A 72,089-nucleotide genomic window follows, 5' to 3' on the forward strand; every position below is an offset into this window, starting at 1 on the left:
TGTACAAAGATTATTACAATAGGGGGTAGGCTGTGGACATGGGTACATTGTATCACACTATGACAGGTAAAATTCTTTTAATTTATTTGAAAAATACACCCTTTAATATAGTCAAGGGCTTCTCAAACTGTGGGTCAGGACCTTAAAGTGGGTTGGGACCCCATTTTAGTGGGGTCACCAGGCCTGGTGTTAGACTTGCCTGGGCCCAGGACCGAAGCCCGAGCCCCACTGCCCAGGGCCAAAGCCTGATGGCTTCAGCTCTGGGTGGCAAGGCTCAGGTTACAGGCCCCACCTCCTGGGGCTGAAGCCCTTGGGCTTTGGGTTTGGCCCTCCTACCCAGGGTGGTGGGGCTTGGACTTTGCACCTCCCCCCCGGCCTGGGGTGGCAGGACTCAAGTGGGCTTAGGCTTTGGACCCCGTCCTGGGATTGTGTAGTAATTTGTGTTGTCAAAAGGGGATTGTGGTGCAAGGAAGTTTGAGAACCCCTCATATAGTCTATTCTTGAAGTTATTTTGTTCAATGGCATACTGACAATGAGGTTTGCTGACCACTCGCATCGTGTCACAAACCCTGTATACATGAGCAAAATGTGCAACGGTATAACTACATCAAGGTAGTCACAAGGATGCAAAGCAAGGTTTCAACTAGTGTAATAGGGACCCTGGTAAACTTTCACTTGATACATTGGTCATATTAGCACACCCAGCCCACTGTGCCTTAGAGAAATTTGCATTGGCATAATAATTAGGTGGACACAACTTTGCTGGTGCAAATGTCTCTGGAGCACACAGAGCTGCAGTTTGCTCCCCTGACACACAGTCCGTTGTATTTGACGTCTTTGCTGTTGTTTGTATGATAGTACCTAGCCGCCCCCCGGCGCGGAGCACTAGCCAAAGGCCAAACACTTATTGCAGAAGCCACGGAGCTCTGGGGGCTGGAGCGAGCGGGGGCTTTTCCCTCATCCCCGTCCCAGAGCAGATACCACTTCAGAAAGCTCCAGCGAAGGTGCCCCGCTGCTCGTTCTCAGTTCTCAGAGGCCTTGGATACAGCCTGTGTGAACAGCCCCTCTGAGGCCCTGCTGCCACCCAGCAGCAGGGGGCGCCCGTCTCCTTGGCGCCAAGACGCAGTGACCGGGTTTCCCTGGCTCCAACAGGGCTGGTGCGGCCGCGGCTTGGCCAAGAGCAGGCCTGGAGGACTGCCGCGGTCCCTCCGCGCGGGGGGAGTGCGCATGCTCCGTTCGCCGCCACCCCCCCAGCGCCCCCTGGCGCCGCGCACGGGGCGCCGCAGGCGAAGGGAGGCGAACCACTTCCGGTCTCCATTTTACGCCAGCGGAACAGCTCCGGGACGAGCCGAGCCGCCGCCGGGCTCGGTACGGGCGAGTCAGGGCCCTTCTGCCGCCGCCGCCGCTGCTGGTGGGGTGCAGGCCTCGCCCCGGGGGTCGTTGAGTGTGACCAGGCCTCGCCCAAGGGTTGGGCTCCCAGTCACTGGGCTCCCCGCTCTGTTCCGGTTACCGGCCCCCGGGGGGGGGGGAAGGTCGCGGCCCTTGTTGCGTGGGGGAGGGGGGTCGGTGTGTGACGCCCCTAACTCGCCCCCTCTTTCCCCCTCCGCAGGCGGACACCGCCCTGGCGTGGCTCGTCGGGGTCCCGTCTACTTCCCGCCTCCCTGTACTGCCGGGGCGGCTCCCACCGAGACCGCGGGGATGGGCGGCCGAAGCCTCCTTGTGAAACTCGCCCCCGGACACTGATCCTCCGGCCCCGGCCGTCGAGCTTCAGCGGCTTCGCCCCGCGGGGAGAGAGAGCGAGCCCGTGCGAGCAGCATGGACCAAAGCCTGGTGGGTCACCCGGTGACCCTCATCATCAAAGCGCCCAACCAGAAATACACCGACCAGACCATCAGCTGCTTCCTGGACTGGACCGTGGGCAAACTGAAAACTCACCTCTCCAAAGTCTACCCCAGTAAGCCGGTAAGTCGCTGCCTTGCCTCGCAGCAGACTGCTCGCCCAGGGCCACGCTGCCTGCCCCGGTCCTATGGGTTTTGTATTGCAGCAACTTCTAGGGGCCGTGATCAGGGCCCCATCGTCCTTGGTATGGCACACATACAAAAAGTCCCTGCCCTGAAGAATTGGCAAGCCAAGTAATGTTTGCAGTTGTTTTTATGTTTTGGGGAAACGGGAAGCATATTCAGTATCTTCCTCCTTTTTCATGGTCTAAGCAGAGCACAGTGCATTTAGTTAGTTAGATCTCTAGGCTAACTAGAGCAGTATATGTTTTTGGCTAAACTTCTGTAAACGGAAGGCCTCTGAGGTGGATTTTTTTTGAGGGGGGAGGGTACTGCTAAGTTTCACATAAGATATAGTATATTTATGGAAGGGATGGGCTGCAGGAATGCTTAAACAATGTGAAGACAAAGCTTAAAAAGAGCGTAAAACTTCTCTCCCCTTTCCTCCAATCTTGGTTTAGAAATCAGCTCTTCTGAACACTGAAGACCATTGCTGTGTTCTCAGTTCTTGCAAATACTGTTGGGCAAAAGTGGATGATGGTTGTCCTGATAGTAAAAATGGAAAGTATTATAACTAAGAATTATTTATTGCTGTCTTCTGAAGAAATTTTGTGACTTGTAGATTGAAAGAACTTGGAATGTTGTTAGATTCCAAATTTGCGCAATGAAAGAACTGTAGCGCCTATAAGGCTAAGGAAAAAACAAAAATTGGTGGTTCAAATACATTAAGTGCATTCTTAATACATCCAGAATGATTCTTGTTTGCTATTCAGTTTCCATTTAAAATGTGCAGGAAGTCGTGTATTTGGTTCTTAGGCACATTGAGATGTGAATTGATTACACTGTATAAGTATTTTCCTGGGGGGGGAAGTACAGGATACTGAAGGGCTCTTTTTATCTAGCAGAGAAAAGCATAAGAAGAACCAGATAAATTCAAATTAGAAATAAGGCATACATATTTTTTAAGTGAGGATGATTAAATGAGTGAAAAAAATACAAACGGAAGTTTTGGATTCTCCATGTCTTAATGATTTCAGATCAAGACTGGATGCTGTAGAAAACAGGTTAAAGGATTCAGTACTGGGTGAAATTTAAGGGCCTGTTATATATACACAAGATCAGACTAGATGATCTGATGGTCCCTTCTGGCCTTAAACTCTGTGAATATATGAAACTTATATAGATTAAATTCTCTGAGGCATGAACAGTTTTATTTCATCTTTGTATAGCACCAGCACAATGGGGCCCTAGGCCTGATTGGAGCATCTGGGTGCTACTGTAATACTGGGGAAAGAATAGAACAAAGGATGTGTGTATTGCAAATGGCTAGCATAGAGCTAGTGTAATAAAATGGTCAGCTGCTTTATCAGTCTCCTTTAAAAAGTGCAATTGTAGGATTTTGCTTTAGTGGTAAAATTGTTGTAGTTTCATGTTTGAAAAGAGGGTCTAAATTTTTTGAGAAGGAATTAAAGTTGGAAGGAAAATAGAACTGTTGTGTATGCTTTGTCAGGCATGTGCAGATCATTTTTTATCTAGCTTACAACATGATTATATTGTAACTGATAAAGCTACACTTATATCTGTTGGAGTAGTAAATACCCTGAGGGCAAAACTTGTGAAAGTATAATTAATAGATAAAATGTATGAAAGGAGCATGTCCATTTTAAAGGAAATGAAAAAATACCTTTGATTGGTTACAACTTTTTCATCAATAGAAAACACTTTCCTAAAATGTGTATTCACGCACCAGTTCAACAAATCTTCCCCAGATCTCACATAGGCAGAGACTTGAATTAGTCTTTAGGAAACAACTCTAATGCATAAGAGAATGTATATGCATTGCATCATTACTTTTTTAGGGGACTGAGCAAATTAGTGAAAAACATTTATTCTAGTTGAGTAATAAATTCCTTCTCAATGGTTTCTGGTTACCAGGAGACTTAAGCTATGTCTACTCTATAGCTGCAGCTATGTCATTGTAGCATTGTATGTGAATAACGTAGCTGGAGTCAATGTACCTTAGGTCGAGTTACTGCGGGGTCTACACCGTGGGGGGTCAACAGGGGAAAAGCTGTCAATTTACCTTACTCTTCTCCTCCGGGGTAGAGTACAGGGGTCGACTGGAGAGCGATCTGCAGTCGATTTGGCGGGTCTTTACTAGACCTGCTAAATCAACCACCGGTGGCTCAATCTCAGAGCGTCCATCACCGTAGTGTAAACCTGCCCTAAATGTAGACACTTCCTCCAGCCACAGAAGAGGTTTTTCTGTTATGTAGATAATCCACCTCTTAGAGAGATGGTATAGCTAGGTTGATGGAAGAATCCTTCCATTGATCTAACCACATCTGCACCACCAGAGGTTAGGCTGACCTGACGATGGTGCTCAAGGTGTGAAATTTTTCACAGCCCTGGAGGACATAGCTAGGTCAACCTAATTTTTAAGTGTAGACCCGGCCTTAGCACAGGGATGAAAGGGCTTTTTCTGTTTCTGTAGTAAGTTCACCGCCTCGAGATGCAGCAGCTAGGTTAATCAAAGAATTCTGTCAACCTAGCAGTGTTTACACCAGGGCTTAGGTTGGTTTAGCTACATCTCAGGGCTTTGATGATTTTTTTTACTCTCATGAGTGGCATATCTAGGTCAACTTAAGTTTTAGGTGTAGACCAGGCCTAAATTTTACCTGACCTATTAAATATGTTTCCCTGCTGGGTTGAAGAGGATGGGGAGAATGCTAATTTAATCAGTTTTGCTTTTTTGTGTTGAGAATTTCATTGTACCTTTATATACAGTTACTGTTAACTAATTCAGCAAGTTCAAGTGTCAGTTAGAGTGGGATTTACTGCATATGTTTTTGGTTGTGATTGATGGTCACAGATTAAAGGAGACTTTTAAAAAAAAAAAATCTGTGGTGTCCTATAAAACATCATGGAAAGTATTCGGGTTTTAGAGGCTGTTTCTCTTCTCCACCCCCCTAATAAAAGTTGGGTAAAACTGTTCAAACTTATCATAGCTATATGTAGGCTTGGAAAGGTTTAATTTACTAATGAGTTCTGGAAATTAATTTTTTTTTCCAAGTTCAATTTAAATTTTTGCACTACTAAAACTTTGTGAAATAAAAATGCTTGATACTGTTTTCTTGGACTTCAGTGACTGTAGAAGTTTGAAAAACAAGATTTAGAAATAAAATAATTTAATATTTGTAATAATGCACCATTTCACAAGTGCTGCTTTTCGGCATAACATTTTCCTCTCTAAATTTCAGTTAGTGATGGAAAGGAGAAATCAATTGCCATCACTTACTAATTAACTATAAACTTTTCAAGATGTTTTATATGACCCTTGTAGGTCATTGTTATACCACTAGTTAATTCGTACACTTATTTATGGCATATTAAAAATGATAAATGTGTTGCCCCCTGCTTAGGTTTACCAGCCATTGAAAGAATTTTTATTTATAAAATTATTACAAAATAAAAGTAACATGTGAGACTAACCAACATTGATTCACAATCAAGAGTGTTGCCTCTTGTCATAAGTTTAATATATCATTTCTAATTCATGTTTTAACTTTTGGGTATTTTTTCATGTGATAGCATAATGGGAAGCGAAGAGCAAGAGATTGTCAGTAACCCACTTATGATGCAAAGGACCCCAGAATTTTGAAGACTCAGGTGTTGTCTGTATTAGAACAGTTGTACTAATTTATATTATTATAAAAAGGTCCCAGTTAAATCAGTGCAAACTCCTAATTTAAGTGCTCTTAAACCAGTTAAACCGTTGCTAAAATCAGTCTAGACTGCATTGTTAATTCACTGAATTAAGATAAATGGATTTAAGTGAGGATTAAATTGATTTGTGAGTGTACATTTTAAACAGATTTAAACTAGTGCAGTTTTTATAGGCAAGTCACTTGAATTACAACTTCCCAAATAGATAAGTTTACTTATAGGTGTAAATACTTTGAAAAAAACTGAGTTGTGCTTTCAAAAGGTTATTCTAGCATCGTAGATCCTAGGTTCAAACCATCACAGTGCATGCATCTATCTTCTTTTGTATTTGAGTACTGATATCTTGTGTATGAAAAAGGTTATTTCTATTCATGAAAGAATCCAAACTTGGCATCTTCTTTTTTTAGTGTTTATTTAGGAATGGATGTTAACAACCTTAACTTCACGTTAATGCAGTTTTTGAGTGAAGTAACCTTGTTTTTGGAGTAAATGAATTATGAGCATATGGGGCAAAGCTTAAATTAGGTTGATGACAATATTTTCTTAATAGTCACACTTGAAGGACTTTAATTTAAATTTCTGTGGAAAAATGGGATGGGAAAAACCATAGTTGTGTGTCAAAAACATGAATTTCTACCACCCACGAAAGAGATGCTCAACGAGAAACAGAGGAATTTCCTTTAGAAAACTTAGTCCATTACCAAATTCTGTATAGACGTTATCCTCAGAATTGTCTCTACTCTTAGCCATAAATAACTCTGACCATATAGTGCAGAAATGGTTTTGCCGTATGTTACTTATATAAAGTAGACAGTAGTGTTGAGAAATTGAGCTCTGTAATAGTGCTCCAGATATTACTTTTTGTTAGTATAAATAAACTCAGCAAAAATATTTGCATGTCTTTTGGAGAAGCAAAACTAGAAAGGAATAAACCACACTAGGAATTACTGAACTAGAGACTTCAGATTAGCAAATATTCATGTCATTCTCAAGATGTAAATGTTTTTTACTGTCATAGGCTGATTAGAAGTGCAGTTACGTGTTTAAGTTTGTGCATGGGGATTTATTGGATTTTTATTAGACAGAAATATTCTAGGTGTGTCTCAAGAATCTACTCAGTTTAAGGATTATGTCAGAGAATTATTGTTTGTTAATTATATAGCTTTTGAGCAGGCAATTGATAACTAGATGATGTAAAACAAATGTTCATGTATTAGAACTTCTTATATAAAGTTACCAAAGCAGGGCACCTGTATTTGATCATGCAGGAGAGACTACCTCATAGGAAAAAAAAAAAAAACATAGAAAGCAACTTGTACTGGCTTGCTATCCATTTTAAGGGATTTCAGCCCCCTCACCCCCCAAGCTATATACTGTATACTTAGGACAAACTATTTTTTTTAAATGTTGCATTATAATCTTATGAGGTAAGCCCTCTGGGTTCTTTAAAAATCCTCTGTGGTATTTTTCTTGTGACATGATTTTTGTCTGTTTCCAAAGAACTTTTAAATCTTGTAAGTACAAAAATATGGTCTCTTGTACTATCTTTGCTGTGGTAGTTAACTCTGTTCCTGTGATACTTGTTTCTGTGATGTGGAAAGCCGAAGTTTTGTAACAATAGGATGCTATGTTCACTGAAGTTCTTATACAACAAACACCTTTCTTTCAGCTGTATTTAAAACAATGTTAATTAAATAAGATGGGCCAAGGGCACTGTAAGCATGGAGAATAAAACTAACAAATTATGAATGTTTTCTGAAAAGAAATTAGTCTTAGCAGTGAAATGTGGAAAGAATGTAGTCAGTGTGCTACAATACAGGAAAAAGTTGCTCATGTTTGCCAATAACCAACTGGGCAATATAACTTACTGTCTTCTGCTAGTAACCTAAAGTGGACTCTACAATGTGAAGAGGGCACTTAGGACTTGTTTTGTCATTGTTTTTCAGTACAGTTTCCACGTTTGGGTTGTACTTCTAAGTAGCACTAGGACATAACTAGTTTTGTACATTTATGTCTAATGTTCTCCACCCATAGCCCCTACAGTAAACTTTGCCTTTCTTCTCTGTCACCGATGGGTTTCTTTTTTTGAGGCAGCTTATATTTGATATGCTGCTATGACATTCTAGTATGACTGTATTGAATGTGGTACATCAGAAATTGGAGTTGGAAGGAAACTTTTTTTTAAGGTAATATAGGGCAGGACTGTACACTACAGTACATTTTCTAATTCTTTGCCCAGTGTTCTTCTAAATGTTTGTCGTGATGTGGCTTATTCCAGAAGAAAAATTGTACCAGTGTAGTATCCGGAGTACAGTTTGCTAAATTACAGGGGAGACTATAAAAGGTAATTGCAAACAAACAAACAAAAAAAGTGTATTGCCTTCTGCTGCATTGTGACATATAAAGATGGTCTCAAAGGATTTAAAATATTATTTTGCATTAGAATCTGGATCTCAGCAGGATCTTTGGTCCTGTATATGAGACTGTATACTTAGCTGCGTATTAAGAGAAGGGGGAAAGAAATGCAGAATCTTAAGCAGTGTTTACACTGATAGCAGGTTCAGTCGATGGGGAGGGATGGTTTATATCAAGCATCATGTCAGCAAGGCTTGGTCCATATTGAGTTAGATGTGCTGAAAAACTTTGCCAGTTATAAACTTTTCTACCCCAGGATTCTTAATGTTGCTTGTGCTTGTTCAAGTGAAGTTAGCAAAGGTGGGGAATTTAAAAAAAAAAAAAAAAAAACCCCCACTGTAGATAAGGCTTCAGGGCCCATGTAAACTAGAAAAGCTGTTCAGGGATGTAGTGGTATCCTGAAACTTTTAAAACTAGTTGCGTTTTGCCCTTGTAAATGGAACCATACTGTGAACTTCACCAAGGCTATAGCATGATTTTAGTAATTCAGTTAAAACAGTTTGATCCTACCAGCAAAGGTAAGACCAGAGGGTGTCTTTTTCTGTATAAAGTGCCTGATACCAATGGTGACCAATAAAAATCACATTGGGTGCTGTAGTAGTGTAACTTGGTTTCCCACATATATTTTCTACTCCTGGGAAAATTCTGCACATGCACAGAATTTGTCCCCCACAGATTTCTTTGTTTCCCAGTCAGAAAGTCATTTTTCTGCAGGGGAGCAAAGGGAAGGCACAAGAGCAGTCATGCTACCATCCCCAGCAGTATGTTTCAGGTGCCCAGGGCAGCCGGCAGAGAGAGAAATCACTGTGGGGAAGGGCACAGGACTGGGAAAGACCTGGCTGGTGGCTCCTACCCTGTGCCAGGCTCAGCTGCTAGTCCCAGCTGGGCTGGGGAGGATGGGACTCCCTCTTCCCCTGCACGGCATCTGGGGCCGTGTCAGACCCACCCCCAGATTTCTCCCCCAGCTGTAGGAAACTCTGCAAACCTCCCCACCAACCCACCCCGGTGCTTCCTGCACCCATCGCTCCTCAGCTGCAGGGGGAGCGATCCCTATAGAGGGAGCTGCTCCCCATCCACCTGACCTCTGTGCATCCAGATCCTCTCATATCCAGACTCTCCTGCTGAGCCTCACACCTGTGCACTTAGAACCCCCTGATGAGCCTCACTCCCCCTGCACCTGGACCACCCCAATGAGCCACCCCGATCCCCAACCAGCTGCACCTGGATCCCCACCCCACTGAGCCCAAACCAGCTGCACCAGATCCTTCACTGAGCTCCCCATACCCGGACCCCCCTGCTGAGCCCCACCCACTTTCACCTGGACCCTCCTGCAGAGTACCATTACCATTGCAGGTAGAAAACCCCCCCTCACCCAAGCCCCTGTGCATCCAGATCTCCCTCACACCCAGATCCCCTCACTGAGCCACCCACACCCAGATTGCCCAACACAGAACCCTCTCATCCCACACCTGGATCCCCCCACCTTTTGTTATGCACTGTCAGCAATTTTCCATAACAGCTGAAATTACAAAACCACTGAAATGTGTTTTGCAGACTAACAGTAGGTGGTGGGAGTTTGCAAGGGATTTTTTTTCATCTACAAATGTTTCCAGCTGTAAATCTGTACAGCTGGAAAAAAAGCTAAATTCCTCTCTTTGTCCCATCTTGTAGTCTACAAAGGATCAGAGACTGGTGTATTCTGGCAGACTGCTTCCTGATCATCTGCAGCTGAAAGATATTCTCAGAAAAGTAAGCTTTACATCAACACCATATGATATTTTAAGTAAAACCATTGTTTGGGGAAATAGGACTCTAAACTTGCATTGTTTAACTTTCAACTTTTCTTTCTTATATTGAGATTGAGCATTTTATTACACGTAGTCTAAATGTGTTCAGGGAAATTAATTTGAAAGTTCATGTCCCTCTGCAGGGAAGTAGAGCTTTTTGAAGGACTGCGAGAGGTTTGGTGGGAGAGGGTAGAATATTTTGCATTAATTCTTAGCTAGTAGCATGAGGAATAGAATGATTGTTTTTTGACAGCTGGCCCAAGTGCTAACTTCGCTGTTGCGTGATGGCATAAGTTTAATTGCAGCAATTTTGAAGCATGGATCCTGCATACGTTCACCACAATGCTGAGTTTTGTATTGATCTGAAAGCAATTATATTTATAGGGTCATATGCTTCCCTCAATCCACAGCAGAACTCTTGGACAAAAATGGGAGTTCTTTGTTTAAATTGACAGTAGTACATGGCTGTTCATATGTAGAAATGTGTATCTGCACCTTTTAACAAGTCTTTCTGCATAGTATCCTGACTCCTATCCTGGTTTTAACTTTTAAACATTTTTAACTGCTGCTGGCTATGTTTTGCATGTGATGGCTTGATAGTACTAAATTGGTTGGTGCACCTTTTTCTCTCTCTGCTGGTTCACCTTAAAGATTGATTTAGTTTTACTAGTTTAATTTTAGGCTACTCTGGCTAAACTGAATTTGAACTCAGGCCTCAAAGAGAAAAAACATAGTGTGTCTTAGTCCTTAGTATCTAAACGTAGAAAATTTGTAGTCCTTGGTCTGGAGAGAATAGCCTGTTTCAGTACCATCAGGCAGGAGGAACTTGATCAAATGAGAATAGTGTAGGATTAGTGCACTGAGCAGAATGATGTGCTGGAGAGATTATTTTGTACCAGGAACTCTAAATAAAATCTCTGAATTTTGCCTGTGGTAGAAACCGTAATACATTTAGTTTAGTCTCATTCCTGAGGTTAGGATGCATAGAAAGCAGTAAAGATTTCACCTGAAGCTATTTTGTTGGGATAAAGAAATACACTGTGTAATAAAAACCTGCAAACCATTTAATATGCAATACCTGAACATCAGTGAGGATGAACTAACTTCTGTTCCTGGAATTCTTTAAAGTATTGAATCAATGTATTTATCAACCCTTGCAGTTTAAAAGGATATGCCTGATATGCAGAAGAAAAATTTCTCTGTCTGACAGGGATAATAATGCTTACCTCCATTTGTAAAATTCCTTGATCTACTGATAAGAAGCGCTATGAAAATGCAACCGAAGAGCCATTCAGTCAGTTAGAAGCTGGTTTTTAAAATACAAAACAAAACAAACAGACTGGTCAATGAATAGTCAAATAATGTGTGTTCAACTATTAAACCTTTCAATCAGTGTGATGTCATATTACTTGAAGATGAGATGGAAAACCATGAGGCAGCTTGGGTAGCATGGATCGGAATCCTGAAATACTGGAGATATGATCATTAGCATAGCTTTAAGGTGAAATATCTATTGACAAATATCCTTTTGAAAAAAATTTCTATCAATATAATTTAAATCTCAACAGCTTCATAGTGTTGTTTCTCTCCTGATTTAAAGTAATTTTGAAATGCACACATCACTTGTATCTGATCCAATACCACCAAACTTAAGTAGATTATGACTAGGATCAGTGGAAAACTGTATGTGGAATTATTTTTACTGGCAATAAATCTTCTATTCCATTTTTTTCTCATTTCATAAAATTTGTAGCATCTACTCTTTGTGCAAAAACCTTATTTTCTGTGATTGCTGACTAGTAACAACTAAAGGTCTGAATCAGTTTAGACACATACAGTTCTTTCCGTGCCCTGAAAATCTACAGTAGCTCCATGGCTTATGGATTACGGATAAGCATAGATGAGTTTATATATCCTGTTTTCTCTGATACACAAATTCAAGCCATGCTTATCTACTGGAGGAAGAGCCCATATAAATAAACCCCGCTCACCCTGTGGACCTGATTCTACAAAGGTTTTCATAACTGTCTTCAGCTACTGTATATCAAATTGTTTTACTTAAAGAATTTTGTATCCCTGTATGACCCCAGAACTGAGTTGGGGGCATCTTTATCAGTCTAATTAAGAAAAGATTGTAATGCGAGGGGGTGGAGGGGAAGGAAGGGAAATAAAAGCTGTGATAGATGGTTAGTGAAATATTCTTTATTGTTCACCATATTCTTCTTCCCCAAATCTTTGTGCCATCAATTGCTTTAGATTTTGAAGAAACGAATCTTTAGCTCATGGTCTCTAATACTTTGTCTGACTAGCCATCTGTTCTGATATCAGCTAAGGATTTGATGAATATCTACAGAAATTTTTGTCTGACATTTTGCTCTCTTGACATGGAGTGTCATCAGTTGTCCAAAATAGTACTTACGCACATGTTGAGATATCTAGGAACTTCTTGAGCATGTACACTGAGAACCTGTGTACAATTGTGTATAAGTATAACACGTAATGGCAGTGCCATTGGTCAGTGCCACACAGATACTAAGCTTGAAAGAACATGCTATAATGTCAAGCATTCTGTAAGTTGCACCTGTATGGGAGGAATCTTATTAGTCAATGTGGAGATTATTTTTGTAAGTTGGTCAAGTTCCACTGCTCTTTGAATGTGACACATCTGAATAGCAGGGGAAGGAACCTACCTGCTAGGGAGTAGAAGCAAGAGAGGCGCCTGGGGCTAGGAATGGAGCTGACTAGAGTGGGAGTATGCAGTGGTGTTGTAGCTGTGTCAGGCCCAGGATACTGGAGAGACAAGGTGGGTGAGTTAATATCTTTTTATTGGACCAATTTCTGTTGGTGAGGGAGACAAGCTTTCAAGCTTACACAGAGCTCTCCTTCAGGTCAAAAAGATCTCTGTGTAAGGTTGAAAGCTTGTCTCCCTCACCAACAGAAGTTGGTCCAATAAAAAGATATTATCTCACCAACCTTGTCTCTCTAGAGCAGGAGTGGTGTTTGTTGGGGTTTAGCATCAGGGTGGTAATGTTTGCTTGATTGGGAAGGAAAAAAAAAAGTGGTAATGGAGAATGTGATGCAAAAGCAACTTTTCTGTTGGCTGTTTTGAAGAATTAAATGTGGCTATTTAGGGTTAACGTTCTAAGCTTTAGCCTTGTCTAAAAAATAAAATATTTCTAAACTTATCCTGATAACTATTATAATAATGGCACATTTTATTTGTGCCATGGTGTGCGCTGCAGCATGACTTCAGAATTGTGGCAGGCTATTGTATGTGAATACTGAGAGAACCCCACAGTGCAATTTGAATCTAGTCAGCACATCTGAAATAGCCATGGCCATATCCATTTAAGCTATTTATTTCTAGTGGTTTCTTTCATATGGAATAAAATAGATACCTGCAAATTGAGCAGTCTTTATCACATCCCTGTTTGAGAAACAGCATGTTCTTGGAGAATCCAACTCTGTACTCAAATCAAGAACTGTTGATTTCCAAGTCTGACTCTGCCAGTGACTCATGGTTTTGGGCAAGTCACTATAGCTCTTTTCCTCAGTTTCCCCAAATAAAATGGAGATACTTTCTGTACCTCATGTAGGTCAGAACTAAGGTTTGTATAGCACTTTGAACAATACTACGTAAGTACTGAGTATTTGCTGTTTGACTGCAATAATTATACTTAGCACTCATTCACACATCTCAAAGCCACTTAAGAGCATATTTTCTATTTTACAGATGGGAAAACTAAGGCACAGAACAGTAAATGACTTGTCACCATGAGTTAGTGGCAAAGCTAGAAACAAAATGCTGTCTCCTGTTTCCGAGTTTGGTATCATACCCATTGTACCATGCTGCAGTTCTAGAGGCAGGGACAAGAGACATTTATATGCCAGAACGTACGCTATTGTGCATAGTGATACAGTGAATTGGTAAGAAAATACTTTATCCAAAACGTGGAACTCTGTCATAGTGGGCTTAAGTTTTTTAGATGTGTATGGCTAGTAGATTCTGCATCATGCTGCCCTATTAATTGTGAGTTTACTTCGAAAGTAGGTTTTTAATCCCATTTAACCTAGAAACTTCCGAAATACTGTTGTTTAAACTCTTTAATTTCTTTAATTTTAGCAAGATGAATATCATATGGTTCATCTAGTATGTACTTCACGGACCCCCCCAAGTTCTCCAAAACCAAGCACCAGTTCTGTGTGTCATGGAGCATCGACATCCAGCAGCAGCTCAGTGAGTTGTTTTTTGAGATATGGAGTGGAGATTCTCATTTGATCATGGTCTTTTTTGTCAGCACTTCCCATTAGTTTTTAAAACCTGGTAGCAATACAATGAAAGTGCAAAATATTGTGTAAAAACAACCTTATGTAAACTGTTTTGTACAGTTAAACTCAAAGGCAGTGCTTCAAATATTAAAATTGTAATAGAAAAAAACATGAACCCTGTTCTGGTAACTGTAACAATGCTGAAATCTCTGTAGTCTTCATTAGAAGATTAAATTTGTGACTTCAAAACTGCTATGTATTTTATATTTAAAAAATCCTTCCCTGGAGCCTGAAAGTGGGGGTTTTCTTAACTGTATTTGGCTGTGATAGAATAGCAGGTAAAAATGGTTCTAAGAGTCGTCTTTTCCTTCATTATGGTGAGCCTCCTGCCTCCTCTCCTTAGGTGGGAATGTGACTATTCTCCAGGAGGCTGTTGAGGGTTAGCTGGGACATATGCACATGTCACCTGTGTTCTGCTGATTGACTGTCAGTAAGCAAAAACAGCACTTTGGCAGTGACCAGCTGTCTGCTTTATTCTCACCTCACTGGAAGGCCAAGTTTGTCCCCTCTTTGACACACCCGCACTAGACAGCGTACAGATTGGGACTTCCTCATGTAGCTGAATACCTTAAGCCAACTTCTGGGCAATACTTGAGTGCAATGAATTTTTCAGAGGGATTTTGTAAATATTTCTTTTCAAAAAGTCTAGGTTTATATTATAGTTTTTGAAATAATTGGCTTCCACTCTTATTGCTTTGCTTTATAAACTACCTGTATGCTTGTCTGCAGAGTAATTATTTTAAATCATGTTAGTACACAGTGCCAGATTCCTAATCTAGTAGAAAAAGTATCCATCAGAAAGCAGAGGGACTTTATCCATCATTCTTTCTTTCTTCCGTTCTTCAGTTGTCACTCTAGTAGGTAAAACTATCTCTTGCATGCTTTTTGTTGCGGACAGATGGGGTTGTATAGATGTTTGTTTCCATACTGACATCTGTGGCACGTTGACCTTGTTCTAATTTCTGTTCTTCAGAGCTAGTTTAGTTTGGATGGGTTTTTCTAATAATTAAACACTGTACTTTAAAAGCTAATATTAGGAGTTGGAGTTTATGAAAGCTAATATAATTAGGTATGTATTAGCCAAATTCTAGTCCAGGAGGCTGGTTATACTAGAAAACTTGCCACCCTGCATTCTGATCTTCATTTCTGAAAGTGTCAGGGTGACTGGCTGGCCTGCCGTAATTAATTAATTGCTTCCCAGCCTGAGAGGGCAGGAATAAGGGGTCAGGTGATAGCTTAATGGACAGCTGGGCCTCATAAGAGGGTGGAGAGAGATCACTCTGGTGTAGAATCACAGGGAGCAGGCAGGCTCCTGTGGAAGGCTCTGAGTTAGCATCTGTGGAAGATTGCATACTCCAGGGAACTTGGGGGCCAACTGCTCTATCCTAGAGCCAGAAGGTCTTTCAGAAATAGCCCTGGAAGGGGCTAGGAACTAGAGCCCAGGGAGCAGGCTGAAGAGAAGCCCCCAAATGGTAGAAGAATCTTCTTCTTCGTTGGCTCTCTTCAGTTGGACTTTTGATACCCCAGAAGGGTTTACACTTGTTTGTGACTTTGCCAGAGGGCTAATCCACATTACTAGAACTCATGGTCAGCAGGTAGAGCCCCCCCTTGGGGGAAGCTAGCCCCCGGCTCCACCCCTTCCACCCATGTCTCCCCCGCTCCCCCAACAGGAGCATCAAGCCTGCCTCCCTCCCCCCCCACCCAGAGGAGCCCCGAATATCTCCCCCCCCCCCCCCCCCCCGCTGGAGAAGTTCTGGGCTGGCCGGAGGCCTGAGCGCACCCCTCCCCCCCTCGGCTGGAGGAGCCAGCCCCCCACTTGCCTGGAGGAGTCCTGGGCCCGCCACGCCTCCCCTCCCCTTCCCCAGACCCCAAGCTGCTCGGGAAAAGCTGCAGCATCTCTTCCTGAAGAAGAACCTGAGCTTTAGATATGCCCCATTCAGATTTCGGGGTGGCTGAGGAGGCAGTATGTGCTACTCAGCTTCCTGGGTTCATCAGCAGTCTCTCTGGAGTCCAGGGAGATTACTGATGAACCCAGGAAGTTGAATAGCAGATACTGCTTTCTCAGCTGCCCTGGAACCTGCATGGGGCATAATAAAGCAAAAACTTCCCCCACCAAATCTGCAGCTGGGCATCAGCATCAGTGCTCCACTGGCCTGTTATACCTGCCACCCATGCCAGAACTGACTGGTGTCTTTGTGTGGAGTTAGTGAGGTGTCTGCAGGAAGGAAATTGAGGCAGAGAACTCCTACAGTGCCCTGCTCAGCCAGCAGGGGGCACTTAAAGGACAGGCATGACCTGCAAAATTGGGTTGTGCAATTGTTTTTAAACAATGAGAGACACTGACAACAACTACTTCTGTTAGTGATGTCCACTAGTTTCTCCTTTCACTGTTAAACATTTGATTAGAATCGTTAAGTGCTGATTTATTATGAGCCAGGCCAACCAAAAAAAAGCTCTCATTACCCATCATCTCCCATTTAATTTTTTTTTCTTTGGGAGCTGCTGGATGCTGAGCATTTTTGTAAACCTGGCTTCCTACTTCTGTGCCTGGATGGGCAGTTGCATGCTTTTTTTGAAAATCTGGCCTACTGATGGCTCCTATTTTTAAAAGGAGAAAGTTTCTTGTTGCATGTGTATACACCATATATAATTAATGAGACTTCAGACAGCACACTTAAGAACATGCCTTTAATGCAAATACTGAGCCCCTCATAAGTGTGGTGAAAATATTAAAGGAAACTATTTTATTTTAAGAATTCAGAACATTCTGGATCGACAACTCCGTCACCCACAAGCCAAGAATCTTTATCTACGTCTATAAACTCTAGCTCAGATGGAGTGAGGCATCGTAACCTTCCACAAGCACAAAACAATCCTGTGCAAAGTCACCAGTTCCCATATTTAATGCAAGGGTAAGTGAATTTGAAGTAATCCTCAAAATCATGTTATAGCGATGTTTAAAATATATATTTTTTGCTGTAGATACCTCCTTTTCACTTTTTAGTTTTTAGTTGAAATTATGGTTACTCCATAGTCTATGATGGAATGACTTGTAATTAATATTATGATTTTCAGAATTCCTGTAATCAATCTTATGTATCTTCTTTGATTGTTTATCTAAGAGTAAGTTCCTGGGTAAGCATTATCAATGCTGCCTTCCATGCTATTTCCTTTTCTGTCCTGCCCTCGTATACTTTGCCTCTTCTGCTGATGCTCTCTTACTTTTGGGTGGTGTGACTGATATCCCCATTTGTGGTTGAAACACAAGCAAATAAATCCACTAAGCATCAGCTGATGTTTTTTCCTCATTGCTGGTATTTTAATCAACAAGATTACCTAACATTAAATTCATACAAGAACAATGTTGACTCTTAATTTTTTTATGGCATACACACATCCAGAAAAGCAGTTTGACACCTCGCTCCTGGTCCACATTGGATTGAACTGTAGAAGTAATTCACAGATATCCTGGATAATAGATATAAGAGGCTGTCTTGTATTGGTGTGCAACATAACCTAACAGACTATTTGCAGGTTCTGCTAGGAAGAAAAAGATCTGCTTTGTTATTTGGTAGGAAAATTTATGTATTATGTTGCACTGTGAACATTTATTCCTTGGGTAAATAGTGACACACTTGCCTTTCCTGAAACTGGATCAGGCTAGCTTGACTGTCAGGGAAACTGCTCAATGTAGAGCAATAAGCTCATTCTCAAGGTAACTTGTGGTATGTTCATCATACATAGGGGATTGTCTTATAAATCTTTTTTTGGGCGAGGGGAGGAGTCTGGGGGAAGGTTGGATAAATTCAGCTTTTCACATGAACTTGCCATACAGGGCATAAACACTTCACCAGCGTGCAATCTAAATAAATGATGAACTGGATCATTTGTCCCTCTCACCTGCAGACTGACACTAAAGTCCTTATACCAAAGTCCAGGTGACTTGGAATTCTTACACCTAGAGGCATGGCTAAGGGGTCAGTCAAAGTGAACTGTAAAAAGTTATTTGATGTTTTCTCTAAAGAATAATTTAATGGAACATTGTCAAGTTGATCCATATTTTTAAAAAAAATCTTTAGCTGTGGGTTACTGGACACCAGACCCACTAATTGCTGAGGGATTATTCCATGCCAGTATCAATCCTATCTGCTGTCTTTTTGCAGACAGAAGTCCTCTTCATGACCCTCTTAATGTCTTGGGCTACTTTGCAGCCGTTAGCCCCTCTGTTTTTTTTACTAGAGAGAGCAGAGTCTAAGATTGTACATTGATTACAGTTCTGAGTGACAGGGAGGAGGATGATGTCCACAGTGACTGAGGGAGGAGGGACTGAGGAAGGTGAGAGCGGTTAAAAGCTCTGTTCCGTCCCTTTTGTGGATGCCAAGCATCAGCTTATATTCATGTCAGGAAGGCGGGCAGAGATGTTAGTTTGGACAGAAGGAGAGCGAAGAGGGAGATCTGAGTCATCAGCGTAGATAACTATGTACATGTAGCAGTAGCATGTTATCAAAGACCGGTTACGATTAGGCTAGGCCCTCTCGCCTATAATCCCTCATTTCTGTGGCTCTGTAGTCACAAAATAAATTAACAATAAAATAGTCGTATTGCTCTTTAATAATTCAAAACAACTGGTTTAGGTAAATGGAGCAACATATCTTTAAAAATAAGAGTACCCTGTACACTTATTACAAAAGGACTGTGTTGGAAATCTTAAGATTTCTTACCAGTTGCTTACTTAAAATGAGACTGTTTGGTTTCTTGAATAAACAATATTTTGCTCCACTGCAAAATCCTCTTCCAAACTATGCAGACACAAACTACATGGACAACACAATGGTCGTCTTTCAGACACACACAGACAGGCCAAGGAAATCCAACTTAGAAATAAAGTGCGTTCTGATGTTTATCGTAGTAGGACACGAGCAGCCTGTTACAAAACTTACTAAGAAATCCAAATTCTTCCCACAGAAAAGAATCTTTCTAGTTTCATTCATCTGAGGCACACCCTCTGTTTGAAGCCATTCTCAATCTGAACTCCATCACTTAGGCTATGTCCGCACCGTGCTGCAGTTTGGACTACAGGGATGTGAATTGCAGTGTTCCCCCCCCACACCCACACCCAAGTGCTGTGCTGTAACTGCCCATGTGAATGGAGTTGACATAAACATGGGGCAGTTACAGTGGGTGTGTGCTGCAGTTTGCACTCCTGCAGTCTGAAGTGTAGGGCTATGTAGACAAACCCCCAGATAATGTGTGTAAGTTTAGGTAGGGGTGTGGCTTTTTCAAAGCAACTTTTGAGGTTAGGTCAGGAATGTGTAAATAGTTACACATCTTGCATCCTCTCCCTTTGCAACTTGCTTTCCTGGTTTGTAGGGATTTTATATGATGGGAGAAAACTCCCATCTTGTACAGAAATTTTTTTTCCAAAAAGCAAAATATAGAATATATACAAAAGGACCAGAGGAGATAATTTGAAATTTGTTATTTTGATATCCAAGTACGTTAGAAGATTAGAGGTGACACTGATAACATTGGGTATGTGGTTTTGCTTCCTGTTAGTTTGGGGAGGAGACAGTTTGGCTGAATAATGTAGGAGACGAAATGGTGTGGGGGCGGCTGGGGAACCCCATAAACCTGAGCCAAAGGATACTGTATAGATGTGCACCCCCGGTGTAGAAAAGGATTGTCAAACTCCTTGCTAGTGTGATGTATTTAACTGGCCTTCATGATGCTCGGACTCTGCAAAGTGTAAAAATGACCTGGTGCATTGCTGTCTTAGTCTGAAACAGCTCTGCAAGTTGTGAACTGAACCAATTTACTGCAATGAGGTTTGAGCTCTGAAGACAGTGACAGCAGCAGGAATCACATTGCCAAATAACTTTAGGCACACATTTGCATGTGCAAATGGTTAAATAAACAGAAGGCAGATAAATGCTCTCTACCATTTTACTTCAGTTGATAATACTGACTATCACAGTTAGTTAACTAAAAATTGAGTTGCTGTATAAGGATCACATACTGTTTGTGCTAACCTTCCATTACCACTTTGAAGTTAACCTGTTGAGGCTGATATATTGCCCGAACCTATGGACAATAAATAATTCAGCAGTCTCCACAAAACAAGTTTTAACAGCTCTGCGGTAGAACCCCCTTATATCCAGGACAACCATTGCTGCTCACCAATTGCTTCAACCGAAATGAAATATTGGGAAGATAGTGGGTATTTACAAAACATAATTATCCTTCCCAAACCACTGTTAACCAAATACCATGTTCTGAATAAAAGAGTTACACAGGGCTCGAAAAATATTTGATGATGTATCCGAAGACTAAACCTACTAGCCAGAGTGAAAACTACCTGTGCCATTTCCCCACCAAAGGTATTCCTATTGCCACATACTCATTCCCGCACCAGTAAATCAACAGTGCCACTCCTCTATGCACCATTCACTAATCTTATTCTCCCCTGCAAAAAATATACCTTTTCCAAAACCTTAGTCCCAGACATAGCTCATTTAGTACATTTTGGGTTTTTCCTTTACACCCAAAATTTAAACCTGGGTCCCTCCAAACTAATGAATTCTGGGCTCTCTTCCCACCCTCAACCACTTAAGAAGTATTGGGCTTCTTGCCTCTTTGGAGGGATGTTCTGAGGCTGCGGTCACTCTTGGACATGCTGGTGCTCCTTGGCCTCATACAACTCCATTCTTCTGTGGCTGCTTCTGTTCTGCTTGCTTTTCCTCTGCTGTGGGAATAGCAGCAGAGGCAGTTCCAGCTTGTTCTGCTCTGCTTTCATGCTCTTCCACTGCTTCCAAACTCCTGGACTGCTCTGCTTCCTGCCTCTTCTCCCTTCCATTCTGAGGGAAAAGTGGAAGCTTCTCATGCTCCCTCTTTTCCTCTCCCTTCCAGAGAGAGTGCACTAATTCTTTACTTGGGAGGGACTGTCACTTTTTTGGTTAAATATTGTTTTTTCCATTCTGCCATGCAGTGTATTTGAGTTCTAAGCATTGCCCATGTATTTTCCCCAAATGCCCCTGTTGATAGCTTTCAAATGTGTTGGCTGTGTACTTATTTTTGTACTAGCATCTGCTGAGTTTTCCAAGTATATCAAATATAGCTTGACAAGTTAGCACTGCAGAGTGCTTCTCTGAAGCCAAGATTTCTTCGAGTGATAAGAAATGAGAAACTCAGTGGGCTTCCAAGTTTGACATTATTAGGTATGAAAGTGCATCTTGCCTCTCAGAAAATGTAGTCTCCAGTAATCAATAATAAAGCATGCAAATTGTTTTGGTGTGAGAGAAGCAGAAATAGCTTAGGACACTGTATTATTAAAGTCTCTAGTAGTCTTGGCTTAACTGTGACCATCTTCTTTTTCTGTTCCTTCCTCTCCCTTCAAGATTTTTTTTTTTTAAGACTGTCATAAATTTTTGAATGTGGTATGAAGTGGAGTCTCAAATTCCAAACACCACTTCCAAGCAGCACTGCTGTGGGGGAGGAAAAAGGTTTTTTTGTTTTTTTTTTTACAACTGTAAATAAGCTTGGTTTCTTGGAATGTGCTCCAGATCACAAAAATGAAGAACTTGCTAGAGTAAATTCAGAGCTTATTACTGGAGAGTGGAGCACAACTAAAAGAAAACTAAACTATACCAAATATTAAAAAAAGGGACTTGCTAAACTCCTACAAATTGTCTCAGCATAATACCAAGGAAGCACTGATATCCAGGGGTTCAATTGAGGAGCCATACATGAACTATACATAGAAAACGATGGGGTCGAAATTAGCTGTTACCTCTCAAAGAGATCTTGGAGTCATTGTGGATAATTCTCTGAAAATATCCACTCAATGTGCAGCGGCAGCCAAAAAAGCGAACAGAATGCTGGGAATAATTAAGACAGGGATAGATAATAGGACCGAAAATATCATGTTGCTTCTATATAAATCCATGGTACGCCCACATCTTGAATACTGTGTGCAGATGTGGTCGCCTCATCTCAAAAAAGATATATTTATTGGAATTGGAAAAGGTTCAGAAAAGGACAACAAAAATGATTAGGGATATGGAACGGCTTCCGTATGAGGAGAGATTAATAAGACTGGGACTTTTCAGCTTGGAAAAGAGACTGGTAAGGGGAGATATGATTGAGGTCTAAAAAATCATGACTTGTGTAGAGAAAGTAGATAAGGAAGTGTTGATTTACTACTTCTCATAACACAAGAACTAGGGGTCACCAAATGAAATTAATAGGCAGCAGGTTTAAAACAAATAAAAGGAAGTATTTCTTCACACAACACACAGTCAACCTGTGGAGCTCCTTGCCAGAGGATGTTGTGAAAGCCAAGACCATAACTAGGTTCCAAAAAGAACTCGATAAATTCACGGAGGATAGGTCCGTCAATGGCTATTAGCCAGGATGGGCAGGGATGGTGTCCCTCGCCTCTGTTTGCCAGAAGCTGGGAATGAACCGCAGGGGATGGATCACTTGATGATTACCTGTTCTGTTCATTCCCTCTGGGGCACCTGGCACTGGCCACTGTCAGAAGATGGGATACTGGGCTGGATGGACCTTTGGTCTGATACTGTAGGGCCGTTCTTCTGAAGAAGGGGGGGAGTAATGACACTCTCCCAAGTTTACTTCCTGTGCCAAACTCATCCCACTTGGGATTTCAAAAGGAGACGCCACTCTGTACATTTTCATAATATGATCATCTCTCTTCTTTCTTGAGTGCTTTGGGCAGTGAACAAAGATGAAAAATTCCTTCAAAAATATTGATAGCTTATGCTCCTTTCAGAAATATGGTTTTCATTTATTTGCATTCTCAGTGGACACATCCTTAAAAATGTGGAACTTATCTTTGCATTCATAAAGGTAAATATTTACTTTACCCTTAAATGACAGCTTATTTGTCAGGACACAAGATGACATCCTTAGAAAAAAGTACTGATTTGCTAAGCCATTGTCACAGGCCCAACTTGACCCTGCTGATGTCACAGAGCCTGCCAGTTCAATTTCTGGAATTTATAAAGAAACAAAAAAGCTATTTTCAGTTTTGTGTGAATGTTAATTCGGTTAATGAGAACATTTGTATATATTTCTGATCTCTGTGCAGTATTTGCTTTTTGTTGTTCACTCTGGGTAAATTAGATAATAGCGTAAAGAACTTGATACAATTCTATCAGATGGGCTATGTGGTAGAGTGAGGGAATTGCATGATGACTTGCACTCAGATTAACAGCAAATCAGGTCACACGGGTACCCTCCCTCTCATATCAGGGAAGAAAAATGTTTTTAGCATCTTCCACTCCTCCTTCCTCTCATTTGACTTTCCTTGCCTATCTGAATACCTGGGTGGGCTAGTGAGATCTCTTGGTGCACCACTTTTCCAACCAGTGGTCTACCCAGGACAGAATTGTAGCCTGCCGTATATTTGCAGTATTTTCTACTGTTGCTAACTGCAATATGAATAAACTTTTTAAAACTATTGCTTTATGCTATAATACTGTCCTGAAAAATCGATTGAAAGATGCCATAAGAAACCCCAGAGTTTTTTGGGAAGACTTTGGAATCTAGGAGTTTCCATTTAGGAGTTTCTTTATTTTTTGCATGTGAATTTAATGCATGGGAAAGGTTACCTAGGGCAGTGATTTCCAAACTTTTTGAATCGCGCACCCCCAAGGCCAGCTCTAGGGAAGCAAAAAAAAAAAAAAAAGAGAGAGAGTTGCCGCCGGTGTGCCACCTGAGACGGAGCAGGGAGAGCCGAGGTGCTGCCAAAGAATCGAAGGTCCAGGAGCGCTGCTGCCGCTGTGCCGGCAGCGCTGCTCCTGCTGCGCACCCCCAGGGATGGTATTGCGCACACCCCACTTTGGAGACCGCTGCCCTAGGGAACAAAGTTCTTTTATCCACAAAAGAGACTGCATGAGCAGTGTTAGAGTAAGGTTACCCACCATGCTCTTCCAGCATCTTGCAACCAGGATGCAAAGGGACCACCTCTGGGGGTGAGAGGGTAGCTTGCTTTCTATGTCCAGTCAATCCTTGCTGATTCGGTGGTTGTGAATGGTGATATTTCTATCATTGCTTCCAAAAGAGAAAGCTATAATAGAGTTAAAGTACATTTTAATCAATTCCCTGCCATTGCAGGGGCCTTGGATATTTGCGCACCTTAGTCTGTTTTGTTTTCTGCCTGTGGCACGTAACAGTCTCACTGTAATACTTTGGTCTGATTTCAGTTGTTGGGTTTAGTGTGCATGTGGTGTTGGTGGACTGTCATATGCAGGAGCTCAGGATATATGATCTCGTAGTCCTTTCTGGCTTTAAACGCTGATTGTTCCTTGCATTGCCTGTAGTAGTGGGTTCTGGACATGTGAAGTCTTCTGGGGCAGATAATCCCTCCCTATAATATATACACAATGTTTGATCAGCAGCTCTGATTTAAGAAGTTTTTCTAATAATGAAATAACGAACAATGATTATTTGGCCATAAACCCATTAGTCAATGTAGGTAATGATAGAGTTTCTAGATGCAACAAATTTTTTTTAGGATGGAAATAATGGTACATTCAAATGAGGATTGATCACGTAATTGTGGTGACCTTTTATCTCTGACAAAGAGCTCTTCATTTTGCACAGTAATGGATGATGGAATCAGGTATTTATCCAAAGGATGTCTTCACAATTTTATTGATATTGAATTGTCTCATGGAGCACATGAAGAAAAAAGTACCCAGTGTAATCTATATTTTAGAATAATAAATGCATTTGTAATTATTAATAGCCAAAGTCTGAATGGTGGGTTTTTTTTGTTTTGTTTTTGCTTTTAATTCACTGTAGCAACATAGGCAACCAGTTTCCAGGTCAAGGTGTTTCTACTGGATTTCCAATGTACCCTGCATTCAGCCCATTACAGATGATATGGTGGCAACAAATGTATGCACGTCAGTACTACATGCAATAGTAAGTTATTTTATGTATCGTCTTAGTGCACCTACCACGATGACAACCTGCCATAAAAAAAACTAGATAGCTGCTGTTTGTGTGACTGAAATGTCTGTGCCTTGCCTCTTTTATTAATCTGGTTTTACTGTTTTATACTTCATTTGGCTATTAAATTAAAAATGACTTAGCCTGCTTCTAAAAATGTATTCCTTTTAAAGTTTTATGATTGCGAGTGGAATTCTTCTGTTTGTTTGAAAGTATCTTTATTAACATTCACCTTTGGAATTGTTGTGATACAAACATTAGACTCATTGGGCTCTTGTACTGCCCAGGCAACACTTCTGTGAGATGGGGTTAGCTATTAAAAGGCTCAAATCACAGTTATCATTAAAAAATTTTTATCTTCAAGTAGAGGTTAGCAAGACCCAGAAAAAATCTCTCATGCCAAGTAAAATGGATTCCATTGGTTTTTAAGCCAAAAAGCAAGGGAAGTAGCCCTGTTGAATGTCAGTGCATCATGCTGAATGAGAACTTGGGTCCCAGAGGTAGATCATCTCCTCTCTCCCACCTTACTCAGTTGGCGGTGGGGCTTGGAACTTTATGGCGACAGCACGCAACTGCTGACTGAGGGGTAATGCCACGTGTCACTCTAATAATCTCTGCTACTGAGTGCATGGAGTGGGCATAGTCTTTGTCCAACAGAAGCAGTGTCCTCAGCTGGGAAGAGGGTTATAATAAAGGCCAAATCTCCCCTACTTTCACCTTGTTGTGTCCAGATACTGCAGCTTTGATTCTGTACTAGATCACACAATCATCTGAGACCCTGGTGAAGACCTACTTATTACCGGATAACAAAAAGGTTCTTAAAGATTAAATTTTGTATTATTTTCCAAACTTTGATGTTTTACTCAAAAAGTAAAGAGCTTTTACTTAAACTAATGCTGTGCATCTCTTTCTGGAGGAAGAGGGAAAATTTAGTTGAATTAATTTTGGGGTTTTTTTGCTTGTATGTATCTAAATTTATTGCAGAATGTTTATATTTGGTATAAAATGAAGGGAAAAGATGAGTGAGAGCTGCCAGGTCTCTGTACAGAGGTACTATCGAAAGAAGAGGAATTTGGCATATATTTTATATACTGTAGTTAAGATCTCAAGTTTCCTAGGTGCTTCAGCTGGCATTTTTCTCTATACAGAAGAGCTGGAAGGAAGCTTTGGTTTAAATATTACTTCTGATACAAAGCTGGCTTTTCAGAAAACATATTTTTAAATTTCAGTCAAGCTGCAGTTTCAGCCCAGGCGACATCCAGCACTGAGCCAGTCAGATCAGCCGTCGCGCAGCCTGTAAATTCAGAGCATGTTCCTGCAAATGAGCCCCCAGCAGTGCCAAACGTAGCAGCACAGGAGAACAGGCCTGTAAACCAGAATGTTCAAATGAATGCACAAGGAGGTCCAGTGGTGAATGAGGAGGACTTCAATCGAGACTGGTTAGACTGGATGTACACATTCTCTAGAGCAGCTATTCTCCTCAGCATTGTATACTTTTATTCTTCCTTCAGTCGGTTTGTCATGGTGATGGGAGCCATGCTACTGGTTTATTTGTGAGTAAAAAATATTCAGTTATGAATAGCTAGCTGTAGTTTAGATTATCAGTGCATGACTATCATTGTAAGTTAACTTTTAAAGGTGTGAAATTGGATCACTTTACAGAATTCCAACTTAAACGTGAACTCTAAAGAATTTGTAAAAGAGAAGAATTAACGATAATCATTAACAGGGCACATACAGAAACTTGGCTTTCAAACAGATGTTCAGATGTAGTCTCAAAATATAGAATTCTTGAGTTCTGGATTCTCTTTTTCCCTGTAAGAACTGACGGGCATCACACCTAGAACATGCTGCTTTTTGGGTATTGGTGATGTCAACTTATCAACTGTTGCAGGGAAAACAGAGAATTATGGGAACAGAACTTGAGGTGAGTGAAGGAAGAATTGAATTTCATTCAGTTGATTTCCAAAGCATGTGTTTGCATTGGCGTAAATTACATATTGTTACTGGTTGGAGATCTTAAAGGTGAACTGTACAGCTGAACTCAGTTTTGAATTAAGCACAGATATAATTACTAAATGCTCCCAGTAACTTGTATGGGCTCAGTGAAGACACTCCAGAATACAACATTCAGGGGCATTGTAGATACCAGTAAAGAAAAGCTTTACTCTACAGATTTTTTTTTTTTTAAAAAATGGAAGCTACTGCCTTTTGCTACCAAATTTCATTAACAATGACACTGAGGTTTAATGAATTTAAAAATACCATCTCAGCCAGGGTGAAGGCGTTTAGTGTGATCTGGATGGAAGTGGAAAGTGCCAGAAATACTTAATGATTACATAGCACATTCATCTTGGGCTACTTTCAAGAGGTAATTTTTAAGGAATTAAACTTGAAAAGATCTGCGTTTAAGATTTTTGAATTCTCAACTTAAGATATGGTTGATTCTGCTACATCATTGTGCTAACAGCTGTTGGTTAAATTTTCAGTCGGCTTTTCCCCCACAAGGATAGCCTTAATTATAATGACTTAAAACTGCCTGTCAGAAACATCATTAAAACTGAGTAGCTCATGAACAAAATATTCACTTGCACATTACCATGATCACTGACATCAATAAAATATTGTGGTGGTGGTTGCAGTTGTTATGTTTATTTTGGACAGGCAAGTAGGAAAAAAAAAACTGAGCAGAATTTTTCAGTGCTTACCTAAAATAACATAGGTATTAGCTGTTCTAAGAAGCATTTTATTCTATATTTGGGTTAACAGGGATCTGTTCAGTTAGTTTTGTTACTTAGAAATAATGCTCAGACTCCAGTATTCCCCCAACAGTCTAATCAAGATGAAGAATGGATTATCTGTTCTTAATCTGCAAGTAAGTTTAATGAGACTTGGTCATGTAGATAGCAGTTATTTTCCCATTGTAGAAATTTCATAAGCAAGTTTACAATTTAGAGAGACAAGGCTTTTAATTGTTCATTTTATTAAATAGACACCAAGCTGGATGGTTCCCCTTTAGGCAAGAGGGAGGCCAGCAACAGGCAGCCAATAACAATGCAGAAGTGAACCATGATGAACAAAATGTAAATAACCCTGACCTTGAGGAGATGGTAGGTGAATGTCAGCTTGGATGTTTCATGTTTTCCTGTATTCGCTCACCTTCAGATAATCTGTATTTGTAACTGAATAGTAGTACAAAATTCAGCTTGAATCAGAAGGGAATGAGGATAGAAATGCACTTCGCCTTTTTTTTTTTTTTTTTTTTTTTAACAAAAAAGTAACCTTAATACGTGGGATGGGCAGAAAGGAAATGAGTTTGTTTTTAAATGTTTAATGATTAAAGCCTTATTATGAAAAACCAGATCAATACTGCCCTCATCTTCGTCTATAGTATTTAATAGAGAATTGCTAGTTATTTACTCCACTGTTGAATGGGTTGTATGTTTATGCTAGTAGATCCTTCACAGGGAATTGCCCTGTTAATAGGGTTACTTTACGTAGGAAAATATTTCCATTAATATATTCTGCCTCTTTATTAAAGCAATTAAACCGTTTAGACAACTTCTGTTTTAAAAGGAGCGTCTTATGGACGATGGGATTGATGAAGAGAGTGGAGAAGATGCAGGTGAAGATGGCAATACAGAGCAGCATCCTGGATTCATGGCTTCAGCTTGGTCCTTCATCACCACCTTCTTCACATCGCTTATCCCTGAAGGACCTCCACAGGTTGGCAATTAGGCTCAAGAGGAACTGTGCCAGGCAGCATAAGCAGCTGTACATAGAAGAGAGAGCTGAATCTAGGGGGTATTTTAAATACAGTGCAATTTCAAAAGATTTATAATAACTTTTTGATCATGGTGTACAAAAATGTGTATTTTTTTCCCTTTTGGCTTTCTCATGCATATGAATATTTTAAGCACAAGTGGACTACTAATTTTTTTTAAGTTCTTCTTTTTTCTAAAGAAGATTAAATGTAAAAATACTGGTCTTCCATGTTTTATCTTAATTTTAGTTGTACATTACACTGAGACAAGAAGTTTGTAGGCTGTGTGCACGATTATTCCTTTGAAGAGCTGTTAAAGTATAAATGTCAACAACAAAAACCTTTTTAAAAATGAGATTTATCCTCCTGGTAAATTTAACTTAACTGTGAGTCTTCCTAATAGTCTTAATCACTATATAAATCCTTGTCTGAGTTTTGTGTTTATGGCATCCCCAAAAGAATTCTATTCGGACAAAGCATTACCTGCTAATGGTATGTTTTTTTTCTTATGCCATAAAGTACTAAACCTCTCATGTAAGAAGCTAGAAAGTTTAAATATCTTGAGGCTATATAGCCAGTTTCAATACATTTTGGGGTGATTTTCTTTTTTAGACAGCTCTTCAAAGAAAATTAACAGTGATAAAGTACATCATCAATGTTTGATACATACAGTACTTTTTTTTAAAAAAAAAAGATGTACTGGAAAACAGACATATGTAATTAGTTTTTTTAATAAAAACCAAGTTACAGTAACCCTTATGGATGCTTATTCCTGTAAATACAACCTTTTATCTTAAGTGCAAAAACCCTACATACACATCATTAAGGATGAGACCACATGAATCACAACATTGAAATTATATGGTTACAAGAGCCATATTGCACATAGTGAATAAAGGTTTATATTTATAATGGCAGAGGTAATGTGGTAGATAGTTTATAATTTTATGATTCTGTACTTTTAAACTATTTATTTCAATATAGCAGAAACAAAATGTTTTGCATTCTTTTTGGGATAAAACTAAAGATGGTAAGTAGCCTTTAAATGAGAGAAATAATGCATTACACATCCGTGGCACAATCCCTTACTGTATGCACTAAAGTCAGGAAGTATCTCTTTCCTTACCCAATTAATAGTTGAACTACACAGTTAAATTTAACACTTTATTTTTGGATTCCCACAACTCTTGTATGTTTTGTACTTGATTACTTCAGAAATGGCTGAACAGATGATGCTCACTTAATAATAAAATAAAATAAGGAATTCATATCTTGGCTCTGCCCAAACATGAAGTTTCAACCCAAAGGACAAAGTTAGGAGAATTTATGAACAAGTGGAAAAACAAGGCTTTAAAATGGCCTGCCCTTATCAGTATTAACTATTGAAAGCTCTTCAGTAAGGACGTATTTAAGCCTTAAAATAACTGTTATATTTATTTGAATTTATACAATACATAAAGTGCCTGTCTAAGGTTCAAGACCCTTCTGACATGTTAAAACCAGCCTAACTGATACAAACGAGTAAAAAGGAGCTGCCCGTAAACTAGAAAATAGCCAGCCATGAATATCAGCCCTCAGTACATAAATACCCATATGTTCTTAATGCTGTAGCATTTGTAATGCCCTCTTAAAGGCTTCAAAATATTTCTTTTACTGCCTGTTGTAGAAATAATAGGTTGACTTTTAAGTAGGCTGTTTTCAATGGGACAGAAGTCATAACTCCCTTTGGTTTACGTCCTTGTTATGCAATAGCATAGAGGTGTCCAAACTCTCTACCCAAGCGATGGCTGCCTTGGCAAGTTGACAGGTACCTGAATCTCACCTAATGGATATAAAATTAATGTTTGCAAGCATACTGATCTTGAATACAATGATAGGACTCTCAGTGGCAACCCTAGACATTGTAGGACTAATTTGTGATAGCCTACAGCACTACATTACAGAGGCATCCAAATCTCCAGCTTGTACCCTCCTTACCTGTTGCCCCTGCAGTTAGTCTTCCCTGCTGTCTTACAAGCTCTATGTCTAACATCTGCAGTGCTTACAACATGATGGCATGCCAACAGTAGTAGCTGCTCCCTGCTTGGAGACCTCCTTTTTCTTGCTGCAGCAAGCAAGTGCTGGCAGCTCTCTGCTGACAGATGGGATTGAGAGGACCACTCCCACAGTGATTCTGGCCCTGTGCTAGTAATAGCGGCAGCCAGTACAGAAGAGTCCATTTGATTGTAGCCGGACAAGCTAAGAAGAGATTTGAATGTGGGGAAGGTAAGAACACTGGAGACTGGCAAATGAAGCAGGAGAATCTGATGATGAGTGAGGTGGATCATGGAAAGGAGCAACTTTTTAGGGTTACATCCAGTTCCATATGTTTGGAGGAGTGGGATGGTCAGTCCTGAAGAAACCATGCTCCTAGGAGCATATCTATCAGAACACTGATCCTTGAAACTTCTGCCCTTACTGGTTTCAGAGTAGCAGCCGTGTTAGTCTGTATTCGCAAAAAGAAAAGGAGTACCAGTGGCACCTTAGAGACTAACCAATTTATTTGAGCATAAGCTTTCGTGAGCTACAGCTCACTTCATCGGATGCATTCAGTGGGTTTTCCACTGAATGCATCCGATGAAGTGAGCTGTAGCTCACGAAAGCTTATGCTCAAATAAATTGGTTAGTCTCTAAGGTGTCACTGGTACTCCTTTTCTTTTTGCCCTTACTGGGTTTTGCGGGGAAAAGGAGGGGAGGAAGAAAAACTAACTTGGAGGGTGACAGGAGACAAGGGAGGGAAATAGATATGAGAGGGAAAATGAAAGCCAGAGGGGTACTGGAAAGAGGAGGAGGAGAGTTGGGAAAGAAGTGTGGAGAGCTAGAGGGAAGTGCACAAAGAAGGTAAAAGATGGGGAGGTAAAGGGGAGGAAAATAAAGGGGATAGAGACAAGAAAGAGAATGGGCAAGTGATTGGGGAGATATGCACAACAGAAAATTTTCAAGACCAGTTGAGAGGAGAGAACCATTGGCGATGACTATAGTCAATGAAGGATCAGTTACCTGGTGTTGGTGGGTTGCAGGACACATTTGATAAAGGAGGAAGAGGAGGGGAAAGAATAAACAGAAAATGGAATATAAATAAATAGTGGGGAATGGCAGAATGGAATAGAGAAATGGAAATAATAGAAAAACTGAAGACTAATAAACTACTTAATTATTCACATTTCTTATAGTCTATTCTGTTTTAGGAGCTGGTCTCAAAAACACAAAATACACGGCATCACCAAGTTTTGCACTACTTTACATCCCAAACAACCTCACTGAAGTCAAAGGATATGTTGTAAGGCAGCACAGAATTTTATCCCAATATCAGTGTGTACATACTGTTTAACACTTACATGCATTACACACCAATGTTTTACATAATAGACAAAATGTCAGTCCGTCCCCCCACCAAATTTTTCAGGTCGGCTGACAGGATGGAACACTTAAGGTATGTTGACACAGCAAAGAAAACCTTGTGGCTGGCCCATGCCAGACAACTCAGGCTCATGGGGCTCAGGCTGTCGGGCTGTTTCATTGCTGGATAGACTTCCAGGCTTGGGCTGGAGCCTGAGCTCTAGGGCCCTCCCACCCCACGGTCCCAGCCCTGTGAGCCCGAGTTAACTGCCACGGGCGAGCCACAGGGGTTTCTTTGGTATGTAGACGTACCGTGAGAGGACACCGTTACACCTCTTAAAGCCAACCCTACTTGACAGTGTCATGTACCACTGCTCGAGAAAATAAAATTCTGGCTAAAATGTTTGAGGCAGTAGCACAAGACTATGCCATCTTAAATATCTTTGGACTCTGTGAGGACATTAGCAAGAACAATCACCACTAGTAATCGGGCAGATGCAAGCCACCAGCATCATTGAACATCATTGCCCCTCCCCTTGAAGACCAATGTGTGCAGTCTAAATAAATACTTTGTGTTCACTTTCCCAGGGTATAATCTGTGGAAACACTTCAGGTGGGCATTTTAGTTCATTCAGCAATAACTAAATTATGTTATCAATTGACTTAAAAGAAGGCCAGTGCACAGGAACATGGAGATCTCGCTCTTCCTCCTCCATTTTAAATATCTGCATGAACAAAATATACAGTCTATCCCTTTTCATGTTCACCTAGATAGCATGATCAGTAATAGTCAATGAGCTCCCAGTTGGCTGGGGAAATGGGCCGTGTCCAGCCTGAGCACCCCATTGCTCTCTGCAGTGCTGTCTCCTCAGATAACACATTCTGACACACAACAAGCAGCAATGGCTGTAGAGTGTACTTCATGTATATATTACCTTCAATGGAGATCTCCTTCAGTCTCACAAAAGCATACTCAAACATCATTGTAGATGGATAGATGCCAACGTTAATGCAGGGGCCATTGTGATTATCTTGTTTCTAGTCTGTCCTTCTGTATAACACAGACCATAGAACTTCCTCAAAATAATTTCAGAAAAGAACATCCAAGTTCTTTGCTAGTGATGGAGACTCCACCAAGACCATAACTTGTTCCAATAGTTAATTTTTTAACAGTGAAGGTAATTATGCCTTATTTCCAATCTGAATTTGTCTGGCTTCAACTTCTAGCCATTGGCTCTTTATACCTTGTCTGCTAGATTGAAGAGCCCATTATCAAATGTTTGTTCCTCATGTGGCTGCATATAGACTGTAATCAAGTCATCCCTTAACCTTCTTCCTGTTAAGATAAATAGATTGAGTTCTTTTGAGTCCATCCCTGTAAGGCATATTTTCTAATCCTTATCAGTCTTGTGTTGCTTCTTCTGAACCATCTCCAGTTTATCAACATCCTTCCTGAATTGTGGAAACCGGAGCTGGACAGGGTATTCCAGCAGTGATTACACCAGTGCCAAATACTGAGGTAAAATAACCTCAGGATGGTGTTAGTCCTTTTGGCCACAGCATTGCCATGGGAGCTCATGTTCAACCGATTATCCACCTTCATCCTCAAATCTTTTTCAGTCACAGTATCCCAGGATTGAGTCCCCCATCCTGTAAGGATGGCCTGTAATTCCACATTTACATTAAACTGTATTAAAACACACATTGCTTGCACCCTGTGACCTGTCCTCTTCATTATCTGCCATTCCCCCAATTATTGTGTTACCTGCAAACTTTCAGTCGTGATTTTGTTTTCTTCTAGGTGATTAACAATGTTAGTGTAGGGCCAAGAACTGATCTTTGTGGGAACCCATTAGAAACGCATGTGCTTGATGCTGATTCCCCATTTACAGTTACATTTTGAGATTTTTTTTAAAGACCTTATTCGCTATTAGCTTTCTCAAACACACTTCTAATCTTATTAAAAAAAAAAGGTATCAGGTTAATTTGACAGGATCTATTTTCCATATACCATGTTGATTGTCATTAATTATATTGTCCTCCTTTAATTCTTTATTAATTGAGTCTCATATCAGCCGCTCCATTAACTTGCCTGGGATTAATGTCAGGCTGGCAGGCCTATAATTACCTTATATCCTTTTAAAATATTGACACATGAGCTTTCTTCCACTCTTCTGGAACTTTCCCAGTGTTTCAAGACTTACTAGATCGCTACTGTTGTTTTCAGTGAGCTCCTCAGCCATCACCGCTTCAGTAGGGAAACTGCTGTTTGTATGCAAAGTTCCTAAGAACTGCAGTTGTCACAGAAATCACTCTTTATTTTCCTGCTATGCTGAAGAAATGGTATCTGCCCCTGCTTTCCTAGAAAGCTAGAATTTTAGAGTGTTCTGGCATGAACCATGCCTGATCAGCAAGGAAGAAGCTGCTGCAGTCCACCACAGCAGAGTGAGAAATCAGTTCTAAAACTCTGTGACCTGGGGGGGTATGTGGGATGCAAGTTCTGTCACTTACACTAGCATCATTCAAAACCCCTAGCTATTTCAGGGACACTACAAGCCTTGATCACGTCATTGGTACATGCTTTATTCCAGTACATTGCAGCACACCTCCAATACAATGGGCAATAAAATGTCTCCAATTGTGATCTCTGTGCCAAAAAGTTCTGTTGCACAGCAGTATTCTGTATTAGCAGCCAGCCTCTAGATGCTGTTATTTCTCTTGTCCAACCATTGTCATCTGAGTGGTTTTCAGTTTTAAGGCAGTTTACTGCTCATCATTGGATTTGTTCATTTGCAGAATCTCAGCCAGTCACTGCTCCTGAAAGATGCTTGTTGGACTATTCTGGAGGCTGACATACTTTATTTATCCATCCACAAAACTAATATGTAATAGCAAGGACTCTAGTAGTGTGAGCTTCCCCATACTGATGTCTCATCGGGCTGAGATGGATTAAACTTGAAACTTTTTTTTTTTTTTTTTTTGGAAACTAGTATGAAGATATGGAGGTCAAACAGAGTAGTGTCCAGGAAGAAAACGGCCTAGAAATAAAAAATATAGACAACCTTGTGTGATTTTTGGACTTGTAAAAGAGAAAACACTTAACGGTGGTTCTTCCTTCCTAAAGCATCAACTTACACTTATTTCAAAGCTTTGTACTTTGTTGAAATGTCATTAGTCAACACAGTCAAACATCTATCTATTACGTGTAAATGTGCACATTTTAAAAAAGATGTAGTTATGTGGGGATCAATCAAAATCTGGTCCTGGGCTGCTGGTGTACTTTTGCTACTACAAATTGGCATCAGTGTGTTGAATCATGAAGCTGAGACTTATAGAGGTTATTTATGCCGAACTTTGCTTCGATTTTCATCTTACACTGTGGTCACCGCTGGGTGGGAAGTATAGGCACAGTTGATAGCAGCTATCTTTTTCCCAGATAAGCCAGGTTTGCCCGCAAACCGTTAAAAAGGGTGCTGGAGGAGTAAAAGGGAGGAAGGATGGTAGACGTAGAATTCCATTAAGACTAGCTGAAATATAAACTCATAGACTTTGTCTACACTGGGTTTTTGCCAGAGGTGTAAACTCCTAGAAAAGACTTAATTTATATGAGTGCAGCATGATTTGTACTGGAGCAGCTTAATCTGGTTTCTAATAGTAGTAAGCTTCGCTGATACAAATCGTGCTTACGTTGTGGGTTTTACCAGGCTGTCTCAACCAGTGGCCTAAAATGTAGTGGAGACAAGTGCATGTATGAAATTCAGCAAACTTCATTCACTGAAAGAATGTAAATATGAATTCCATCTGGTGGAACTGAATGAGGGCAGTAGCATTTCTCATATCTCCCACTAGATGGTACTACAACTGCACCCAAGTCTAGATTGCACAAATTCCATTTTACACTCATATGAGAATGCTTGCTCTTGAGAGAGAGAGAGAGAATGTGTGTCTAAATTACAGCTGGGGAGGATAGTGCTTAAATACCAACAGAATGCGATGAAGGTAGGTGTGAGGGGGTAGGGCTGGATGATTTTTGTTTTTTGCCAGGCATGCTAAAAATCTAGTTTGGGCTCTGTGTGCCTTCAGTAATATGTCATTTTAAATTTTAGCTCTATTACACAAAGTCTTGTCCAGGACAGTTCAGTTTTGTGTTACCAAGTTATTTCCATTCTTGGACTGCCTGTAAACTGAAGGCTTGGAACAAATTGATAAATTAAACAGTTCTAAGTTACCAGGTCCAGATGGTATTCACCCAAGAGTTCTGAAGGAACTCCAGTGTGAAATTGCAGAACTTCTGACCTCTGGTATGTAACCTATTGTTTAAATCCGCCTCCGTACCAGATGTCTGGAGGATAGATAATATAATGCTGACTTTTTTTTTTTTTTTTTTTTTAAAAGGATCCAGAAGTGATCCTGGCAATTACAAGCCAGTAAACCTAACTTCTGTAGCAGGCAAATTGGTTGAAACTATAGTAAAGAACAAAATTGTCAGACACATAAATGAACATGATATGCAGGAGAAGAGTCAACATGGCTTTTGTAAAGAGAAATCATGGCTTACCAATCTATTAGAATTCTTTGAAGGTGTCAATAAGCATGTGGACCAGAGTGATCTGGTCACCATAGTATACTTGGACTTTCAGAAAGCCTTTGACAAAGGTCCCTTGCCAAAAAGTCTTAATCAAACCAAGCTGTCATGATCAATGGGAAGGTCCTCTCATATATCAGTAACTGAGTAAGATAGGAAGCAGAGGATAGGAGTAAGCGGTCAGTTTTCACAATGGAGAGAGGTAAATAGCAGGGGGCGTCCCCTAAGTATCTGTACTAGGACCTGTGCTTTCATCATATTCATAAATGATCTGGAAAGGGGGTGAACAGTGAGATGGCAAAATTTGCAAATGATAAAAAAACTACTCAAGATGGTTAAATCCAAAGGTGACTGTGAAGAGTTACAAAGGCATCTCACAAAACTGGGTGACAAAATGACAGATAAAATTCTGACTTGATAAGTGCAAAGTGTAATGCACTTTGGAAAAAATAATCCCAGCTAATAATGGGGTCTAAATTAACTGTTACCATGCAAGAAAGATCTCTGAGTCATTATGGCTAGCTCTCTGAAAACATCTGCTCAATGTGCAGTGGCTGTTAAAAAAGCTAACACTATTAGGAAAGGGAGGGATGATGAAACAGAAAATATCATAATGCCCCGATATAAATCCATGCAATGCCCACACCTTGAGTATACTGTGTTCAGTTCTGGTCACCCCACCTCAAAAAAGATGTGTTAGAATTGGAAAAGGTGCTGAGAAGGGCAATGAAAATGATTAGGGATATAGAACAGCTTCCATATGAAGAGAGATTTTAAAAGACCGGGACTCTTCAGTTTAGAAGAGGGATGACTAAGGAAGGTTATGATAGTCTATACAATCATGAAGGGTGTGGAGAAAGTGACAAATTCTGTTTATCTCTTAGCAACACAAGAATAGAGGTAACCCAATTAAATTAATAGCAAGTTTAAAACAAATAGGAAGTATTTCACACTACGCACAGTCAACTTGTGGAACTCATTGACTTGGGATGTTGTGAAGGGCAAAAGTATAACTGGGTTTAAAAAAGAATCAGATAAGTTCATGGAGGCTAAGATCATCAATGGCTCTTAGTCAAGATGGTCAGGGAGTCAATCTCATGCTCCGGTTGTCCTTAAACCTCCAACTGCCAGAAGCTAGGACTTAGATGACTGGGATTGGATCACTTACAGTTGCCCTGTTCACTCCCTTTGAAGCATCTGGCACTGGCCACTGTGTGAAGATGAAATACCGGGCTAGATGGACCACTGGTCTGACTCAGCATCGCCTTTCCTATGTTCTTATTCAAGTCCAGGATCATGTCTTGGGCCACTGCCTTCATCATAAATGTTTTTGGTAATAGAGTGGTGGGGATTGACATGTAGAAGTTTGTCCCTAGCTCAATGGTTTATATCCCTTTCCTAAGTATGTATGCACTTTATACAATGTCATTATGGATCGTCTGATCCATATAAATGTATGTATAAACTGTTGGCAGCTCTCTCTTGTGGCAATGAGTTCATCAGGTTAATTATGTCTGAGTAAAACATTTTCAGGCAGTGCACAGAGACCCACTGTCCCCCTCCCCCGAAGGGGCGCGCAAAGACATGCAGGCAGCAGGGCTAAAGCAGCTTCCTGCCTGTATTGCCTCCCTCCCTCTGTGCCGCACCCGGAACCGGCCGGCATGTCCCTGGGGCCCCTCGGGGGGGATCTCTGTGCGTTGCCCCCACCCCAAGCACCGACTCCGCAGCTCCCATTGGCTGGGAACTGCAGCGCCTCCCAAGGTAAGCGCTGGCCCCCTGACCCCTTTCATACCCCAACCTCCTGCCCCAGCCCAGATCCCGCACCTAAATGCCCTCCCAGAGCCTGACCCCCCACATCCCAACCCCCTACCCCAATCAAGGTACCTCACTTTATTTTCATTTACTTCCTATTACTTATAATATAGGACGATGAGGAAGAAAAAAAGAATGAAAAATCAGGGGTAGGAGATGAGAGAGAATGGAATTTTTCTTGGCTGAGTCCCGAAGGGGGCCCCAAAAAATGAAGCTGCGCAAAGGGCCCCACTAACTCTAAATCCACCACTGGGAAGGACAGATTTGGGGAGGATCTGGGACTGGAAGGGCTTTTGGGGGCACCCTCTAAAGAGTAACCAGCCTGGTAGAAGCCAGGGTGAGACCTAGTGCTTTTGAGAGGCTACTGGTGTCATGGCTCTGAACCAAAGCTGCATAGCATAAGGGCACTCAAGGTTACAGGACAGGTGCTGACAGAACCCCTTCCTGGTCTGGGTGATCCCCAAAAGGTCACAACTTGATTTAAACATGGTAAAGAACGGTAGGGTAGATGAGGCCTAACAGTGTTCTCATCACCAGGTTATAGCCTTCAACTATGCAAGATAGTCCAGTGGAGTTGCTATTTTTTTACTGTGACAATGAGCTAAGGAATGGAGGACCACTGAAATGATTCGACCCCCTTGAGCAACTGTTACTACCTCAGTCTTTCAGAAGAGACATAAAATTGAAGTCCTGATCACTGACACCCATTAAAAATCTAATGGGACTTTTCACAAGAGTAGGGAATTATTTTCTGGATCCTGAACGTATTCCATCTTTGGAAATTGTTTTGCCTTTTTAAATTTCACCTGTGGTTTCAGTTACAAATTCTTTGTAGTGTTGCAGTGCACTTTTAAGCCACAGGCCTTGCAAAGCACTGAAACACAGACTTAGCTTTAAGCAGATGAGTAGATCCATTGGCTCAAACAGCTGCTATGTTTGGGTTTGTTTGTTTTTTAAAGTGAAACTGCATGACATCAATGAGTCAAGGATTTCTCATATATATAGTTTATATATAAAACACTTCATAATCCTCTGTAGTTGACATAAATCAATGGAAAAACTTGAAAGAACCCATTAAAATCAAAACTATATTGGTTTGAGACATCATCATCCATGATTCCAATGACAGTTAATGTTTTAGAATTGGAAGTTTAACACAAACTAATTAAAATAAACTCACGGATTTGAATTAAACCAAAGAAATTCACTATTCCAACACACTAATAATGACTCCTCAAGCTAGCCTCACACATTTGTGTTTAAGTAGAGCAGGGTTCAGAGAACAGTGACTAAATGCACATATATGTACATTAGTACCAAGGCACCTCGGTGTAAGCTTCAGGACAAAGGGTTAAATTCACCACAGTGAATTAGTATTGTGCAAGGATTCATGTGCCATTTAAGGGTTTAAGTGGTGAGCACAGCCGCACACAAGGTTGGTGCAGTGTGAGGTGGAATTTCACTATTTCCTGGGGTTTGTGGATTCAAGCAAATCTCTTTGAGATACATTTTAAGTCAATGGGACTATTCATGTGCTTAAGTACCTTGTTGAATCAGGACAAGTGGATAAAAATCAACACTCATCTGGGATCATAGATAGAGTTTAATCTGATGTTTTATGTGATGTGGTTTTATTAGCCCCAGCTCCGGCAGTCGCATTCCATCTTACCAAATCCCTAACAATAAAATTCAGGACAATGTGGAAACATCCGTGAGCCCAGCTCAGGAGAGGCCTAGCACTCAAACTGCTGTGCTACTAAATGGGGGGGAAGGAAACAGGGGCAGAGATTTCCCCAGGTCACAATCCATTGCATTCATGGAACTTGGATATACATCATGATACCTAGCTCTGATATAGTGCTTTTCAGCAGTCTCTCTCAATGCACTTTACAAAGGTGGGCAGTATCATTATCCACGTTAAGTCAATATGAGTGCACCAATAGGAGCTAGGTGTGCCACAGTCTTGTTCTAGGCAAAGAAAGAAATGCCACAACTAGGCAGCTGGAATGAAAGAACAGAAGGTAATTCTTACCTTATAAAAATTATTCAAGGGGAAAATGGCTAGACTATTGCAGAGTGACCTAGCTACATTTCTTCAACTTGACTGAAAAGAAAAAAGCAAAAGAAAACAAGACACACTTCCCTTTTCCCCAGAAACACTAAATTGTATTTGTTCCTGTGCAGATATCAGACATGTTAGAATGCTTGTATACAGGCAATAAAGTGGGACAAATAAAGCCTAAAGAAAATGCCTCCATCCCCCAAAAGTTCCCCTAAAGTATCATCATCAAAATAATCTGAACCTGTTTCTATAACTGCCTACCTTCATACTGTACCAGTCAGCCTAGCAGAGACCAAACAGGGATGCTTAGTATAGTGGAGGAGGGAGGAAATTAGAAACACAAGCATTAGTAGTGTCATGAGCATTAATCAATGCAGCAATAATTCAGGTTTTCAAATTTAACACATAAGAGGTTATTAAATTACAGTAACAAGAAGGGAGGAGGTATCAGGACACTGAAGGATGGAAGGAAATTTGGATCTATTTCTCATAATGTGTGTTTGACCTCTCATAAATCAGATGTAACAGGATACAGTGGAAACACAGTCTAGCCACAGAAAAGGTCCCACATAGTCAGAGACAGCCGAGAGATAACAGTATATACCTTTAACAGGCATATGGATAGATGACTGTGGGCCAGATCTTTGGCTGGTCGTAATCAACAAAACTATGCCCATTGGACCAGCTGAGGATCAGACCCTTGTTTGGTTTGGTTTGGTTTGGTTTTTGTTGTTCATTTTTATAGTTCTGCCTACCCTTGCCCGTTGTCCACACAAATTTCCTCTGAAACGGACAGAAACATAGGATATTATACAGAACAGTTTAAAGTCTAGAAACTACACCCTCCAAGTTCCTGAACTTAACTTTGGAACTATAAGAGAAGAAACAGCCTCTAAGGAAACCATCCCATGATTTTTATTTAAATACTGTGTGGGAGGCGTATAGTCATGTCCCTTAATGCATTTCCGGAAAGCGCTCAGACACTGTGAAGATGAGAGCAGTATAAGAACCTGAATACAATAGAATATATGAATTCCCCCCTTCACCAGTGAAATGCAGCCACCAATATGGGCGGGAAACGGGTGTGTGTGAAATCCATCAGTTATTCTACATGAGCAACACCACACAACACTTTGTTTAGGGGGAGAAGTTACTTGGATGATAAAGTAAACATTGATATTAAGAGTTATCAAATAAAAAGGGAAATACATTTGCTCTCAAGAACCATGCACAACCTTCTTCTTTCCTAGTTGTACCCATGCTGCTCTTTGTCCTATACTTAAGATGCAGTTCAGAATAACACAAAACATACAAGGGTCCAAGTCCGGCATGAACATCTAACTCCTGAAAGATGTTTGCACAATAGCTACAATTCCATGTGGCTGCAGGAAAAATAAAGAGGCAGAGAAATTGAATAGACAGTAATACAATGATGAATCCCTGATTCCCAGCACCAATACTATGTTACATAAAGTTGAGGTTATGTGCCAGGGGCACATACCCCCTTAGGCTGCTTGGAAAATCCCAGCCTCAGTGCTTGAGCGAGTTGAAATATTACCAAATATTTCTGAGAGAGAGAGAATCTAGTTTGTGAAAGTTCCTGGATTCACAGCCTTGAAAGGTGAAGATCTTAGTCCACAGAACAGGCATAGCAGTGGCAGCAGCAATGCAAGCTTCCCCAATATGCCCTGAGTTTGAGCTCAAGGGGCCACTTCTAGAAGTGAGAGGGAGGTCCAGTTTTTACCCCAATTAAATCACTAGTATCTCTGCTAAGACTACTAGCAAGGGCTTGAATTGTGATTTTTTTCCCCCTCTTGATGTGGAAACCTGCCAACTGGGAACCAGACTGACAGCACCAAACGCATCTCACGTAGATCACTACAAGTGAAAGGCAACAGCAGAGGGTTCCGCCAGCTGGGACTCAGGGGCAGGTTGTCAGATGAGATTTGTCCTGCATTTTGGGGGCCCCCCAGTCATTGGGGGCTCCATGCCACCGTCCTGTTTGTTTCATGGTAAGTCCACCTCTGGTCCTACCTGAATTATTAACTACTCAGACTTTTCCATTCTGGTTCATCACCCCCGAAGAAGTGAAACCAGCACCTCAACTGTCCGGTCACTTTGGCACACACACTTCACACGGTTTGCACAACAGAGACCTGCTTGGGGTAAAAATAAAAGGGTTATGTAATAGGCAAATCACAGGTTCAAAGATAAAATAGTAAGGAATAGAAAACCTGAACACATGACACAGAAAACAAAGACAGACACAACTTCAGGCTTTACACTTTCAAATTAGGTAAAATCCCTTTTCTAATACAAGTGACCTACAGCCTCCGAACAGTTTCCTAGAATACCCCCTACCACAGAGGGGATCCATCATTTCACAGACACAACCTGCCACGTCACTGTCCCTCCATTGCTGGATGCCTTTCACTTCAAACCCCTTCCATTTTAAATAGGATTTTGAGTTTTTTTTCCCCTTCAGTCACCATAGCAATTGAAAGGGGGGATATCCCTAGTTCCCTCAAGAGAGAGGACCGGTACCTGCTGATAGTGGTGGGGCACAATTTAAAAATTTGGCTGCCCTGGAACAGCTTGAGTCACACCCTCTTGCCCCCTGGAAAGCAGCGGTCCCTCCCTGCAGCTCCCAGCTGTTGCTCCCGCCTCTCCCCATGAGGTGCAGCTCGCAGGCTCCAGCAGCTGCTGTGCAGGGAGGGGGCCCAGCCGCACCATGTGACCGAGCAGGGCTGGCAAACCCTGGTAGAAATCTGGGGTGGGGGAGGACACGTGAGTCTGCATCCCCCCATGTTGCCTCTTGTTCCTCAATGTTTAGCCATTAACTTTAATTGTCCACTGTTGCCTTTTCCTGGATTGTAAAATGGATCATTTCTTATGTCTGGTTTTGTGTAAACACCTGGCTTGGGAGGGTCCCCTCCCTGCTGTGAGGTGTATTTGAAAGTGTAGTACAGGTTATGAGCACAGTTTTCTCTATAGACAAATACATAAATTCATAACCAGTCTATACATATCTCATAATGACCAAGTTCAGAACATTACAAGCTTTCATAAAGACTTTACTCAATGTATTTTTATATACAGTAACATTGTATACAATCAGTTGATTCAATTGCTTATTCTTTAGTGTTTGCACCCCTGTTCTCCCCTCCGAGTGTCTGGACCCTGATTGTGACACTGGTCTTTTGCTTAGACAGGGACTAATGACCTATCATGTCAATTATGAGGGATGCTCTATCTGTCGGCTAATGCTACCGCAGACCAAAACAGGTTCCTCAGCCTGTGAGCAAAATCCAGCTCCGGTCTAAGCAGAGGCAGATCCCACTGCCTTTGGAGTTGTGCCCGTTTCTTTGAGGGTGATCCTCCATCCTTAACTTGACTACTATAAATGGCATCAATATTATCAGTGAGAATCTGTGTGAATAATATGGAAATATGCACAAAAAACTGAATATTAAACTTTACTTTTTTGCACTCCTGTAACTTAAAAATACTTAAGCTCATTTCAACAAAATTTGGCATAAAACTAAAAACATCACTCCCCAAGCTGATATGTGGCAAATTTATAAGAATTTCCAGAGGTTTGAAACGAGTTGATTGTGAAATACGTACAAAGCCAGACAGACAGAAGTACCAGTGGCCTCTGACAGCTATACCACCTGGTGTTTAGAGTCCTTGCCCTGAAAATATAGCCAGTTCCACAGAGGAAAAAGCCGTCAGCTGAAGTGCAGTTTCTCAAAGATCGCCAAACTGGGCATGTGCACCTCTTCTTGGAGGGTTGTAGGAGCGATGGAATCCTTGATCTCAGACATAGATAAGAAAAGACAAAGAAACATAGGAGACAAGAAGGATGTATAAATGCCATAATGAACTCGTGTGTCTTGAGAAAACCTCTAACCTAATGAGAATGGATTTTGTTTGGAAGATTGTACAAGTACAATTAATTATTCATGGCAGCGACATCATTAGGATTTCATTTTGTTTAAAGGCCTCTAAGTGACTTAGAAAATTGGGTTAAGCTGAAGAGGAGTTTCAGGAGAGAGACAGGGGAAAGCTTTTCATTATATTGACTTTGTTTAATATTTTCTAGATAGATATAAAATACACACATTACACTCAAGCTCTAAAATTCCTATATTAAACTTGGACACAATTTTTATACTGCATGGGTCAAGAGGTTCAGGCAAAATTGGATTTGTGCTGGATATGGAAATCACTTAACCTGCTGTCATTGGTTTTGGGTGTTTTCCCTATTTTGTAGCCGCGGTAGGCTTTGCATTTCTTCATCACTGTTAATTAATATCAGGGCACTTTCATCAAAAGTTCATCATCAAAAGTTTTCAAATTTGGGCACTTAAAATTAGGTACCTGGGAGGAGATTTCCAAAGTCTCAAAGGGCAGCTAAGCCCAACATACTGGGCTCAGGGCTGTTACAGTGGGGGCCCTCAAGGCCTTTCGCCCATCCCTGCCGCAGTATGTAGTGCAGGTGCAATGTACTACATCAACAAGCTCCCAGTCCTTATCTGTTGAGTTAAGAAAATTTTGGCTCTGATGCATCCAGAACCAAATCCACCCAGTAGCTCTTCACCTTGCTGGGGAAGAGAATGTTAAGGCAAACTCGCTCAGCAGGAGGTCTCAGGATCAACACCAGCAGTGTCCAATGCACTATTTCCCAAGTGGGGCCATCCAGTAATAGACCTATTTGTGGCTGAATAAAACACCAAATGGCAAGTTAGTCAAGAGCATTCAAACCAAAGCCATCTCAGATGCTTTACTGCTGGACTGGAGACAATGTCCTCTATACACCTTCCCTCCCATTCACCTGATAGCTAGGGTCATAAGGAAGATCAGATTAGAAAGAGGCAGGATTGTATTAACAGCTTCAATGTGGCCTCATCAGCACTGATAACTAGATTTCCTGCAGCTAGCCAAGGAGCCACTGTATCTGCTGTCTTTCCCCCCCAGACCTCCTGTCTCAAGAGCAAGGGAGGAGAGCTAATCTGCTAACTAACGGGGACTGTTTCTGCTCTCAGAGGGTTCAGGCCATCCTAGCGCAATGCAGGAAAGGCTGCACTCTGAAATATTATAGACAAAAATGGACACTGTTTAGTATCCAGGCCCCTGGTAAAGGATTGGTAATGAAGGAGCCCATTTGTTATGACACTCTGCAGCACTGCTGTTTGCTGCACGCTACTTTTTTACCCCAGTGTGTTTCTGGCATGCTCTGCTAACTAGCTTTACAGAGTAATTCTTTAGTGTTATCTCTTTTTCCAGTTGCAGTCCTAGAGCACCTTCAGTCTCAGGGCTTAGCCTTACCCTCCCTAAAGGTCTATATGGCAGCAGTATCTGCTCATCATAGTTATGTTGAAGACAAACTCACCTGCAGCCTTCAGGTTCAGTAAGGACAGTATAAATGCATTTCCACCCCATGGAGCGCTCCATCTCCATGGGAAATAAATCTTGTCCTAATAAAGCTGATGGACCTAGCTGATGAGCCTCTTGCTCGAGCCTCTCTCAAGCATTTATCAATCAAAACAGCCTTCCTCACAGCAATTACATGGCTAGGAGGGTCAATGGGCTTAGTGCTTTGATGACCATTCCATCTTATATTGCTATCCAAAAGAACAAAGTCACTATGAAGCTTCATCCCAGTTTCATGTCTAAACTGATCTGAGATTTCCACCTCTCTCAATGTATTTCCCTCCCTATGTTCTTCCTCAGACCCTGTTCCTGTTCAAGTGATCACAGCTACGAAAGGAGAGGGTGATCATAAGAACCATTGGGAAACTTGTCTCCATACTTTAGATGTAAAGAGGTCACACTGTTCTTCCCATTAAAGACCAAGTCCTTTAGAAGATCTAATTGGTTATTTGTAGCATGTGGGGAGAGATGCCTGGTAGAACCTGCTACCAAACAGAGACTCTCTTACTGGATTAGGAGCTATATAGAACATTGTTACATCTAATCTGGAAAGCCAGTACCCTGAGGTTTAAAGACCCACTCCTCAACAGCTATTACAACTTCTATGACATGCATCAGGAGGGTTCCCCGGTGAAGATATGCAAAGCAGTGACTTGGAGGACAGTGCACACTTCCATCAGGCACAGCTCCTTGACCTTAGCATCATGCTCTGAAGCTCAGTTTAGCAGAGAGGTGCTACAGTCCATATTTAGTGAAGAACCCCTCCCCCCTCATCCTTCTGGTGGAGCACCGCCTGTTATTCTCTACAAGTGGGCATGTCCACTTTCTCCCATATCTCAGAGTTTTAGATCAGGACCCTTCAATTTAGGGAAAAAAAAACTGAGGTGATTTGGATTGAACTCCCTTAAGCAATGATGTCACTGTCACATGAGATCTCTCATGCGGACACAGCATTTCAAGGCAGTTGTGCAGCTTTTCACCAAGGGTATCCTATCCCACAGGAGTGAATGCACAGAAGAGACTCACTAAGGACAAAAGGTACTGGTAAGTAACCTCTCTGCAACTGTTTAGATGCCATATATATATCGAGAGAGAATTTCAAAGACTACACTATGCAGTTTCCAGCCAGCTCTGCTGTTTTGCCTTCTGGACAGTTGGGCCTGGCCAGTGAAATAAGACCTATTGCTAATGGCAGCTAAAGCTCAAGTGTTGGAGTTCTGGGGTATTTGGTTTTCGTTTACTGGAAGAGAAGACTTGAGTTCTGGTTCCAGTATTGCATGTCTGCAATTAGCTGATGCTGCAGTATTTGTGTCTTCATTCATGGATATGTTACACTTCTTTGAATTGCTAACAGTGGTATGCTCACGAAGAGAATATTTTAATGTATGTATGCTAGCCTGGGAACCGTCTAGGAGTCTGATTGTTTAAAATGTCTGGTTTTCTTTTTATTTTTACTTCTCTTCTTGTTTATTTGTTCCTTTCCTTGTAATTCTCCCTGCTAACTCATGGACATCATTCAGGGACAGATTTAAATGGAAGCAGACAGTCTCCAGTTCTGCTCTGTCCCTTGAATAGTTAGATTTGTTTAAATGTGCTGTTGGGAGAATGCTTGGTATGAATGGAATGCTTGTGTCTTTATTTTTCATTTTGTATCACGTGAGGTGCCCCGGCTAAAATCTGAGATGTTCACACGTCCATGGTGGTAAAATCTCTATTATGATGGGATCAGGCTGGGTAAATTATTTACATTAGCTTACTGGTGGCAGCCAGGAACAATGGATTGGCAACCCAGATGGGGAGTGAGGCTGCCTTGTCTCATATGGACCTATACAACACAAGATCCTTTGGAGGAATGATGCCTCAATGTTGGGTCATATCCATTGAAAATGGAAGCGTGTGTCTGAAAGCAAAGATTTAGCAAAACATCAGGAAGGATACAGTGTTTTATGCAAGTTAAACTGGGCTTAAAATTGAGCAACAGCCACTGTAGACTAGCTCCTGTTCTGCGAGACAGTGCCTGTTTCGCACTCAGTACCTAACCAATATTGGAAGTGGAAAAAGCCAGTTGAATTTATCCAAGTAAAACTGCGGGGGGGGGGGGAGGGTTAGATCAGTGTAACTTAATCACCATTTGTCCAAGATCATCAAGTTAACATCCTTCCTCTTATAAGAGCTGTCTTGTAAAAGGATCTACAACAACTACCAGTAAACATGGCCTTAGTTCTACTTTTCACCTGAAAATTGGCACCTGCAGCAACACAGTTCCTTTAGCACTGTGCTCGATTAATGGCTCAATCCTGAACCAGAGGCAAGAGAGCCAACTACTGCTGAATCACTAATCCTGCTCCTTTCAGCACAGGAGTTTCCCATGGTGCTATCCTGTGACTGTATTTTATTAATATTGTTCTCCGTTTATAATTTTTAAAGGGTGTCAGCCTGCTCCTTTGGTTGCCTTTGACGTTATTTTACACAACAATGTAACGTAACCACAGCAAATCCCCAGAAAAGCTCCACGCGTGCCACAATGCACTTGGATGGACTTTCTCCACCAAAATTCTATCCTCCATCGGCCAGGCACCATCATCTTCAAATGGTGGCAGAAAGAGATGTGCTTTTCAGTGTGCAATGAACCCTGATTTTTTGGGCCAGCAGGGGAGGCTTGTTCCCCACCTGAGGGCCTCTCATATGGTATGCTCTACCACCCTCCCCCGCCTGTTAAATGGAGGGGAGTCCACCTTCAGGATCTCTCAGTTGACCACAACTGTGGTGGGGTAGCACGGAGAGAGGAGGTCTTTCAAGCAAGCAGGTCCCAAGTCATCTAGGACTTGATCCTATGAAATGCTAAGGACCTCTAGCTCCCACTAGAGTCAAAAGAAATTAAGGGTGCTCAGTATCTATCAGGATCGAGGCCCTGTAGAATAAAACCATCACCTTGTACAAATACGTACCATGACAAAACAACTGCCTTGGCCAGTAAATTATTGAGATGTGTGTAGCTTTACATGCCCTGATTACAGGATTCCCATCTGGTGGTGATCACCTAACCAGTATTATCACACATTTTTTTACATATGTAACGAGGAAGTGGCCATCTTCCATATTGCCTGATGGAACACTCAGAAGTGCTCACTTCCCTTCTGCTGCAGCTGAGGTGCATTGGAAAAGTCTTCCTATCCTACAATGCCATATCTTAATCAAGGCATGTGGGGATTGTTTAGTTCTGTGAGTCTCTCCCTGAGGGCCTGTGCATGCTGTTTACCAAGGCTAGAGTTTTCACACTTTAAACGAGCAGGCTCACAACCTCCCCCAAACTCCCAATAGATGGAATGTGGCTGCTGCTTTAATGTTTATTTAGTTTTTAAAAAGCAGAAACCACAGAAGGAAAAAATGTTTTTAAATAATAAAATTTTTCTTCTGATGACTTTTTGATGACATTACCTTGGTGGCTAGACACTTGACTTTACAATATGTAAATAGTCATTTGTTTCCCATATGAAGAGAAAATTCAAGTCAAATAAATTGGTCAATTTATCACTTTCATTTCTTTTTCGCTCTCTTTTTTAAAATTCAGTTTTATATTTGCAACCAGGAAGTAATGTACTTTTGGCTAATGTCTTTTTTTCCATGAATGATCCTGAGTAACTACCATACATATTAAAATACGGGTGAAATGTAACTTCTTGATGTGTATTGTGCTATCCTGGGACAATACACCATTTTAGTCATGTCTGTTCTCTCATGGATGGGCAAAGTTTAGTCCTGTGCATCAGTGTCTGTAGGATCAGGCCAAACTAATTTAAATAATTTCCTTTTAAAATTCTCCCACTCGGTTAATTTGGTGGCATTTGGCTGCTGGAGAGTGCCAATATTTTTCTAATTTGTTATTATTAAATACCATAACTTAGCCCTTGATTCAGCAAGGCACTTGGACCTAGAATTTTAAAGGTATTTAGATATTGCTGTGCTCAGCGTTGCAATGCCTAGCTGATTTAGGAGCCTAAATCTCATTTTTAAAAGGGATTAGGCATTTAGGAGTCTAAATTCCGTTGATGCTTAAATTTCTTTTGAAAATGAGATTTGGGCTCCTAAATCAGGTAGGTATTGTAATAAAGAGCATAGCAGTGCCTAAATACCTTTAAAAATCTGGGCCTTGAGTACTAACTTTGGCCCTGCTCTTGGTCCCATTGAAGTGAATTGCAAAATTTCCATTTATTTCAGTAGTGCAGGATCAGATGCTGTTAAGCACGTGTGTAGTAGCCCTATTGAATTCTATGGGCATTTTCTTAAGTATCTCCCTGAATCAGGGCCATAGTGATAAATTCTCTGTACATTTACACATGGCTTTACAAACATAGATCCTGGTTCCACACAGGCTTACATTTATACACAAGTTATCCCGCTGGCCCCAGGGCAGCAGCACAGTTAAGCTTAAATTCCATTGACTACAGTGAGGCATAAGCACACACTTAAAGTTAATTGAATGTTTAAGTATTGTGATGATAGGGATGGACTTAAGTACATGTTTAACTTTTAAGCATGTGTTTAAGCATTTCACTGAAGGGGGCCATTGAGAGCGCAGAAGAAGGGAAAGAAAAATGGGGAGAAAGTGCTGTCTTTTGATAGATCCTCTTAATTTGATTTTGAGAAGTTTGCTATGATCCCTGGCAAGCTGGGCTGCTGGGAAGGGGTTTAAGGAGAGAAGTGAAGGTAAAGAAGAGTTGACGGGGATTGGCATAAACAGCTTGAGGGGGAGGGAAGTAAAGCTGTTTTGAAAGAAAGAGGGCAGAATTCAGGCAGTCAAACCAGTAAGAGACCTGGCAGGAAAACATGATTTAAAAAAATAGGGCTATAGATTGAGATTTTCAAAGCCACCTGGGGGATTTGGCTGTCCAATTCCCATTCATTTTTTTTCCCTTAGGCAGCTTTGAGAATTTCAGCCACAAAGCTCAGACAAGGTGCTTAATTCATAGCAAGGCTGACACATGCAGAACCTCGTGGAAATCATCAGTTCTACAGTATGTTTTGCTTCTTGAAACAAAGGTTGTTCAAATACTTCAGTAAAACACAGAGTACTGGGGAATGATGATAATGAACTGCTGAAAATGTAGGCCTGTATTGGCTGCTGAGAAAATAAAAGATGTGAAGACTTTCTCCTAGAATCACATCCCCAGAGGGTTTGAACTCATTACTTTCGCCCTATAAAGAATATACACACTAGAGTGCACAGTCATTGGGTATTATGCTTAGGAATTCACAAACATGAAGTTAACTGCAGGAGAGCTCCCCTATTTTCCCCAGAATGCAATAGTATTAGGTTGGCAGATTGGATATTTCAAGTAAAAAATGAATACATTAATGTGAAGTCCTATTGAAATCAATGGCTGTTAAGCTTCTAATTCATGTAGGCACATCTGACAATCCCATTCTGTGTCCATCTGCATCTTTAGGCTCCTAAATACTTTCAAATATCAGGCCCCAAGTGCCACCTTTGAAAATGGGATTTAGGCTCCTATGTCACTGACGTGCTTTTGAAAATTTAATCTGTGATGCTTTACAAAATGTAGAATAAAATGAGGTCCTGCCCTGAAAATCTTGCAAGACAATATAACAAATACACGTAAGATGTAATGCAGATCAAACTTAATTTCCTGAGCGTGGCTTCTGAAATTTAAAAAAAAAAAGTTTTTACATTTAAACTATTTTTTCCCCATATTTTGGGCATTGGTTAAAATATTTTGTAAGTAACAGGGGGACTGACTCCACTTTGCACTAAAGCCCTGTTATGCTGCTCTGGCTTTGTGAAAGGGCCTTAACAGGAATGTAATTGTAACTGACTTCCCCTTTAAGGCTCCTGTAGGCTGTCAGAGAGGGGCAAAGGGGCCTTAATGGAAATGAGAATCAGGTCCAGAGTGTTCATGTTTGTAGGAAAGCAAAGAAGAAGAAGAAGAAGGTTTCAGTGCTCAGTAGTGTTAGGGAAGTACCTCAGATTCCAAATGGGGACTTTTGCCTGAGCAAGAAATATGCCTGCAGGCCTGAGCCCCATATTACTAGAGGGTCACTGCATTGCTTCTGTAGGCCGAGTACACTGCATTCACCAGAGGCTCCTTGCATCCCTCCAGTCCTCTCCACAAACTCCCTGTGTGCCACCTTCCTCCTCATTCCTCCTCCTCCTCTCCCTATTTCCCCCTTCTCCCATGCTAAGGCCTCTGTGTCCCCCCCCATTTCTCCCTCTCCAGATGCTCTCCATTCCCACCATGGCAGGATCTCTGTGTGTGCCACTTTCCCCCATACCATTGTCCCCCATTCTGCCCCCCATCCTAGGGACTGTCCATGCCCCTTACTCCCCCATTCTCCCCTCTTCCTCCCAGGGGCTCTGTGTCCCCCCACCCGCATATTCCCTTCCCCCATACCATCATCCCCTGCTCTCCCTCCCGTCTCCCTCCATGCTGGAGACAAACAGAAAAATGCTGTCATGTTAAGTGTACGGCCTTGCAAACTTGACCAATTAAGGTTAATGACGTTTTCAAAATGGCTTCCCTCACCCCTGAGATTCTCAGTATTCAGATAATCTGAAATGACTTTGTACCTGGAGGCAATCTAAGAGGACACGAAAAGTAGAATATTCTCTGCTTCACTGTGCCATGGAATGTGCCCAGTGCATGCAACGTGCAGTGATGCAAATGGCTATGACACATATGGCCAAGATTATCCAAGGTCACGAGTGATTCTGGATGTGTAACTTGAGACATTTTAGGCTGCGTCTACACTACATACCAGTGGCGGTGGGGCATAGGGTACGTATAGCTACAACCAAAAGTGAAAAGCAAGCTGCAGCCACACTGCGGGGTGTAGCTGCATGTGTCATTGAACGGCCTTGACGGAGGAGAGCTGCTGGAGCCTTTCCCCACTGCCTCCCCCAGCCAAAGCCTTTCCCAGATGCTGCTGCTGCCAGAATCTTTGCCTCTTGGAGGAGACAGTGGAACACTACACTGCTAAAACTAGCAGGGTAGAGAGCCAGGTGGGCATATACTCGGGTACATACCCACAGGCTTCAGGTGTGTCTTAACTTGCCTAAGCTGTGCCACACTGTCTACACTGCTATTTATATCCATGCTGGGGGGCTACCCAGGTGTGTACTCTACATGCCACTGTAAGAAGTGTGCAGTGTAGACGTCCCTTTAAAAGGGCTTGATTTTCAGAGGGTGGGTGCTCAACGCTTTGTGAAGACCAGGCTCCTTTAAGGTTTCTCAAGTTAGGCACCCAAAAATCACAAGTCACTTTTGTAAATCTTGGCCATATACTTTCATATCTTAGACCAGCATTAATGGGCTGGGAAGGTGGATATTTGACATGGAATGTATGTGGGTATTTTATAAATGAAATGTAAGTTAAACAGGGTACTTCAGAAGTACAGAATGTGTAAATGCTTCACAGCTGTAGCTGTTCAGTGCCAGAACATCTCCTTAATGTGTTTGTTTGGTTACGAGTCCTTTTCTTTTCAACGGGATATGTGCAACATTTCAGCAAACACAACATTCTTGCTATAGAGCTATATTAAAAGACGGGCCTCTCTTTTTCAGTGCTAGACACTCCCTAGTGATTGTTCCCATTCCTTCTCGTCATTAACTAAAGACATGATATATATCTATATGCAGATACTGAGAAATGTTGAATGTTATTCTCTTACTTTAACACATACCACTGAATGAAGTCCTTTACACAGTTTATACATTTTACAGCTAAATGTTTAGTCCTCAAAAATAACCCTTTCTCTTGGAGCCAAATGCTGAGCTTTCAACACGGCTTCCTTCATACCAAGGCCAGGGTGGGATTCCCAGCCCCAGGCTGATTCACAGCTCGAGACTGAAACTAAATACAATGCCCTGGGACAAAGCCCGTCATTTGCAAAAGTCGGGCAATAGGAAATGTTTCTTGTGTTAGCTCAGCTTGTGGCCACACTAGGAGAATTTGTTTGCACACCAAACAGATGACTGATTTCTCTGTTTTGGGAAGGAAAAGCTATGACTGATCTTTGAGAGAAAGGATTGTACCTTGGCAGTGGCTCTCTTTAAAGGGAAGAGGCCAATAAGGAACAGTACAGTATAGTGTTATATGTACAGTACTCACCTAGCTCTCATTCGCCCTCCTTTCCCTTCTCATGAAGTAGCTTAATAATTCTAATAATGAGGCTAATAATGCACCTTATATTATTCTCTGCACATGCAAAAAGAATGGCTGTGTAGAGGCTCAAAGGAATTACATTTACAATTTGGTATCTTTGCTTTCCAAATTAAAAGGCAAAGCAAGATGGCTCAAGCTGCAAATTTCAGATCTATATCCTCAACACCCCAAAGTTTGTGGATGATTGAAGACAGGATTTTGGTCAGGCCTACTATAAAGGTAGGTGATAGTTGCAAAATATTGATGTGGATGTGAGTTTGCATGTAGTTCACCTCTGAGGTTCAGGGGAGCGCACATCTAGTGTTTTGGTTTGGCAACACTGAGCATATTAAGTTGATCTTAATCAGAAGCGTTGGAATTTTGGTTCCAGTCACCTATATCTCCAGAACAGCCCAGCTTTATTTATTGAACTACAGCCCCAGTTTCATTTGGTTTTGACCTCCCATTGTGCAAGGAACTGAAAAGCCTTCTTCAGGTATTGGCGCTCAGCCTTGCCACAAATCTACACACTGGGTTGATCGCTGTGTGTGGCAATGAGAATGTCGACCCAGGCTTGTAAATCACCATTGGTAAAGAAGATGAGGCTAACATTTTTGTTGTTGCAGATATTGTCAGCAATGTTTTCACTTCTCACTCATGGGTGATAAGAGATCTCATCACATGAAGCCTGGTTTAGTTTAAATGAGTTTTGGTGAAATTTGTATACCTGCGGAGTAGCCAGGGTTTTGTGGGGCCCTGGGCCAGAGCAAGTGGGTACCCCTCCCCACCTCTTCCACCTGCAGTTCCCCCTGCCCTGTTGCTCCTGCCAGGGAAATGGGGTCAGGGCATGGGGGCTTGTCCCACCCCTCCCCTACTCAGCACTCCTGCTGGGGAGCGGGTCAGGGCGTGGGGGCTTGTCTCACTCCGCCCATCTGGCGCTCTTGCCACTCCCTAGGGTAAATCCCGCACCTCCCCGGTTGGAGAGCCAGGCGGGCAGAGCAGGTTGGGGTACAGGAGTGCCCATTTTTCTGGGGCCCCCCAATTGGCCAGAGCCCCTTAGCTAATCCGCCACTGGGAGTAGCACTTGCTGGGACTATTGTTTATCTTTTTTCCTACTAAAACAATTCTTAGGCCAGTGGTGGGCAATCTGCGGCCCGTCAGGGTAATCTGCTGGCGGGCCGCGAGACAGTTTGTTTATATTGACCGTCTGCAGGCACGGCCACCCACAGCTCCCAGTGGCTGCGGTTTGCTGTTCCCCGCCAATGAGAGCTGCAGGAAGCAACAGCCAGCATGTCCCAAACCACAGCCACTGGGAGCTGCGGGCGGCCGTGCCTGCGGACAGCCAATGTGAACAAACGGTCTCGTGGCCCGCCAGCAGATTACCCTGATGGGCCGCTGATTGCCCACCACTGATTTAAGCCATGTTAGCTAAATGGCAATTATGTCAGTTCTTTTTTTACCCGTACCTGAAGCGTAGCGGAATCTCCTACTTGTCTTCTCCAAGGTAAGCTCTTGTCCTTAGTTGCTGTGGAAAGGTATCATTGCAATGGGAAAGTATTACCTGGTGATATCTGGATGAATCTGAATCAAAGTAAACTAGGTTACTTTGGAGAGATGGCAATATATGTTCATTATAATGCATAACATCTCAATCCTCACCTTCATAAAGCTACTGTTGGACAGTGATTGTATCAGACTGTTCTCACCTGGTGATCCAATTGTAGTACTGCTTAACACTGTACTCATTACCCAGTTTGGAAAGCTTCCTCACCACCATGGTGTAGACCTGTTAGGTGGTAGCTATAAAGGTGTCAGTCCTATCTGGACCCCACCATCACTCCAGATCTCATGCAGGGCATCACACTGACTGCAGGCCAGCTACAACTTGATCAGAGGCTTTCATTTGGAGCAGACATTGTAAGAAACAATAGACACTGGAGTTCTGCTGTCTCACAAGTCAATGCTGATGATCAAATGTGTAATCTGATTATGTGTAACAACTACTGGGCATTACATACCAATAGGAAATCTCTTGTTAATTGTGACAGGGTGCTGGCTAAGAAACTCTGAGCCAGGGCTCTGTCATGCCAGTTCCAATGGAGAAAGGGGAATTGGAGCTGGCTTAGTAAGCCCAGGCCTGAATGGCAAACTGGGAACAGCTGCTGGCCTCATTAGCCAGGGGCTAGATAAAGGCTGTCAAGAAGGAAGCCAGAAGAAGAGAAAGGGAGAGGCCAGAGGGACTGGTGGCTCTGGTCTGCTGCTTGCGAAGCCTGGCTGCAAAATCCTGTCTATAGATAGTAAGGTGGTGGTGGTGGTGGTGGTGGGAAATAGATATAAATAAAGTACACTGGTGATTGCATCAACCTGAGGCATCCCTGACTGGTTTGTGAGGGCAGCAGGGGCAGAAGCAAGCGGGGCCCAGCTACGCTTCACAGCCCACGAAAGCTTATGCCAAAATAAATTTGTTAGTCTCTAAGGTGCCACAAGGACTCCTCGTTGTTTTTGCTGATACAGACTAACACGGCAGCCCCTCTGAAAGGTAGAACTGTCAGCTGAGATACCTGGAGCAGAAGGCACAGAGTGCTGAGGGATGTCTGGTACAGAGTGTTCACAATGCCATGTCTCAGATAGCTTGGAATTAGGATGAACCAGCCCAGCACAAGCCTTCTCTTTCTGCTCACGCTGAGGAGCAACTGTTGCAGAGCGCAGTGCTTCAGCTAAACAAGGGCTTGTCCCAGGGAATTCCAACAGACCTAATGCATGTAAAACACCCAGGAAGGAGTTGTTTGAATGCAAGGCTCTGTACAACCGTTGCAAGCTTGAGCCCATTCCAACGAATGGTTTGTGGCACTACCTTTTCATCTAATGCAGATAGGGTCCTAGTAAAGAAAAATCTATGGACTGCAGTGTAAGATAAAGATGCAGAGGCCCCTAAAAAAAAAAAAGCCAGGTGTCTGTGAATTGATGCTGGTTCCTTTATTGGCTTGAAATTCATGCAAGAACTGTATGAAACTCTCTTGTTTTGATATGCATGGCTTTGCGCTCACTGAACTTGTCTTTGGTTTCAAACAAATCCCATACTCAAAACCAAATTCAGATGAAACAACCAAGTTTCACCTGGTTATTCCTGGAGAGCATGTGAAACCATGAGTAACAGATGGTTTTGACATGAAACCATAAATCATTGCAGATTTGCTCAATACTTGGCTGAGAGTCACTCAAAAGTTGATCCAGGCTCATTTGAAACTGAGGTCTGAAAATGTTAAATGAACCTGGGCTGATATTCAAGTTTGCAATGGAGCTTAAAATCAAACACGTTTTATCTCCTTTTGGGTTTTATCGAGAATATTTTGAACCAGGACCCAAGGACAAGATCCTTAAGTGAAATGCGGATAAATGGAATGAAAAATAACTGAGCATCAAATGAAAGATAGTAAAGTCAAAAAAGGGTAATATTGGATGTTAAGCCAAACTCCTAATAACTTATTCAGTTGATTCATTTAAAAATTGACATTTTTTCCCAAAGAGCGGTTATATTGTGGTAGCAGTTTGGGTGCTATTTCAGCTCTCATGTGTTACTTCTACTTTCCCTCGAAATGGCTTAGTACAGCTGTGCAGGCAAGATTTTAAGTTACAAAGTGACTTGAACTCTGACCTAGGTAACAGAAGCCAAAGATAGTACTAGACAATGAACATTTCATGTATTCCTAAACTTAACTGAATCAACTTCAACCTAGATAGATAGTCAGTTCAGTGGCTCACAACAAAATGTAATAAACTGAATAACTGTAGGCTTTAATATAATCTCACACAATTGTATTACCTCCCAATTACTTTTTTGACCTTTTTAGGACCGCACTTCCCTTAAAACACACACAATCTGCAGTTTTGAATGTCCTTCACTGCATACAGGACCAAAGAAATCAATAGATCGAGCAGAATGAATATCTCACTTGTGACTTCTGTTTGCAATAATATAGTACCATGAAAGGCATAATGCACGCCTCAGAAATATAATAACCCTTCATATACTCGAGGGCTGGAGGTGCTTGCTAGCTATTGTTCCTGTTTAGGTTCCCGATTCTAGAGCATTCAAAAGTCAGCTATTTATTTTTAAGGAGATTATTTTATTTTACTAACAATGGGTGAGATTTTTAAAATCAGTCGGATTATCCCCAGGGTTCACCTTGCTGAACTGGGGCTTATGGACCTAACTTCACTACCAAATATAGTGGTTAGTAGTATGAGGCTATGAGGCTCACAGTGGTTAGTAGTATGAGGCTGTGAGCACTCCCATTGAGTTCAGACTGCTCATGATAGTAAGCACTAGCGCACTGATTCAGGAAAGCACTTAAGCTTGTCTTCAAGTGCTCTGTTGAATAGGGATGCTTTCCTGAACTGAAGCTTGGTAGTGACGGGATGGAGCCCTGTGTTCAGGCAGGGATAATTTTGTCCACCACTAAAATGCAGCCACCTCCCCTTGGGTGAAGAGTGGCACCCAAGCTAGTGCGCTGCATGGTACTCATGAGTTTGGTGAGAGGAAACATTGGCCAAAGAGAGTGGGGCAATCCCCTGCTTTTATGAAAAGTGTCATGGGATCTTTGTTGTGGGGAGCTGTACGTTTAAGATGCTCTGACAACAGCCATTTGGCATGGGTTTTGTTACCTTATGTAGAGGCTCATGCTATGCAGTGCTAATCACATAGGGCAGGTCTACACTATGGCAGGGATCGACGCCCTGAGATCGATCCACCGGTGGTCGATCGAGAGGGTCTAGTGAAGACCTGCCAAATCGACTGCAGATCGCTCTACAGTCAACCCCTGTACTCCACCCGCAACGAGAAGAGTAAAGTAAGTTGGTGGGAGATTTTCTCCCGTGGACCCCCCTGGTGTAGCCCCTGCGGTATCTTGACCTAAGGAACGTCTACTTCAGCTATGTTATTCATGTACCTGGAGTTGCGTAGCATAGGTCGACTTACCATGGTGGTGTAGACATAGCCTCAGACTCAGACACTGAAAGAAGCAGACCTCAGTCAGCCTCCTTGGTTCTGAGACCTGAAGCTACAAAGGGATTTAGGATTTGCCTAGAAAATCACTGGAACAACAATAGGATCCACAAAGCCTGGGGCAGGATGTGTAGACTTTTTATACAATGTATGGGGAGAGAGAGGTGCCAAAAATGGGATTCACAAAAACAAGCATGCTAAGTGGGGAGGCATCTAAACTAGTGAATGGAAGATGCCGACGAGAGGGGTGTGTGCTAAGCCCTGCCCCTCCACAGAGATAGATGCCTAAGGGCATGTCTACACTACAAAATGAAGTAGACCTAACTTATGTCGGCATACGACACTTCGAGGAGAGGAAAGTGATCAGGAACAGTCAGCATGGATTCACCAAGGGCAAGTCATGCCTGACTAACCTAATTGCCTTCTGTGATGAGATAACTGGCTCTGTGGATGAGGGGAAAGCAGTGGATGTGTTATTCCTTGACTTTAGCAAAGCTTTTGATATGGTCTCCCACAGTATTCTTGTCAGCAAGTTAAAGAAGTATGGGCTGAATGAATGGACTATAAGGTGGATAGAAAGCTGGCTAGATCATCGAGCTCATTGGTAATGATCAATGGCTCCATGTCTAGTTGGCAGCTGGTATCAAGTGGGGTGCCCCAAGGGTCAGTCCTGGGGCCAGTTTTGTTCAATATCTTCATTAATGATCTGGAGGATGGTGTGGATTGCACTCTCAGCAAGTTTGCAGATGACACTAAACTGGGAGGAGTGGTAGGTTCTCTGGAGGGTAGGGATAGGATACAGAGGGACCTAGACAAATTAGAGGATTAGGCCAAAAGAAATCTGATGAGGTTCAACAAGGACAAGTGCAGAGTCCTGCACTTAGGACAGAAGAATCCCATACACTGCTGCAGACTAGGGACCTAGTGGCTAGGCAGCAGTTCTGCAGAAAAGGACTGAGGGGTTACAGTGGATGAGAAGCTGGATATGAGTCAACAGTGTGCCCTTGTTGCCAAGAAGGCTAACAGCATTTTGAGCTGTATAAGTAGGAGCATTGCCAGCAGATATTAGGAAAAACTTTTTCACTAGGAGGGTGATGAAGCACTGGAATGGGTTACCTAGGGAGGTGGTAGAGTCTCCTTCCTTTGAGGTTTTTAAGGTCAGGCTTGGCAAAGCCCTGGCTGGGATGATTTAGTTGGGGATTGGTCCTGCTTTGAGCAGGGGATAGGACTAGATGACCTTCTGAGGTCCCTTTCAACCCTGATAGTCTATGATTCTATTATCTCCTATATGACACAGGCCAGAGCATTTCATCCAGTTACTCCTGTATTGAGCTCAACAATTTGTGTATGACTAAAGCATACCTTCCAGAAATGCATGCAGTCTTGATCTGAAGACTTCAGGAGAAAGAAAATCCACCACCACCTCCAATGCTTACATCTTCACTTCTGTGCCTTTCATCTGAGATTTTCAAAGTGCTTTAAAAACATAAATTAAGCCCCATAACAGCCTGTGAGATACTCTAGGTAGGTACTACTCTAATACACTAATTCACAAATAGGCAGACTGAGAGACAGAGAGGTTCTGATTTGCCAAAGGTCACTGTGATGGGGGCGTGTATAAAACTTTTGCTTGTGGAGAACAGGGAAAGGGTTGGTACAGGCCCAGGAAGTGACAACAGGAGGAATCACCATTCCTCTATGAAGAGGCCCCTGAAGAAAGGGCTGGAGGCTATCAAGCTGAAGGACACGGCAGGTGTTCGGGTCTGGAACAGGAGGTGTTCAATGGTGATAGACTGGCTTTTTGACACTTCGGTTTGTTTCTTTGGAGGAGAGAGAGACTGGCTGGAGCAAGCCATCCCCTTGTATTCTTTTGGACTGGGCTGCAGAAAGCCTCAAGGGCTCTGTGGTGAACAGAGGCTCCTTGGACTAGATGGAGTCAGTTGTATGGAAGTGAACCAGTTGGAAATAGAAAGAGAAGAACAAAGATCTCCCTTTGGGATCAAAATAAGCCTGCTGAGGGAGGTGCTACTGGAGGGAGCCCTACAGCAAGTCCCCAACTCTAATGTGCCTCTCAGGGAAGTCAAGTCAGTAGGACTACATGTGCTTAAAGTTTAAGCAGGTGCTAAAGAGCTTTGCTGGACTGCGGCTGCAGAGCAGAAAGCACATAGAGTTAATAAAGCACCAAAGTGAGCCAACTGCATTTTACTGAGGGAGTTTCTTTTCCTGTATTTAACTGATAGAACTAAATGTCTCCAGTTTACCGAGCTCACACTCCCTTGTAGTTTGTCTCCCTTCTTAAAGCAAGAATACAGCCACTAACTGTATACGGAGGAAGGAAACACAATGAATAAGAAAGGAAAAGAGAGAGAGGAAAGAAGGAAGAGAAAGAAAGTCCTAGAGTCAGCGATGAGTAAGGAAGATCAAAAGCAAGCAAGGACAACTGCCGAGAGAGAGAAATATCAAATTTAGTGTGGGGCTGGGGGAAAATCTTCATTTTGCAGTATTCTTTTCTGGCCTTCAGCCTGGCCCCATGAAACCACTTCTATCGAGCAGATGAAAGATTAGAGCCAGAGATTAAATTGTTTAAGAACAAAGATTTACAGCTCATGAGGTACATCAGAATCTAAAATAAGACCAGTTCTGTAGCATACAAGATCTCAACCACTTTAAAAACTATGGCAAAGAAAAAACTTCTTTACATCTCTGAGAGCAGGATTCTATTTCTACCACAAGAAAGTGATTTTTCAGTGCCACTGGAATGTGGCTTCTGAAGCGGGGTTTCTACTTAAAGTATTCTCCTATTGTTTGCAGTGTGTTAAGAATGAATTTAATGGAGGGAATCACAGAAATGGAAAAATATTCTTTCATTTATACAAATAAAAAAGTCCTAGCCAGACGAGTAGCTTGTTGATTTAGCCAGGAAGACAGGGTGTGTTTTTTTTTTTTTTTTTTTTAGAGCGTCCCATTCATGCATAAATGTTGGAGTCTTCTTATTTGAAGTAAGTGACACAACACACTAGACATGTTAAGTCCTTGAAGGAAAGTGTTAGGCAGATACACCTGCCAGATCACAGTCATTCCTGAGCTTTTCCCAATTGGAACACTTGGCTGCCACCACCACTGGTTTTCCCAAAAGTGTATTGCACTATTGCTTCCCTGAAATGACGGTATTTAGACCTTTCCAAAGTACAATGCAGCAACCTGAACTAGGATTTACAAATGGCGGACTGGGCAATACTGCAAATATAATACCAACCCAGTACTCAGACCTAAGGGGGATCCTGTTCCCAGAAAGGCAGCAAGCTGGGGAAATGAGGTGAAAAAGCAACACCTCGCCTGGCTCCCTAATTATTATTCTTTTTATTGCAGTAACCGAGAGGCCTCAACTGAAATTGGGGTTCCATTGTGCTCGGAGCTGTACAAACACACAGTAAGGGTACATATGTGCTGCAGCTGGGAGTGTGCTTCCCAGCACAGGTAGACAGACACATGCTAGCTCTGCTGGAGCTAGTGTGCTTACAATAGCAGTGTTGCTGGGATAGTGGCTTGGGTAGCCACCTGAGTACGTACCCAGGGATCCGGGCAGGTGTTTACTCAGATGACTTACTTGACCCACTGCCCATGCTATCGTGGTTTTTATTTTTAGCACACTAGCTTGAGCACAGCCAGTGCATGTCTGTCTATGCATGCTGGGAAGCACGCTTCCAGCTGCCCTGTAGACGTTCCTTAGGACACAGTCCCTCAGGAGATGACAGTCTAAATGGCAAAGGCAGACATAGGTTGAGAAGGGAAACTGAGGCACAGAAAGGCAAAGTGATTTGCCCAAGGCTGCATAGCAGGTCGGGGCAGTGCCAGGGCTAGAACTCAGTTCCAGTGTCCTCAGTCCAGCACTCTGTCTACTTGGCCATGCTGCCTCCTCCTCCTTGGCTAGCTCAAGAAGAAATGCTGATGGGCTCTCGAAGGGAGCTGAATCCAGATCTCCTTGCGAAAGGGAGGAACACTACAAAGTAGACCCTTTGAAGACTTGGGGAGCGAGAAAACAAGGGACAACCAAAGGTGGGATCTACCTCAGGAAAAAAGGAATGGTGGATTTGTGATTATGGTGCATTTCGATGTCTACTCTGCAAACATCTTTACACCTATCTCTCGGACTGAACACACCAGGCAGCAGATAGTCTACAGTCAGATTTAGAACGCTACTTCTGAGGAGCAAAGCAGACTTAAAACATTACCCAGTAGGATACATACTTCTTTGTTGCTTATTACCTGAGGTAGCAACGTCCACCACAAACAAAACTGAAGATCCATTTATCTCAGAACAAAAAGAAAATAAATACAATGGATAGAATTTTCCACAAAGTGTCCCTAGAGCTGGCTTGTGCTCCGGGGGAGTGCTTGTGCTTCCCTACTCCTTCAGGGGGCTACAGCACGCTTTCCTCTGTGCTTGGGGTCAGTTGCCTAACCTGACTAAGAAAGCACTGGGCTAAGATTACGGTTTGCTCCTAGATCTGGTGCAAAAGGACAGGGAAGATGGATTTGCACCTTCCTCCCTTTGTGCACCCAGGGCCTCAGCCAAAAGGATTGAAACAAGACAGCAGAATTTTACTCCTCAAATTGTTGCTGTGCCCTGTTCCCTAGCAGACCTATCACCCCGGTTTTCTATGAGCCAGACATTCACCCTTGTGGGTAGTACCAGCAAGATGACAATATTTCCCTGAAGAACTGGACTTTCCTTGACATCTGGAGAGTGAGGCCTCGGGGATTTTAAAAGAGGATTTGTGGAAGCGAGAAGAGGCTTGGCGTGGCGGGTGTTTGCTAAAGGGGAAGCTGTCAAACCACAAAGCACTATTTCCATTCCAGAGAAATCAGGAGACCTTTCAACGGGCTGTTTCATGCCATGTTCGAGTGCCATGTTTGCATTTGATTTTACACAGAGGTTAATGGTGGGAGAGCGAATACCAAGTGCCAGATCTCCTGTTAGCCGCAGTGCGGGCTGCGTGCCTGATTCCCCAGACACCGTCCTGAACATTTGCCCGTGCCGTCCTGGCTGTGTTAAGCAGAGTAAATAAATATATATATTTAGCTGAATAAGTGGAAAGTATTTTTTTCTTGCTAAAAATATGCTGACATGAGTTCTGGCAAAAAGTAATTTCAGAGCAAACTCTGCAAATTCTTCTTAGCCGTTGTTTAAAAAAACTAAAACAACTCATTACCCTACTGGAAAGAATTGCCATTAAGATGGATACCACCCAGTTAGGGCCAAGTTCTTTTTCTTGAATACAGCTCTTTCTCTGGGGTTATTATTTTTTTTAAAGATCACCCACCAGCACATTTTTCATCAGAGGGAGGCAGTGTCGTCTAGTGCTTAGGGCACTAACCAACAAGTCAGGATACCTGGCAATGCCATTGAACTGCTGCATGACCCTGGGGAAGGCACTTTGCCTTTGTGGCCTGTGGTGTCCCTTCCCACCTTTTCTCTGATTTGTCTATTTAGAGACTGTAAGTTCTTTAGGGTGCAATTGTCCATTCTTCTGTATTTCTACAGTGCCTAGCAAAATGGGGCCATTCTGGACATTCCTATGTGTCATACTTCTTGCCGTTCACAGATCTGGTAAACAGGGAGACTTGTAGATAGACCACATCAGCCACTTTCAGTATTCACAGAGGCCAAAAATTGACAGATTCTCTTTCTCTCTCGCTCTCTCTTCAGAAGTACAAAGGCTTAGATTCTGCCTGCTCCTTGTGTAGGTGACCAATGGGTTGGGGGAAGGATGCTGGGAGATTCTCCCTTCTTGTACCCTGCATGCTGAGAGGAGGCACAGTTAAGTCCCTGCTAGTGACTCCTGGGGTGCTGGCCAGTCCAAAGGGAGCAGGAGGGAGGTGGGCCATGACTCGCACGCACTCTGAACCAGCCAGCGCAGCCTGCCGCACCCTCCTAAGCTGCAGTGCAGCAGGGACACTCTCGCTGTGCACCAGGGAGCTTTGGAGGCACTGTGCCTTTGTCTCCTTTGTCTGTCTAGTCCAGAGGTGGGCAAACTACGGCCTGCAGGACCGTCCTGCCCGGCTCTTGAGCTCCTGGCTGGTGAGGCTAGTCCCCGGCCTCTCTCCTCCTATTCCCCCTTCCCCGCAGCCTCAGCTCGCCTTGCCGCCAGTGCTCTGGGCAGCGAGCTCCTGCCGGGCAGCACGGCGGCATGGCTGGCTCTGGCCAGGCGGTGTGGCTGCCCATCCTGGTGCTCTGAGCGGCATGGTAAGGGGATGGGGAGCGGGGGTGAGGGGGATAGATAAGGGGCAGGGGTTCCTGGGGGGCAGGCAGGGGCAGAGGGCAATTGGATGGGATGGAGGTTCTTGGGGGAGGGGAGCGGTCAGGGGAGAGGGGGGTTGGACAGGCGTGGGAGTCCCAGGGGGCCTGTCAGTGGGTGGGGTTGTGGATAGGGGTTGGGGCAGTCAGGGGACAGGGAGCAGGGGGGTTGGATAGGGGGTGGAGTCTGGGGGGGTGGTTAGGGGCAGGGAGTCCCGGGAGGGGGTGGTCAGGGGACAAGGAATGGGGGGGAGGGTTCTGAGGGGGGCAGTCAGGGGGCAGGAAGTGGGAGGGGGTGGATAGGGGGCAGGGGCCAGGCTGTTTGGGGAGGCACAGCCTTCCCTACCTGGCGCTCCATACCGTTTTGGAAGCCCGATGTGGCCCTCAGGCCAAAAAGTTTGCCCTTCCCTGGTCTAGTCATTTATATGTGGTCATTGCTGTGGTCTCTGCAGTGGCACACAGCCCTCAGTAAGTGCCTGGGTCTAAATGTCAGAATCTGGCCCGCACTGGATATATTCCGCATACCCACCATTACCCCGCTGACTGAGACCATTGCATGAATCTCTCAGTTTCTGCTATCACCCACCACAATAACCTAGTCACACAACCCTACACACACCTATAAGATTTCACAACAGGGACAGAAACTTGTAAACCTGGTCAAAAAGGTATCGGAGACCCAGCAAGTGCAGCGCTGTACAGCCAGAGGTACCACGCTCGGCGGGAGGCAGGCAACGTCATTTAAAGGGCAGCACATTTGTAATGCAGGAGTAAGCGGCTCTTAGAAAATGATGCCAAGGAAGAATTTGATCATCTTAAGTTTAAATTCATGCTATCCCCTCCGTGTGGAGATGAAGAGGGTGGGAGGTAGACTCGGAGAGGCTGATGTCAGATCTGTAGCGAAAGCTGTTCAGTGGCATAGTAATAGCAACGAGGAAAAGAAACATCAAGGACATCAGAAAGCATAAGCCCAGAAGTCAATGTTCAGTGAAAGTTACAGTGAAATGCAAAAGTTAAATCTCACTAAGCTACTAACCAGAAAGCTCTAAACCTTCAGACGCCAGCTTTATCCAATACGTGACTGCTCTTCTCAGCTCAGGATATGTGAAGATGTTTGTGGAATTCAACCCAGATGTACATAGTCTTTTAAATCTAAACCCTTCTGAAGCACTAAACCAGCAAGATGAGTAGGTTTTTAAACCACCAGGTACCAGTCTGTTAATTACAAAGCAGATAGCAACAGATAAGCCTAATTGACTAAGCTAAGGGGAGAGAGACAAGCCAGGGTAATGAAAATATGAAAGGGAGAATTGTGGCTACCTGCTAAGAGCTTCCAATCTTGGGAATATTTTTCTTTTCTTTTATGTTTCACTGGTTGGTTTGAAATTGTAGTTTTCTCCCCATGAACTTGCAAGTCTCTGTGATGGGCTGTGAGGTTCATTAAGATGGTGCTGGCAGCATCTGCTGTAGCTCTGTGATGTGTGTGGTCACTACAGACATAGATCCTGGCACCACCAAGTCGAGGCAGATATACAATGAGAAGTGTTGGCTGTGTAATGGAGCCACTAAAGGTGGGCCAGTTCATTGCCTGGGTCTGATTTATCTCGAGGCCTATAGATGTGGACAAGCCAAGGAGGACCAAGCCAGTGAAAATAATTACTGTCATTATTCCTTGGCAATCACTGTGTTCTCGTGTCTCACTCAGTGTATTTTACATGCCTAGAGATAGCTTTGAAGTGCTAGCTGATGTTTGGACACGTAGAGGTGAACCAGACCGTTGGGCTTGGCTCTGCTTTCAGGTTTTATAGCTTGCCAGTGATTGTGACTGCAATGATTGGGGTCTAGATACTGTGGTGACAGATGCAATAGAAATGGATAGAGACTAGTTTCTGAATTATGGAACTTTCTTAATCCTGGAGCAGCTCATGCTTCTCTGTTGATTAAAATTGCATTGTGGCCGATGTCTATGCTATTTTAGATCAACCTCCTTATTTCAGAACCAGACATGTCTTTCTTCTACTGAATTTGACATAGGATGAGCCCCTCCCTTGTATTCCTGAGGTGAAACACTGGCCCTGTTCAAGTCAATGGGAATTTTGCCACTGATTTCAATAGGGTAATGATTTCCCCATGACCACCACACGCCACCTTTCACATGCACAGAAAGTCATGAACTTTGGTTTATATTAGGGCTGTGGCACTTTGAAGGGAAGACAAATTTAAATCTGTTTCCTTTCCTTTAGGAGGGAGGGAGAATGAATGATGAATTTTAGAGGAGACTTCCATGTGCCCAACTGCACAAACACAACATTACTTTAAATTACTCTCTTCTCCTGTCGCCATAGCTACTGCCTCTCGGGGAGGTGGAGTACCTATGCTGATGGGGGAAACTCTCCCATCGGCGTAGGTAGAGTCTTCACTAAGTGCTACAGCGACACAGGTCCAACTGCTCTGCTGCAGCGCTGTATGTGTAGACCCGCCCTTAGACGGGAACAGTTGTTTAACCGCTCTGGGTGGCTAAGGAGTAGCACTGGTGAGGCTAAAGAGAAACATGTCTGTGTGACTGGAAGGACAATTGTAACATTGCAGCAGCTGGAAGGTAAGTGAGTAAGGGAGAGGATTTCCTGGGGATTCAAGACGAGCTTGGAAGACATCCTAGCAACAGGAAACTATTAGGGACTTGATTCTCCACTGCTTTGCCTCTGTATAATCATGTGCGCCTGTGCAGAGTGAGTGCAGTGTGTATATAAAATGCAATTGAATCAGAACGGTAGCATTCTGCACTCAATTTGCAAAGGTATAAATGACTAAATAATACAAGGTAGTGAAGAATCAGGCCCTACTTGTGAACCAGGGAAAATAAAGTGGAACAATTTTAAGGATACATCTAATAATCATCTATGAAACCTTACTACTCAGGAGAGGGGGATAAATTCATGTCGAGGGTAGAACAGTTAATATCAATGAAGTTACTCTTGGGATGAATTTGGCCCATTGTGTGTTGTTGCTATTCACTGCTATCTTAATAAGAAACAGGAGAATAAAGATATCTAAACTGACAAGTATTTCTATGCTTTGGGTCTATATTACCTGGTGTTCAATGACCAACAGAAAAATGGATGCATCAATAAGGGAAGAGAATATATTGAAGAACTGGAGAGAATTGGTACAGGCAGTTCTACATACATATGGGTACAACAGAGAGAGCTCCACATTCGGCAGAATGGGTCTGCGTGAGCTACAACACAGTTGTGAATAAAGATGGGGGAGTGCTGATAATGCACTCACTAGTGAGAACAATATCATGTTTGAGCACCATGTGGTAAACACTTGTAAACAGAGGGTCTGCATCTGCTCCCATTGATGTCAACAGAAGCAGGATAGTGCTCCCAAGGCAAATGAATCATTTGATCATATTGTAACAGACCTGCAACTGCTCTCTAAAAATTGTGAGTCTGAACATCTTGCAGATGAGAGAATACATGAGAGAATTACACAGAGGGCTGTGAATGGAAAGGCAAGAAGATGATTATGTGAGTACAGCTTAACTTTGCTAGAGTGCAAAGCCTTATCTGTAAGGCAATGAAAAGTTCGCAGTAAAAAAATGAAAACTGACTTGGGATGAGGCATAAACTGTTCTAGAAAGAACTCACATAGTATTGAATCAACAAATCAAGCTGTGAACTGAATTTTTGGATGTGAAAAAACAAAACTGGCCATTGGCCAGGTTCCAAAATGTAATCCCCCAAGAAATCACATTAAAATATCAAGGACACCTTCCTTGGGATGGGGAGATGGTCTCCAAAGGGACAGAACTAGAGATTCAAGTCCTTTATCCGCATTACTAGGGCAACATGGGCGGTGGCTATAGTACAAGCTTCCTCCCACCATTTTCCCAGCCTGTCTCAATGCTAAGAGGGTGGTTCATTCTCAATCCTTATTCATTCTCCGCTGAGGCATCCAACAAAGATGGTGCCATAATGGAGTGCTTTGTATAGGAAGAACTGGCCTGATATCTCCAAGTCATTACTTCTGGGCCACTGAACAGTAATCAGATGGGATCTACTTCTGCTCACTCCTGACATGGTTCAAATTAATACTCACCACCTAAAAGGAGAGGATCTGTTATCCCAGTACAACCCCCTCCCTCTACAGCCTCCCTTCAATAACTGTCCATTGTATCCCTTCTTGTGGCCTTTGGTCTGTGTGTGCCCTGAGGTTCACATCTCCAGCCATCGCGACAGAGACAGAAGAAGAGCAAATCCGAACATCATTCCATGCTCGGGTGATGGCTCAGCAGTGCCAGTGTGTGTTTAGAATATTTCAAAGGCCAAGATTTTAAAAATGCACAGTAACACGTAAACATGTTGCATTAGAAAAATCTTCTTCCTGTTGACTCTTATCCAGCAAGCTGGCTGTATGAGGAATTCCCATGCTGAGCGCTTAAAGGTCTGCATTCCAAGTGCTTACAGGATTGGGTCCTGTGTTTGCACGTGAGTTAAAGGGTCAGTGTGAGCTGGTTATAGGCCTTCAGTTTAGAGTTTGTAAAAAATAGGTCTTTTTGCAAAATCTAATATGAATAGTTGTGTTTTTTAAAAATAATTCAATTAAAATAATTCTTCCTGCAGAGCTATGACCCCAGACACAATAGCGCTGCCTTGGTGCATGAGAACCAGAAAGTGAAACCGAGAGAAACAATGTAGTTAGCCTAACCTGTTCCTGTGGAAGTTTATGGGAGTTTTGCCATTGGTTCCAATGGGATCAGGCCAGAAACATTGACTTAATTTTTTATAGTCAAAGGTAGCATTATTAACGCAGGTGAGGAAATGCATTTTGTAAATAAGAACAGTTAGACATTAGGTTTTTTTCTCCCTGACTGCTTGGAATTGTCTTCAGCTAGGCAATGGTCCTTAGCGATGACTCTGTGGTGCTGAAGAGCTCTCTGTTCAGACGTAAGTCTCTGAGGGTATGTCTACACTATGAAATTAGGTCGAATTTATAGAAGTCGGTTTTTTAGAAATCGGTTTTATATATTCGAGTGTGTGTGTCCCCACAGAAAATGCTCTAAGTGCATTAAGTGCATTAACTCGGCGGAGTGCTTCCACAGTACCGAGGCTTGAGTCGACTTCCGGAGTGTTGCACTGTGGGTAGCTATCCCACAGTTCCTGCAGTCTCCGCTGCCCATTGGAATTCTGGGTTGAGATCCCAATGCCTGATGGGGCTAAAACATTGTCGCGGGTGGTTCTGGGTATATATCGTCAGGCCCCCGTTCCCTCCCTCCCTCCATGAAAGCAAGGGCAGACAATCGTTTCACGCCTTTTTTCCTGAGTTACCTGTGCAGACGCCATACCACGGCAAGCATGGAGCCCGCTCAGCTCACTGTCACCGTATGTCTCCTGGGTGCTGGCAGACGTGGTACTGCATTGCTACACAGCAGCAGCAACCCATTGCCTTGTGGCAGCAGACGGTACAGTACGACTGGTAGCCGTCATCGTCATGTCCGAGGTGCTCCTGGTCGCCTGTGTGAGGTCGATCAGGAGCGCCTGGGCAGACGTGGGCGCAGGGACTAAATTTGGTGACTTGATCAAGTCATTCTCTTTAGTCCTGCAATCAGTCCTATTGAACCATCTTATGGTGAGCAGGCAGGTGATACAGATTGCTAGCAGTCCTATTGCATCATCTTCTGCCGAGCAGCCGTGAGATGTGGATGGCATGCAGTCCTTCTGCACAGTCTGCTGCCAGCCAAAGATGTAAAAGATAGATGGAGTGTACCAAAACAAGAAATAGACCAGATTTGTTTTGTACTCATTTGCAACCCCGTCCCCCGTCTAGGGGACTCATTCCTCTAGGTCACACTGCAGTCACTCACAGAGAAGGTGCAGCGAGGTAAATCTAGCCATGTATCAATCAGAGGCCAGACTAACCTCCTTGTTCCAATAAGAACAATAACTTAGGTGCACCATTTCTTATTGGAACCCTCCGTGAAGTCCTGCCTGAAATACTCCTTGAGGTAAAGCCACCCCCTTTGTTGATTTTAGCTCCCTGAAAGCCAACCCTGTAAGCTGTGTCGTCAGTCGCCCCTCCCTGCGTCAGAGCAATGGCAAACAATCGTGCATCTGAGTTGAGAGTGCTGTCCAGAGCAGTCACAATGGAGCACTCTGGGATAGCTCCCGGAGGCCAATACCGTCGAATTGTGTCCACAGTACCCCAAATTCGACCCGGCAAGGCCAATTTAAGTGCTAATCCACTTGTCAGGGGTGGAGTAAGGAAATCGATTTTAAGAGCCCTTTAAGTCGAAATAAAGGGCTTCATCGTGTGGACAGGTGCAGGTTTACATCGATTTAAAGCTGCTAAATTCGACC

At 42.5% G+C, this 72,089-nt stretch overlaps 1 protein-coding gene across 2 annotated transcripts; it reads left to right on the plus strand.

The window, feature by feature from the left end:
- The first annotated feature begins 1,272 nt into the window (after nt 1–1,272).
- HERPUD2 (HERPUD family member 2) lies at nt 1,273–29,791 on the plus strand. 2 transcript variants are annotated; one of them, XM_074945349.1, is made up of 9 exons: nt 1,273–1,368; nt 1,610–1,962; nt 9,810–9,887; nt 14,049–14,162; nt 17,009–17,166; nt 25,079–25,201; nt 26,458–26,781; nt 28,221–28,338; nt 28,805–29,787. In XM_074945349.1, the coding sequence occupies exons 2-9, from the start codon at nt 1,816–1,818 to the stop codon at nt 28,964–28,966; spliced, it is 1,224 nt and encodes a 407-aa protein (XP_074801450.1). In that variant the 5' UTR covers nt 1,273–1,368; nt 1,610–1,815; the 3' UTR covers nt 28,967–29,787. The 2 variants fall into 2 exon arrangements, with proteins under 2 accessions (XP_074801450.1, XP_074801451.1); XM_074945350.1 differs by lacking the exon at nt 9,810–9,887 and having other exon boundaries at nt 28,805–29,791.
- Nucleotides 29,792–72,089: the final 42,298 nt, after the last annotated feature.

The sequence above is a fragment of the Natator depressus genome, chromosome 2, assembly GCF_965152275.1.
Source record: "Natator depressus isolate rNatDep1 chromosome 2, rNatDep2.hap1, whole genome shotgun sequence".
Taxonomy (NCBI): domain Eukaryota; kingdom Metazoa; phylum Chordata; order Testudines; family Cheloniidae; genus Natator; species Natator depressus.

Excerpts from the sequence above, each read along its gene's own strand:
- HERPUD2 (XM_074945349.1), top strand. The coding sequence starts at position 1,816 with ATGGACCAAAGCCTGGTGGGTCACCCGGTGACCCTCATCATCAAAGCG. Across the intron at positions 9,888-14,048 it reads TGAAAGATATTCTCAGAAAA|CAAGATGAATATCATATGGT; the intron begins GTAAGCTTTACA and ends CTTTAATTTTAG. Across the intron at positions 17,167-25,078 it reads TTCCCATATTTAATGCAAGG|CAACATAGGCAACCAGTTTC; the intron begins GTAAGTGAATTT and ends AATTCACTGTAG.